The 72,089-nt window shown below is 41.6% G+C and overlaps 1 long non-coding RNA gene across 1 annotated transcript; it reads right to left on the bottom strand.

Annotated features, from left to right (window-relative positions):
* Window positions 1–33,591: 33,591 nt before the first annotated feature.
* Window positions 33,592–52,962, bottom strand: LOC119941003. The gene is made up of 2 exons (XR_005455072.1): window positions 52,811–52,962; window positions 33,592–33,880 (listed from the first exon to the last, which is right to left on the bottom strand). It is a non-coding gene; the product is annotated as an uncharacterized LOC119941003 (long non-coding RNA).
* Between the last annotated feature and the right edge of the window lie 19,127 nt (window positions 52,963–72,089).

The following is a 72,089-nucleotide window of genomic DNA, read 5'->3' as shown; positions in this document are numbered from 1 at the left end:
TGTGAGCTCCTTGTAGACAAGGAACATTTCATTTCTTTATTCTGTACTTCCCAAGCACCTAGTACAGTTCCCTGGACCAAGTGGGTGCTCAATATGTTCTGCGATTATTCATTCATTCATTCAGTGGTATTTATTGAGCACTTACTGTGTGCACAGCACTGTACTAGGCACTTGGGAAGTACAGTTCAGCAACAGAGACAATCCCTGCCCAAGATGGGCTCACAGTCTAGAAGGGAGGAGACAGACATCAAAACAAGTAAACAAGCATCAGTAGCATCATTATAATAATAATAATAATAATAATGGAATTTATTAAGCATTTATTATGTGCAAAGCACTGTTCTAAGTGCTGGGGAGGTTACAAGGTGATCAGGTTGTCCCACAGGTGGCTCACAGTATTAATCCCCATTTTACAGTTGAGGTAACTGAGGCACAGAGAAGTGAAGTGACTTGCCCAAAGTCACACAGCTGACAATTGGCAGACCTGGGATTTGAACCCATGACCTCTGACTCCAAAGTCCGGGCTCTTTCCACTGAGCCATGCTGCTTCTCTGATAAATAGAATAAATTTATTCTCTAAATAAATAGAATTATAGATCTATACACATCATTAATAAAAAATAAAGTGTTCATGGCATTTGTTAAGCACTTACCATGTGTCAAGCACTGTTCTAAGATCTGGAGTAGGTACAAACTTAATCAAATTGGACACGGTCCCTGTCTCACATGGGACTCACAATCTAGGTAGGAAGGAAGTAGTAATAATAGTAGTATCACTATTATTGCTGTCTGAAGAATAATAACCATAATATTTGTGGTACTACCACTACTACAAATACAATAGAATTGGTTGATACAACTCCTGCCATCAATGCGCTTCCATTCTTGGGCGGCTGATTTTTGAGTGCCATTCAAGATTTGAGCCTTTTACTCCTTTTAATAGATAATTTCACAGGATCGCTAGGTATGGCCTTAGGCAACAGTTTGGGAAGCAGCAAAGGAAGCCCAGGTTTACAGGTTAAAAATGTGTTGAAAACTCAATTAACTGTTTACCGGAGGCAAAAAAGTTAGTGGGAGTTTCCAAGAATTCTAATTCCAGCAACAGTGACCCATTTCACCATGTTCCAAATCTTTCCTGCCTCCAACCAATACTTAGAGAGAGCCTTCTGGGTCTCTTAAAGGGGTAAGACCTTATACTGATTTTCTCCATTTTTTTCTTGTGATCTAAGCCCACGGCGGTCTCAGAAGACCTTGGCACTTCCCCTAAGTGCCAGAAGAAGTGACAGGTTTATTTTATGAATCCTCCTTGTCCTCTCTCAGCTGAGCTTACAATCCTTAAGACTGAGCAAACCAGGGGAAATGTGGGTGAAGAGGCCCAGGGGATGCTATCCTGCACCTTTCTTGTCAAGCCTCCAAAGAATTCCCAAAACCTCTGCTCCTTGGCTCCTCCCTACTCTCCTGCCACTTATTTCCAGGGAGGGAGTGTCCATCTTGGAATTCCACAAAATAGACACCTTCTTTCTTGGGAAGTTCCCCTGGCCTCTGGCTTCTCCTGCCCTCCTCGGTGGTAAAGAGTTCAATTTAGGCCCATGCCATAATAGAAGTCAATCAATTGTATTTATTGAGCGCTTACTGTTTGTAGAGCACTGTACCAAGTTCCTGGGAGAGTACAATATAACAGAATTGATAGACATGTTCCCTGCCCGCATTGAGTTTACCATCTAGAAGGGGAGTTTACAGTCTAGAAAATCACAGGACCTGGAGCCAGGAGACGTGGGTTCTAATCCTGGCTTGGCTGCTTACCCCCTGTGTCAGTTTGTTATTTAATTTCCCTGTGCTTCAAGTTTCCTCATCTTTAAAATGGAGATTAAACACCTGTCCTTCCTCTGCTTAAACTGCGAGCCCTGATTGCATCGGACCAACCCCAGAACTTAGTACAGTACTTGGCATATAGAAAGCTCCTAGCAAATACCACAGTTATTATTAGTTTTCAAGGCTGGCAGTAAAGGAAGGGTTGGCTAGCGGGAAATTTTGCTGGGGGCCTGGGGTGCAGTGGCCTCGAGGCAATTAAGGGATTTGGGGCCTACTGGAGTGCCCCCCAAGTCCTGCAGAAAGGCCCCATAAGCAAACTGTACAGCAAGGCTGGATTTCCTCTTTCTGCTGAATGCAGCCTTTCATGCTTAAAGAGGGGGAATTGGAGAGCAGAGACCAAAGTAGAAAGCACCCCAGAGCCTGGCTGGGTGGTTGTGTACGGTAGCCTCCGGCACAGCTAACGATCCATGAAGCCAGGAACTCCAGCTAGACGAACATTTCCTGAGCAACTGCTCCAGAGGATCAGACCAGTGGCTCTGTGCAAGCAGCGAGAAGCTGAATGGCCCGGATTCCCTCCTGTGATGAGTGAGAAAACTTAATAATAATAATAATATTTCATTCAATCCCGGCTTCACCACTTGTCTGCTGTGCGACCTTGGGCAAAGTCACTTAACTTCTCTGGGCCTCAGTTCCTTCATCTGTAAGTCAGTAAGTCAGTCGTATTTATTGAGCACTCACTGTGTGCAGTGCACTGTACTAAGTGCTTGGGAGAACACAATATAACAATAGGCAGATTCCCTGCCCACAGTTAGTTTACAGTCTAGAGGACAAATAAGCGGTCTAGAGGACAAGCTTACAGTATTTGTTGTGTGCTTACTATGTGCCAGGCACTGTTCTAAGCACTGGGGTAGATTCAAGATAATTGGGTTGGATAAAGTCCTTGTCCCAAATAGGGCTCACAGTCTTAATCGCTATTTTACATTTAATTAAATTAAGTAAATTACATTTCATCCCCCTTTAATCCGCCTAGACTGTAAACTCATTGTGGGCAGGGAATGTGTCCATTTATTGTTGTACTCTCCCACATGCTCAGTACAGTGCTCTGCACAATGTAAGTGCTCAATAAATATAATTGACTAACTTACATATAAGGGAACCGAAGTACAGAGAAGTTAAGTGACTTCCCCAAGGTCACACAGCAGACAAGTGAAGCCGGGATTAGAATTTTGCTGTGAATATGACCTTGGGCAAGTCACTTCACTTCTCTGTGCCTCAGTTACCTCATCTGTATTATGGGGATTAAGATCATAAGCCTCATATGGCACATGGACTGTGTTCAACCTAACTAGCTTGTGTCTGTCCCAGTGCTTAATGCAGTGCCTGGCACATAGTAAGCACTTAAGAAATACCACTTTAAAATTAAAAAAAATCCCCTCCTTGGTGAAAACTTCTTCAAAGTTACAAGACCCATTAAAATTCCATTAATGAGCTGTCCTCATGAACCAGTCAATTATGCTCACATTTTAACCTACATCTGTGGTCAGAGGAAGGGAGACCAAAGCAATCAAAATATTGAGAATGCTTGCTTAAACTGAAATAAATAAAACTATTTCTGAGAAATGATTTGTTCCTGAAATAGGAATTTTTCAACATTCCTAAGTTGGAGGCAAGGTATAGGAAGGAGAGAAGAAATTTGAGTACAAAAATAGTTCTGTGGTTGAATGATTTCAAATATAGAGATAGTAAATAAGTATAAGTGATAATGATTCAAATTATGTTAAATATTTTTTGGAATTCTAGCTCAATTTCTGAGCCCATGTGGGACAGGTACTGTTCCTGATCTCATTACTTGCTATTTACCTCAGTGCTTAGCACAGAGCTTGGCACATAGTAAATGCTTAAAAAATACCATTATAATCATTCTCCTTGACAACACTCAGGCAAAAATGAAAATGAATAGCCATGCATGCACATTTTCTTTTTCCCCTGCACTTTTCACTGTGTATGAAATGTATACTTCTAGGGAAAAGATCAGACATGCCTCTTCACATTTAACTTGGGCAGAAAGGAATAACTAGCATCTTTATGTTAATCGAAAAGGAACTGCGCTCCCTTCCGTCAAATGATCTATGGGAGTATCCAGAATCACTTTCCAGTCTGACCGATGTGAGAGAATGGGGAAAGGGGAAACTTAGAGGCAATTTGACCTCATGAGCCTGACCGGCATTACCAAACCTTAGAGGAGAATTTGTTGAAACCAAAATGAAAATCGTTTCCAAGATTCTATGAAGTGATCTATTCATACCAAATAAAACCTGGCGCATATTTTCAGGCCTCTGATGGGGCGGCGGGGTGGGGTTTCTCTTTGTTTGTACTGGGTTAGGCTGTGTTCTTGGGGTTTCTTGGTGCTGCTGGGAGGCTGGAGAGACAGTGAGCCAAGCTGGTGGTCTCCTCGCCCACATACTTCATGGCATTAGAATTTGCCAGGAGACCTCCTGGGGACTGACCAGGGTAGAAACAGTCAGAGCGTTTGGCAAGGAGCACCAGCATGTAGACTCAGTCGTTGAGTAGCATTTTATTGAGCGCTTACTCTGTGCGGACCACTGGATTACACACTTTTTTAAAATGGCATTTGTTAAGCGCTTACTATGTAATAATAATCATAATAATGGTACTTGTTAAGCTCTTACTATGTGTCAAGCACTGTTCTAAGTGTTAGGGTAGATACAAGTTAATCAGGTTGGACACAGTCCCCGTCCCACGTGGGGCTCACACTCTAATCCTCATTTTACAGATGAGGTAACTGAAGCACAGAGAAGTTAAGTGACTTCCCAAAGGTCACACAGCAGATGCGTGGCAGAGCTGGGATTAGAACCCAGGTCCTTCTAGCTCCTGGACCTGTGTTCTATCCACTAAGCCACACGGCTTCTTCATGTGCCAGGTTCTGTTCTAAGTGCTGGGGTAGATACAAAGTAATCAGGTTGGATACAGTCCCTCTCCCACAGGAGGCTCACAATCTTAATCTCCACTTTACAGTTGAGGGAACTGAGGCACAGACAATAATAATGATAACAATAATAATAACAATAATGATTGTGGCATTTTTTAATCACTTACTCTGTGCCAGGCACAGTTCTAACTGCTGGGGTAGGCACAAGATAATCGGGTTGGACACAGTCCCTGTCCCATTTAGGGTTCACAGTCTTAATCCTATTTTAGAGAAGAGTGAACTGAGGCACAGAGCAAAGAAAGACTTAATTAGGGTCACACAGCAGATAAGTGGTGGAGCCCAGACTGAAACTCAGGTCCTACTGATTCCCAGTCCAAGTACTTGGGAGAGTACAATAGAGTTAATAGGTATGTTCATTGCCCTTAAGGAGTTTACAGTCTAGCGGGAGAGACAGGCACTAAAATAACTGAGTATAAAGGTATGTACATAAGTGCTTTGGAAATTAGAGAGTGAATAGCTTGTGGGTGGGAAAATAGCTACAGTAATGGAGTCAGAGCTTTGGGGTATTATCTATTGTGAGGTAGTTGTAATCAGGAGTTTGTTTGCAGTTTCTCCTTCACAGCTATAATACAATCAAGAATTTTATTCTAGGTCAAATCTACTTGCGATCTGCCAACATAGAAGACCCATTCACCACAAAGACAAGCTCATTGGAAAACTTAATCCCACCTTCTCGTTGAATTAATCAAGCTGTTCTTCCAGACTGAAGTTCCAATCGTTCACTCGGTAGTGATCATGCTTACAATTTCAGCCAACTCTCTGGTAGACAGAAAGCAAATATTCCATCTTGAACACAAACAAGGCTGGTATGAAGCTAGGGGAAGAGGTTGGGAGAGGGCTTTGGTCACCTAAGAGAAACAGGGGGCTCTTTTATCAATTAATCAATAGTATTTAGTGAGTCTTTACTTTGTGCTGAGCATGGTTCTGAGCATTTGTGGAAGAATATAACAGAGTCAGTAGATAACATTTCTGCACTCCAGAAGCTTGTAATCTAGCAGGGAAGACAGACAATAAAATAAATTACAGGCAGGGGAAGCTACAGAGTTTAAAGATATGAACAAAAGTGCATTATTTCTCATCCCCACAGAATTTCTGTTGACATCCTTATACGCTGTTGAGTTCCCTGCCTGTAATTTATTTTAGTGTCTGTCTCCCCTACTAGGCTGTAAGCTCCTTGAGGACAGGGATCATATATTGTACTCGCCCAAGTGCTAAGTACAGTGTTCTGCACACAGTAAGTGTTCAATGAATACCATTGATTGAGAACTCAAGTGCTTAAGAGACAGCTCATTTACCTCATTTGTAAAATGAGAATTGAATATCTGTTCTCCTTCTCTCTCAGACTGTGAGTCCCATGAGGAAATAGAACTATATCAACTGATTGGATGTATCTACCCCAGCATTTAGTACCGTGTGCGGCACGTAGTTAAACCCTTACAAATACTGCAATTACTGTTACTATATTATTGTTGTTATTATCATTATTAGTGACTACCCTATTGACTACTTTATGAGTTTTTTAATGAAAAATGCTCAATCTGCTGTAGTTATTGTAGTTTAATCTCAAAGTTGCTGTTCTAAAAGAGCAGGACTGTTTCGCGGGGCAAGCTATTTATCAGCACATATTGAATTATGCAGTAAAAGCTAACAGACTGAGAGGCTGTCAGGATCCCAGGAATAAACATGAGGAAAAAAAAACAAATTGGTTTGGAAACCAAGACCGATCACCAGCTCAGGATGGGGAGGGTAATGGGAAGGGGGAGGAACCCTCCCATATTCCAGTTGGAAGAAGTTGTATTTGCCCCTTGTGGATTTTCCATTTATTGTTACCAGATCAAGAGGATGTGACTTGAAAAGCCTCCAAGGGAGTTTTGCCCCCTTAGAGGCTTATCACTTGATCCAGTAAATCGGTGCTTCTGAACTTCTCTCCAATATGAACAGCACACATAACTAGTTCACTGAACAATGACAACTGGGAGGGATACTTTGAAGCATATCCTGCTTGGCAATAATTTCAAGGTTTAGCATATGACTTCAGTTTGACATTTTGATTTTCCTTGCTGAAGTGGGAATAGGATATTGGTTAAGCATACATTCATTCATTCAATTGTATTTATTGAGCACTTACTGTGTGCAGAGCACTGTACTGAGCACTTGGGAAGCACAAGCAGTAACTAATCTGTCTCTGCACCCTGGTTCAATCCCATCAACCCCTCATTTAAATTATAATTAGGTGCAGGGGGGAGATAGGGGTAATTATCAAGGAAATAATTCCCAGCACATAAGCATTTACTCCAGTTTATATCTACCCCAGCACTTAGAACAGTTCTTTACTCATGGTAAGCACTTACAAATAAAAACAACACTAATAATGGCAATAGGCTTTTACGGTATTTGTTGAGCACTGGGGTAGATACAAGCTAATTGAGTTGGACACAGTCCCTGAGCCACATGAGACTCACAGTTTTAACCCCCATTTTACAGATGAGGTAAATTATATAGAGAGAAGTGACTTGTCCAAGGTCTTGCAGCAGACAGGTGGTGGATGCAGGATTAGAACCCAGATCCTCTAACTCCCAGACCTGTGCTCTTTCCACTAGGCCAACTGCCTCCCTACATTCCCATTATAATCATACTGACCCTTCTCTGAACCCACTAGCAGCATGCCAACTCAGTGCACCCAGCAAGATATGCCCACATGTCCCATGATACTTGAACTGTCTGATTTGTATCAGGTCCGTGCTCTTCTGGGACTCTTGAGGTTGAGGGCGGGGGGGGGGGGGGGGGGGTGGTCTTGCAAAACCCCCAGCAACACAGCCCTGGGTGGAGGGGGTGATATCAATTGCATGCAGAGGCCCATCTTGAGAGTGATGAGCTCTGCATTGTCTTGCTCTAAAATGCCCAAAGCCCAACCCACAGCATGTTTGTAAAAGACCTCTCCTCATACTAGCTCTGCCTGGCCTCCCTTGAGCAGAAGGAAATGGAACTTCTGCCGTTACTCGCTGAAAGCTTCAAAATACTCTTCATAAGTCCAGAGCACTTATGGGCTTGACTCAAATCACTCACTAAAACAGCTAAATCTGGAGGATAGAATCTCTGCATAGTTTTCTTGGACAGAGTGATTGTTTTATTGGTTAAGTCCCAGTTTTTTCTAAAATGGCTCAGGAGAATCATTTTTTTTTGTTGTTAATGCTTGGAGTTTCTTCCCTTGTAGCAGTCATTGACTATCCCGGCCTTATTAGAGATTGGCAAACAGAGTTGCCTAAGGTAATGAGCACCAACAGCTCTTATGGAATTTTTAAGCAAACCTATAAATGGTGGATGACTAACTTGACACAATATTATAGTCTTTAAAACCTCAGACAGAAACGACCAAAAGATCCCAAAGGTGAAATATTGGGTTGAAGTTCAGACCAATGGGGAAAATTCCATAGCTATGTTCTGTGGCTCTCAGAAAATAACAATAATAAATAATAATTATTATTATGGTACTTGTTAAGCACTTACTCTGTATTAAACACTATTCTAAGTGCTGGGGTAGATACAAGTTGATGAGGTTAGTCACAGTCTCTGCCCCAAATTGGGCTCACATTTTTCCCCATTTTACAGATGAGGTAACTGAGGCAGAGAGGTTAAGTGACTTGTCCAAGGTCATGCAGCAGACAAGTGGCAGGGCTGAGATTAGAACCCTGGTCCTTTTGACTCACAGGTCTGTGCTCTATCCACTAACCATACAACTTCAGGCATCATTTCTATAGTATGTTGTTAGAGAAGCAAGATAAGCATTAGGAGTCAAAAAGACATTAGAGTGCTGATGGAGGCCCCAAAGCATAATTCAGTATCCAAATTGTAAAAACTTCTCATGGGCAGGGATTATATCTACCAACTCTATGGTAGTGTATGCTCCCAAGTGCTAAGTACAGTGTTCTGCACTAAGTGCCTCAGTGAATACCATTGATTGATTGATTACACACACAGAGCAAGAGTAACTGCTGTCTTGATAGCATTCCAGGAGCTTGGCTACATCTTGGTCAAGAGATCATTAGTGAGAGAAAGGCTTTTGGTACCTCTGAAAAACCAGAGATGTTTTTTCCTGGCCTATTCGGAAAAGACATCTTACGTTTTCCTTGACTATTTTTGTTCTTATGAAATGAAATGTGGCTATTGGCTGTTGCAGTCTCTAGCTGCGACCTAACCAGATGGGTGAAGAATGAATGGCCATCTGCAGATGGAGAGGTTGATTGAGTAAATCCTTGAAGTTTGCCTCCCAGAGATTTGTGCAGGAGGGAAATATCACCTTCCCTGGTCTCCACACACCCATTGTCTAATGGTAACCTGAATATGATAAACTAGGCTTTCAGAGTTGGTTCATTTTGACCAGACTGTAAGCACCTTGAGGTCAGGGATCATGTCTTCTGACTCTTTCATCCTCTCCCAAGCACTGCTGCTGTTTCTCTCAGGGATCACATATCAACTATATGTGCATCTAGCTTACTTCTATTTATCCTGATGACTTGACACTAGTCCACATGTTTTGTTTTGTTGTCTGTCTCCCTCTTCTAGACTGTGAGCCCGTTGTTGGGTAGGGACCATCTCTATATGTTGCCAACTTGTACTTACCAAGGGCTTAGTACAGTGCTCTGCACACAGTAAGGGCTCAATAAATACGATTGAATGAATGAATGAATGAACTCTTAGGGACTCTGATTTTCACCATGTCACCAATTCACTGGGTGACCTCAGCTTCTCAACTGATGGCATTGGGGTAGAAAACTCTATTACCTCAACCAGAGAAGAGGAGTGGACTTGTTAAGATAGGCATATGTAGACATACATAGACCACTATATAAGAGAAACAATTACACATTTTCTTCACTACATCCCCCAAAATACCATTCTGCTAATTTGTCACTGGTCTTCTGACAAAGACTATGCTCCTTATTTAAATATCTTTAATAAAGCGTGAACGTCTGTTGAGATTTACAATTTCACAATCTCAGAGTAAATTAGTCACCTCTTTTGAGTGGAATTGGGAAGAGAGCGTGTATTTAATTTACATTGTTGATTTGCATATTGTAATCAAAGCCAGGTGCACTGCTGCAGAGTTTAAATCCATAAGAATTTGATGGCAAGCTGCATATCATTTCAAAATGGGCCAAAAGATTGGAAATTAAGGGGCTTTTTGAATTTGACAAAGTATTAAAATTTGCCTAAAGAGGAATCGTTCAATTTGGTTTAAACCTTTCTAATTAATGACCAATAAAATGAAAAGCTACATGTAGCTTTCATATTAATAATTGCCTATGTTTATGTCTACATCAATTCATCTCAATTCAAGATTCTAGAGGCTTCCAGAATCTATTCATTAACTCACCACATGAATGACAAGTTAATTAGAATAATACAATATGGGGTTATGGCAGCAGAATAAAGTCATTGTAAGCATTTGCCTTGGAATCTTATAACTGTTTACTTGAAAACTGGATCCCTAAATTGTCTGCCAGCCAGGGGCACTGCATCAATACTCTGAACCTACTAGAAACTGTATCCACCTATAAGAGACCCATCTTCTTTCAACTGGATGGAACTGAGAACCAAAAAGAATTCCTAAAATTCCCAGCTCCTGTGAACCTTCAGTTCTCTCTTATTTCCTCCATTTTATAATCAAGTTTCAAGTGATTAGAGAGGCAGCGTGGCTCAGTGGAAAAGAGCCCGGGCTTTGGAATCAGAGGTCATTGGTTCAAATCCTGGCTCCGCCACTTGTCAGCTGTGTGACTTTGGGCAAGTCACTTCACTTCTCTGGGCCTCAGTTACCTCATCTGGAAAATGGGGATTAAGACTGTAAGCCCCACGTGGGACAACCTGATCACCTTGAAAACTCCCCAGCACTTAGAACAGTGCTTTGCACACAGTGAGCGCTTAGTAAATGCCATTTTTTAAAAAAGTGACTATGCAGGAGCATGTTGCTTACAAGGACACCGAAAACCAAAGTGGTGGGCAAACATGTGCACTCTTGTCATTCTGAGCCGTCTGAATTGGGAAATCTCCCAGACACAAACTCCCTCTAATTTCTCTTACCTCAGAAGGAATCCTTGGGAGATTCCAGCGCTTAGAACAGTGCTTTGCACATAATAAGCACTTAACAAATGCCATTATTATTATTATTATTATTCCAGTTTGGAAAGATATCAGAGAAAATCATTGATTGTTATTATTAATAATAATAATAATAATTGTATTTGTTAGGTGCTTACTATGTGCCTGATACTGTACTAAGCACTGGTGTAGGTACAAGATAATCAGGTTGGATATAGTCTCTGTCCCACATGGAGCTCCCAGTCTCAATCCCCATTTTACGGTTAAGGTAACTAAGGCGCAGAGAAGTGAAGTCACTTGCCCATGGTCACAAAGCGGACAGGTGGCAGAGCCGGGATTAGAACACAGGTCCTTCTGAATCCCGGGCCTTAACTCCATTAGACCACCATGGTCACAACAATGATTTCACCCCTTGACAATAGCCAGCAGAAGCCTCAAGTGTCCCCTGAAAGGAAGTAGTGGCAGTTGGAGAAATTGCTATTCTGGGTAGAGTCTTTAGGTTGGGAAACTAACACAGTCAGGTCTGTGGCCTTCTCTGTCATGGAGAAGCAGCATGGCCTAGTGGAAAGAGCCTGAGCCAAGAGGTCGGAGGACCTGGTTACTAATCTTGGCTCAACCTCTTGTCTGCTCTGGGACCTTGAGCAAGTCACTTCACTTCTCTGTACCTCAGTTACCTCGTTTGTAAAATGGAGATTAAGACTGTGAGTCCATGTGGAAAATGAGGCTGTGAGGCCACATGGGAAATGGACCGTGTCCAACCTGATTAGCTGGTATCTAACCCAGTGCTTAGTATAGTGGCTGACATGCAGTAACTGCTTAACAAATGCCATAAAAATGAAAAGAGAATGGAAAAGACCAATAAGAAATCAAACGTTCTCCCAAACAGGAGGCAGCAAACTTATGTGTTGGGTAGTATTTGAATCAGAAAGCCTCAAAAATCAGCAGGGGATCTTGGGAAATTCTGAGTGAAATGAGTCAGAGTCCATTGCTGAAGCCTAGTCCAACTCAAGTGCTTCCGGATGCCACATTTTCTCACTAAAACCATGCAGAAATGTAGAATTTTTTTAATGTTCTTTGTATTATGTGCCAAACCCTGCACCAAGCACTGGGGTAGCTACAAGATAATCAGGTTGGTCACAGTTCATGTCCATAGTATTAGTTCACATTTTATCGAGGCCCTGAGAAATTAAGTGACTTACCCAAGGTCACTAAGCAGACAAGTGGCAGAGAATTAGAAACCAGGCCCTTCTAAAAGGCCCATGATCTACCCACTAGACTACATTTCTTCTCAACTGCAAGTGAGTTTTCCAATGCTTCTTAGGGCCACCACAATGAATCTTTGGCCCCGCTCTGAATGTGATAGAATACCATCACCTGTTAGATTGTAAGCTCCTTGAGAGCAGGAATCATGTCTTCTCTTTTGTGCTCAGCCTTTAGTACAGTGCTCAGCAGCTCAAAGGCATTCAAACTCTTTCAATTCCAGGTATAGATAGTCAGCCACTGGAATAATAACTGTCCCAAAGCAACAGGGAATTTGTAGTTCTATGAGAAATGGTTTGTTTTCTCCTTCTGCATCATGAACGACAATCTTTAATGGACACCATTAGGTTTATCCAGGGATAAACACCAAGAAAAAGAAGTGGATTCATCTTGTCTAGTATTTTATATTTCATTGAGATGTGTGTGACTGTTTAAACATTCAGTTGTGCTCGTTTGGGTAAATATTAGCTCAAGAAATGAAAGGCCATTTTCTGTGGCTTAAGGATTTCATGAGTCAAATCGTGAAGTCTTTGAACCATAATTTTGAATGGAAACAACTTTTTCAAGGGTATGCTAGTAGAACGTTTTCTTATTAAAATGCATATTTTTGGATAACCACCCCAAAATCAGGCTTTGAAATGAGCATTCATTAAAGGAAGAGCATTTTGGGGTGCAAGACCACAACTTCAGTGACATCTGGTAATGCATTTAAAGGACTCCTCTTCCCTTTTTAATGAAATAAAAGTCCTCTATACTTTTCAGGATGTGGAAAGATGGTGAAAGGTCATTTTACATGTGCCATTCCCAGTCCCCATTAAAAAGAGGAAAGGAAAATTAAAAACCATGAATGTGATCAATATCATTCATGGGATTTAAGATTGCTGAATTAATGTGGGTAAAGTTTTTTTTGTCTATTTTCTTTAGATTGCTGTTGTTGACACAGCTGTTTGTCAAGACATCACTTGACTTTTTTTCTTTGTCAAAAAGAGCTCACGGTTATACTTGGAGCATATTTCACAGTTGTTTGAGAAGCTGAGGAGCCAGAGCAGAATCTGTTTTCCATTTCCTTACCACCTTTCTTTACACGTTTTTTTACTCCTTATTTGTTTGAGGTTGCTATTGCTTGTCAGAAGATGTTTATGGACCCATTGGGTATTCTACCCTGACATCAGTGGTTTCTGCTTTGGGGCTGCTTTGTTTGGGTGTGCCCATTCTTTTTAATTATGTTACAAAGCAGTGAATAACAGCCCAGCAACCTATCCTCTGCTTTTGCATTGACCTCTCCCTACATAGCAAAATCACACTTTTCAAATAATTTATAAAACATTTATAAGGGATACATGCAGGAATTTTCAACAAAGGTTCAAGTTCATAATGTTGGGATGGGTGAGAGAGTTAGGGTTAGCTAGAATGTTCTTGCTTTAATTTCTGAAGCCCATTGGACCTGTTTAAACTAAAGCCATAAGATTGGAGGATTATGCAGGCTGGTTGGGTTCTGGGAAGATCATTTTCCCAGTTAATAATAATGATGGTATTTGTTAAGCACTTAGTATAGTGCCCTGCATGTAGTTAGCACTCAGTGAATACCAGTAATTGGTTGCCTATACCATCTAGAATCACCAACCCATCCAGATTTTGATGGAAGAATGGAATTTGAGCAATATTTCCAGAGAAGCTCTTTTTCCATCTGGTGATTTTCATTGGGCAGTAGAATGGGATGTGGGAGGAGTGATGGAGCATTTCAGGAATATTTAAACACTGTGACACTAAAAGTTGGGGGGGGGGGAGGGGGGTTATGGGCAAAGTTAACAGGAACTGGAAGTCCTTTATCCACACCACAAGAGAACAGTCTATTCATAAGGCAGAAACTCCTTATCATTGGCTACAGGGTTTTCCACTAGCTTTCTCCAGTTTAAATATTGACTCTCTTCATCTGCTTTTCTACAATTTGCACTCTTTGCTACTCTCAAGATTGCCTTACAACTGTACTGCACCCCCTACTTTCCCAACTCCCCTGCTCCCCGAGGCTGAAATACCCCCCTCATCAACTAAATCTACTACCTACTGCTCTCCCCATCTTCAAAGCCCTCCAAAAATTCCATGTCTATCCAGGAAGTCTTCCCCCAATTAATTCCCAATACCCCAGAGGTTCTCCTGAGCCCTCATGCACATCTGAATAGCTTGACTTATTTATACATTTTTCTGTCCATTCGGTTATGAATTTTTTCATCCTGAAATGCTTGTACCACTTTCTGCCTTATTCTTGTTCTTCCTTCTGCTTACATTGTCAGTAAACAATTTGGGTATGTCTTCCGCATTAAATTGTCATCTTTTTGAGGGTTAGGATCCTGTATCATGTTATTGCTTCACTCAATCAAACAATCAATCCATGGTATTTATGGAGTGCTTACTAAGCACTTGGGAGAGTAGTCAGTCAATCTTAATTATTGATTACTTACAGTGTGCAGAACACTGTACTGACTTAGAAAAGCAGAATACAACAGAGTTAGCAGACCTGTTCCCTGCCCATAGTGAGCTTACAGTCTAGGGGGGAGACGGACATTAATATGAATGATTTAAAATTAAAAGATATGTACATATATAATGTACTCCCCCAAGAGCTAAGGACAGTTCTTAACACTTGGTAGTTGCTCAATAAATACTATTGATTGTTGATTGGTTGCAGAGTCATTCTGTGGATTCACACAGAATGGTATTTCCTGGAATTTCTTTCGGAAATCTACATAATCTCACATTCCAGATTCCTTTGGGAATATTAGTCAATCCACTATACACTGCTACACTGTGTAGTGGTTGGTGGTAGGAATGAAAGTCCCTGAAGAGAAATGTTTAAATGCTGAGAAACAGGAACTCTATGGAAAGAGCAGAGGAATTACAATTCTTATTTTAGTTTTAAAAAGTCTGAATGGTGTCTGAATTTCTAGCTCTAAATAAGTGAAGGGTATAGAAAACCATGAATTATTCGGTAATACTAGGGTAGCATTAAAAAAATGTCAGCTAAGAGCAAATAAGCCATCATTCTTTTCATATGAATAATCTGAGTAAATTATTAGGTAACATACTGTATCAATTCCCTATAATTATTTGTGCTTCTACTACAGCTGTCTAAATCAGCTTACCAAGTTTTTTATTTTAATTGTAAATTCCCATGTGCTTGTAAGTACTCTGCACACCATAGTCACTCAAAACGTGATGCTGATGATGGTGAGGATGATCTTGATGTTGATGACGAAATTTTATTTAACAAATTGCTGAGTAAAATGATTAATAGATAAGAAAAAGCACAACTAATAGAATTTAAATCAACTCATCATGCTTTAACTACATCAGGAAAGCAGCCTTGTTTAGTGGAAAGAGCATGGGCTTGGGAGTCAGAGGTCATGAGTTCTAATCCCGGTTCTGCCACTTGTCTGCTGGGTGATCTTGGGCAAGCCACTTAACTTCTTTGTGCCTCAGTTCCCTCCTCTTTAAAATGGGGATTAAGATTGTGAGCCCCAACCTGATTACCTTGTATCTACCCCAGTGCTTAGAACAGTGCTTGGCACATACTAAGTGCTTAACAAATGCCATCATTATTATTATTAGAATTATAAATCCATAGTTTATTCAAAATAGAGATCGAGTCCCAAGAGTTTGAGCCCTAGGCATGTCTGGGTATGTGTTTGATCTGACTGTATTTTATCTACCCCAGTGATTAGCACAGTGTTTGGAATATAGTGAATGTTCAACAAATACTATTTAACTTTATTATTATTATCATTGTCAGCATTGTCATCATTATTACTTGTAGACTAAAGACTCCTCCATAGACTAAATTCCGAGTGAACTTGTCTACGAACTCTGTTGCACTGCAGTTTCTCAAATGCTTCAAACAGTGCTGTTTACAATAGGTGCTCAATAAATACCACCGATTGATTGTATAGGTATTGATTGTATAGAAGATCAATGAGATCTTCTCTGTAACTGAGAGAATTTATACATAGACCTATGAATAGCTGACAAACTATTCCTTACATGGTGAAAGCCTGCCATATGTTGCTATTCTCTGAAGACAATTTTTTATTTTCTGCACAAGCAAGCACGTTTTTATTAAAAAATTTTACTTTTAGCGTTTAAAAGGTTGACTCATTCAGACTTCACTAGATCTGGACTTGTTAAAAACAGAATGCCTATGGCCAATCTTATAGCTCTGATTCCAGCATTGCATATTTATTTCTTCAGAATATTGCCTTTTTTCCATACCTCAGCAGATATAAACACATTTGTGATTCCCATGCACAGACCTTAATTCCCCTTGCCTTTCCTTAGCAAAACAAATTAATCCACTCCAGGTGCATTAGGATTTTTTTTATCCAAGTGGAAATGTTTTCAATTGTTCCAAATGGTATAGCAGGCCACGTCATCAAATTTTGTCTTTTAAAGAAAAATTCGCATTAGACACAGTGAGCTTGTGCAACACTTTCCCAACAAGCATCTCTAAATTCCATACAAAAGAATACAATTGGAACAAACAGAGGGCAAAGAACTCACTTAAATGGATTAAAACCCTTGGAATAACATGAGATTTTTGGTGCTGATTTAAGTATAAAGGCACAAAATGGTTTGTGTCATCTGTACTGGGAACTGGCAGTGAGGGACAGCAGTGTTAAGCCTCTGGATAGGAGGTTGATGAACAGTGTGGGAGAGATCGTGAGAAGGCAAAACAGCAAAATTTGATTGGGTCAACATCACAGCATCTGGTAAGTTAGTCATTTTTCAGCCAGATACTACATAACTTCAATCACGACATTGTATCCTGGAACGATTGATTTGGGAAACTTCCCCTTTACTGTCAGTTTGTTGGCATGTTTGCTTGGAAAACAGGCAGCCTCCGACTTATTCAGCTGTGATACGGTAGTTGAGTTGAGGAGTCAAGGTGGCTGACATTTCTGTCAGGAAAGGAGAGAATCCTTCATGTTGGAGGCATTAAAGTTTGAAAGGGAGCAACAAGCATGTGATCCCACAGTCAGGTTGCACAGGCCACTGGGTGATCACGAATCAGTGGTATTTATTGAGTGCTTACTGTGTGCAAAGCAGTAATGTACTAAATGCTTGGGAGAGTATAATGCGACAGAGTTGGTAGACCTATTCCCTACCCACAGGGAGCTTACCATCTAGAAGGGCAGACAGACATTAAAATAAATTACAGATATGTACATAAGTGCTGTGGGGCTGAGGGTGGGGTGAATATTAAGTGTTCAAAGATTCAAGTGCATAGGTAACAAAGAATCAATCATATTTATTGGGAGCTTACTGTGAGTAGAGCACTGTACTAAGTGCTTGGGGGAGTATGACAGTAGGAGAAAGGAAGGAAAACTTGCACTGTGCTTGTTCCCAACTCCATCTTGATGATTGGACAGATTTGTCTCCAACTTCCAACCAGGAATTTTTCCAACCTCAATCAGAATTTGCTTGATATTTTTTTTATGGGGTTTATCAAGCCCGTACTATGTGCCAGGCATTGTTCTAAGCTCTGTGGTAGCTACAAGGTTTGATTTGCACAATCTGTTTCTCCTTGTCCCTTGGACTGTGAACTCCAGTTGGAAAAGGGATTGTGTCCCTACTGCTTAAACAGTATCTACTGAGAGCCTAGTACAGTGCTTGGCACATACTAAGTGCATAATAAACACCTCAAATTATTATTTTTATTGTTATTGTAGTATGTGATTAAATCATGTCTGAATACATTTTGAGCTCTCATTTCCAGTATGGACCTGGGAGTCAGAAGGATCTGGTTTCTAATTCCACCTCTAATAATAATAATAATAATGATAGCACAGCACCTGTATATATATATATATGTTTGTACATATTTATTACTCTATTTATTTATTTTATTTGTACATATCTATTCTATTTATTTTATTTTGTTAGTATGTTTGGTCTTGTTCTCCGTCTCCCCCTTTTAGACTGTGAGCCCCCTGTCGGGTAGGGACTGTCTCTATATGTTGCCAATTTGTACTTCCCAAGCGCTTAGTACAGTGCTCTGCACATAGTAAGCGCTCAATAAATACGATTGATGATGATGATGATGAGTAAGCGCTCAATAAATATGATTGAGTGAATGAATGAATGAGGGTCAGGGACTGTGTCCAACCTGATTTGCTTGTATCCATCCAGTGTTTAGAACAGTGCCTGGTAAAGAGTAAGTGCTTAACAAACACCGCAATTATTATTATTATTAATATCATTATTATTATTATTATAGAGTTATGATCATTTTGATTTATTGACTCTCAACTGCATCACTCGCATTTACTTGGCACCTTTTAGGTTGGATACTGTACTAGGTTTTTGGAACAAAAATAAGAGTTAGAAGATACAAGTTCTGTTCTCAAGTCCTCTACAGCCTCATCCTCTTTCAAGCAGACAGTTCAGCATTTCATGAAGATGTCAGTGTTTTAAATTTTTAAAATACATATTTCCACACTGCAAGGGTTGCATAGAATTTATTTTGATATTTTGGATCTCAGTGTTTTTTAAAAGAAAAGATACTGGAATTTTGGGGGTGATATGTGACCTGCAGGCTGATTGGATTGCATGAATAACTTTCATTCATTCATTCATTCAGTCAGTCACTCAGTCGTATTTATTGAGTGCTTACTGTGTGCAGAGCACTGTACTAAGCGCTTGGGAAGTACAAATCGGCAACATATAGAGATGGTCCCTACCCAACAACGGGCTCACCATCTAGAAAGGGGAGACAGACAACAAAACAAAACATGTATACAGGTGTCAAAATTGTCAGAACAAACAGAATTGAAGCTATAAGCACATCATTAACAAAATGAATAGAATAGTAAATATGTAGAAGTAAAACAGAGTAATAAATCTATACAAATATATACAAGTGCTGTGGGGAGGGGGGAGGAGGTAGGGTGGGAGGATGGGGAAGAGGAGAGGAAAAAGGGGGCTCAGTCTGGGAAGGCCTCCTTGAGGAGGTGAGCTCTCAGTAGGGCTTTGAAGGGAGAAAGAGACATATATAAGTTCAAACTTTTATTCAATTTAACAATCCCAAAAGAGGGAGCATTTGTTCGAATATTTTTTCCAATCTAAGACATATGGTTTCCATTGTTATCAAACTTTATTGGCGTATTTCTTTCACTTAATGACTCGTGGCTCTTAATAATAACAAGGCTGGAGTTTCTCATAAGGGAAGCTGCCTTGGATCCTCTCTTTTCCTGATTTCCTAACCTCATTTTCATTTTCCATGTGCACTTTCGCTGTAGTTTTACCCGGCTATATTTTCTTATGTAACTAAAGACTTGTTAATTCTTGTGGTTCCTTTCTGTGTTATGAGCTTTGGACCCTAGAAGATTTTCACCATGCTTCAAATGCTGTTTTTGAGAGCTCTTTTTAGTTTAGGCTAACTATTTCCATTTCATAGTAGACCTCTGAGGAACGGCAAAGCTTTCCTCCAGTAACTCTTGGTAAACAGATACTGAGAAGAGGCTAGTACTACTACTAATATTATTTATTAATAGTGCTTACTCTGTTGCAAGTGCTGTGGCAGATAGAGGATAATCAGATTGGACACAGTCTCAGTTCTACATAGGACTCACGGTCTGAGGGGGAGAGTGAACATAATCTTGTCCCCATTGTTCAGATGAGAAAGATGAGGCTCAGAGAAGTTAAATGACTTGCCTAAGGTCACACAGCAGATAAGCGATGAGGTGTGTGCTCTTTTCACTAGGACACACCGCATCCCTGGGGCCTTCTTTCCATGACTTTTTTCTGACAAGTCTTCTGCTTGATTCGGTAGCATAATGGAAAACAACCAACATCTTTCTTGACCTGAAATAGCTTTGGAATTAAAACAAACCCTTAAAGAATTTTTGATATCAGAAAAATGGAATTCAAATTTAGAAAAATTCACTGTGTCGTGATGATGGAGGAAAGATCACACACCTTAAGTCTTTCCACATAATCCCTTCTTTCCGTGCCCTATGATTTTATATTATAAATGAAAAATCAGAAATTAATGATCTCGCGATTTTGATCTCACACAGGATTTTTGTCCTTTCTTCCTGTGTCCCTGATCCCTTTTCTTCTCTTCCACAGCCCCAGTAATTTCAGGGGATTATATAATGATTGTTTTTTTCTGCAGGTCAGATATGCTCGAATGTCAGCCTTCAAATTACTGGAGTTTCCTCACTACAGAGCTTCAAAGGGGGCAGTCTTTTTAGAATGGGAGCCCCATCTGGGGCTGGCAGATGATCTTGTATCTACCCCAGTGCTTAGTTCAGTGCTTGTCGTGTATTCCCCCATCCCTGTCCCAACACACACACACATAAAGAAAAAGGATGTGGTGGCCCAGAGAAATTGAGCCCTTTTATCTGGTTCTGGGTTGTGTGATCTGAACTGGATCCAGGAATCCCTGTGGCAAGTCTGGATCCAGTTGGCTGGGTTGTAAAAGGCTTATTAGGCTACTCTCTTAAGTGACACTGACCCACATTTCCATGGCATCTGTACATATCTGTCAGCCCCATTTGGGTTCTTGAGACTCAGAGTGAGAGGGTGTGGATGGCTCAGTGCAAACCATCACCACCAATGAAAAAATAACAATCATCTGCCCCACTTACCCTAAATGACAGTGGGCCAGAAAATAATAATTAGGTATTTATTAAGGGCTCACTAAGCACCAAGTACTGTACTAAGCCCTGGGATAGATACAATGTAAGTAGATTCATTCATTCAGTCATGTTTATTGAGCGCTTACTGTGTGCATGCAGAGCACTGTACTAAGCACTAGATTGGACACAGTTCCTGTCCCACTTTAGGCTCCCAGTCCTAGAGGGAAGTGTGAACAGGTATCTTAGCCCTATTCTTACAGGTGAGGAAACTGAGGCAAAGAGAAGTTAGGTCGCTGTGGGAGGGTCAGGATTAGAACCTGAGGCTCCTGACTTCCAGCTCCATACTCCTTCACTAAGCCATGCTGCTCCTCTTAAAAGAAGGTGCACTTCTGTACTTTCATGGACAAAATCCAAGTGTTCCAGAGATTTTCTCTTCTTTGAGAAACTCACTTTGGATGACTTTTCCTTCTCACTAGTAGCTATCTTTGACTGTCTGTCTCCTTCCAGTAGATTGTAAACTCCTTGAAGGTAGGGAAGTTGACTAACAACTGTATTGTACTCACCCAAGCACTTAGGACAGAGATGGACAAACAGCAGGTGCTCAATATACGCCATTAATTGACTGAATAATTATAATAATAATGGTATTTGTTAAGTGCTTCCTATGTGCCAAGCACTGATCTAAGTGCTGGGGTAGATACAAGGTAATCAGGTAGTCCCACGTGGGACTCACAGTCTTAATCCCCATTTTACAGATGAGGTATTCGAGGCCTAGAGAAGTTAAGTCACACAGCAGACAAGTGGCAGAGCCGGGATTAGAACCCATGTCTTCTAACTCCCAAGCACATACTCTTTCTACTAAGCCATGCTGCTTCTCTAATTACTTACAGGTATAGATGCAGTCTCACCACAAGTTGTCTCAGTGAAATCATCAATGATATTTGTCAAGTATTTGCTGTGTGCTGAGCACCGGGCTAAGAACTTGGGACAGTACAATACAATAGACTTGCTAGGCACGTTCCCTGTCCACAAGAAGCTTATAGTCTAGAGGGAATAAAATGAGGCTAGGGAAAACTGCTGAGTGTAAGGTTATCTACGTAAATGCTTTGGAGCTGAGTATGGGGTGAATATCAAGTGATTAAAGGATACAGATACAAATGCATAGGCAAAATAATCAATCAATAATCTTATTTATGAAGCATTTTTGTGTGTAGAGCAATGAACTAAACATTTGGGACAGTGCAATGTAGTCCAGAGTGGGAGACAGAGAATAAAATAAATTACAGATATATATCTGAGTGTTGTGTGGGGCTTAGGAAAGGTGAATAAAGGGTACAAATCCAAGTGCAAGGGTGATGCAGAAGGGAGAGGGAGTAGGGGAAAAGAGGGCTTAGTCTGGGAAAGCCACTTGGAGGCGATGCAATTTTAATAGGGCTTTGAAGGCGGGAAGATGGTGGTATGTGTGTGTATCATTTTTGAACCAAAGGAGAGTTTTGTTATAGTTCCCTTTATGTCTCCAGTACGTGGACTTGAAAATGAGGTGACTGCAAACTTGACTCTAACACCATTACACTTACAAAGTTTTTCAGGTTTTAGGAATGCGTTCTGCTAATTGGTAGTTCCTAACGAAATAAAATTTGAGGAAAATGCTACTTAAGAGTAAGTCTAATTCATGAGGCATTCAGAAGCTATTTCTAGAGCAGCTTGAAAGGAACAGTGACACAGAGTTGAAATATTATGCCAAAACCATTAACAACCATCAATGGAAACAAGAAATGTTCTGGTAAATGGACACTCATTAAAGTCTATGCAATGTTGTTCACTCAATGGGTTCCTTGGTAATTATAACTGAGCTTTTCTAATGCCAAGGTAGGGAATTATAATTGGCTCATTTCTTCACCTAATTTTAAAGTAAAAATCAAGCTGCAATGATGATTATTTTGTAATGCAGCTATAATTGGAAGCTCTGAACATTTTATTATTTCTTAACCCAGCAAAAATAGGAGGAAATGCTACTATTAAACAATATGAAGAATGAGAGGCTTGAGGATATGTTCTAGCCACAGGAAGAGCAAATATGATCCCTTTACTCCCTAAATTATAAAATAAGACAGTGATTAAACCAAAACTATTTCCAGCCTACTCAAGACATTTGGAACACGTGGGAAACAGCTGCCAAAACTACACACTGCTATTATGGGGATATTTATAAAGCACAGTTCAGTGTTATCTTAATGCAGATCTTATTAACTTTCCAGCTCTGCTCTCCTACCACAAGATTATCTTTGCTTTCACCTACAAAAATAAGAGCAAAGGGATTTTAAAATTTCAGTTCTCAGTAACATCAGTTGTATCCAATTAATCAGGCCTTAATCAACTGCACCCTCGGGATTGACTATATATCCTGGCTTTCATCATAAGTAACTATTAAATGAACCAATCATGCTACATCTCGAATTCATCTACCTCATCGCTGACCCCTTGCCCACTTTCTGCCTCTGGCCTGGAACTCGCCTCCCCCTCGTAAATGCAGACCACCACAATCCCCACATTCAAAGCCTTAATTAAAATCACATCTACTCCAAGGGGCCTTCTCTGACTATGCCTTGATTTCTCCTACTCGCTCTTCCTTCTGCATTGCTTATGCACTTGGGTCTATATGATTGACTGATTCATTGTACCCTTTAAACACTTGATGTTCACCTCAGCCCTAAAACACCTATGAACATATCTGTAATTTATTCTAAGTTAAAAAAATGTAAATACACACACATAAAAAATATAAAATTCTGATAGCCAAGGGATCGTGTCTTCCATGAATCAAAATGTGAGATTCATTGTGCTTTTAAATAATACAATGAACAATACCCGGATTGTTCCAAACATTTTTCTAATAATCAGTAATATTTATTGAGCTGTTACTGTGTGCAGAACATTGCACAAAGCACTGAAGAGAGTGTCACAGAATATGTAGACATGATCCCTTACCTCAAGGAGTTTACAGTCTAGAGGGGGAGACATATTAAAATAAATTATTGATATGTACATCAGTGCAGTAGAACTCAGGATGGAGTGAATATCAAGTGCTTAAAGGGTGCACATCCAAATCCAAAGTTCATGTCGCAAATCCACAATGAACCTGATCATGAAACAATCAGCTTCTGACCAACAGTCTGGTGCTGTAAGCATTAGATTTACCCTAATAATAATCCTAATAATAATAATAGTATTTGTTAAGTGCTCTCTATATGTCAAGCTATGTTCGGAGTGCTGGGGTAGGTATAAGCTAATCAGGTCAGATATACATTATAATTATTATTATTATTATCATTATCATATAATGATGGTATTTGTTAAGCGCTTACTATGTGTCAAGCACTGTTCATATAGTCCCTGTCCCACATGGGGCTCAAAGACTAAGAAAGAGAGAGAACAGGTTTTTATGCTCTTTTCACAGTCGAGGAAACTGAGGCACAGAAAAGTTAAGTGACTTGTCCAAGGCAACACAGCAAGCAAGTGGTAAAGCCCTTCTCCTCTTCTAATATGTCTCTGCATATTGAAAGAAGGATGATACTGAAAATGCTTTTTAAATGTAGATTCCTGAAAGGGGAGCATGTTCAAATGTATTTCCAGGAACCAAAAGAATAAGGTAGAGTTTCTGACAAAGGGATGATGCTAAATTCTTAGAAAAATTCTCTGTGAGTTTCTCCTCTTTGTTTTTTTTTCCAACCTCAGAAAACTAAGTGAATCATGATCACTTCAAACTGGGCAAAAATGAGTAGTAATAGCCTCTCAGTTCAGTTGGAATGGACGCATTTGTTACCCATATGAGGTTTGAATCTTTTCTACAGCTGGTCATCTCCTCCCTATAAAGGTAGGCAAATATTGTTGTTTTATCTTCTTTATGACCCTCTAGGAAAGAAAAGAATAACTTTGAAAATTGTAAGCTTTAACATATGCATGGCAGCGGGAATGAACGTGTTCCATCTTGCTTTTTCAGAAAATGAAATTCATCCTTTATCAATTCTCCAGAAAGTTTATAAAAGCAGCACCAGGAAGGGGCAGGAAGTCTTTAATGGTAAGACATCATTGTTTCATTTCCTCAACCCTATCAAAGGCACTTATAAAATAAGCATAATTTTTTCAAAGCTGATTCCTGCAAGCTGAAGGAGCAATTTTTAAGTTGATTTCACTTAAATATTTATTAGCAGTTCAGGGAAGAAATGTATTTACAGGAGACAGAATGATTGGAGCTGCCGTAGCAATGAGGCATATCAATTAGAGGGAGAAAATGACTTAGTAAAAATATAAAAGCCTCTTTGTAGATGGTAAAATGAATTAGGAATTGAGCAAAGTTCTTGCTTTGAATTTTAAGGAAGGCCAAAAAGAAAAAAGACCTGGTTAATTTCAGTCAGTTTCAGGTGGAAGATGTTGAGAATATTCTGAATTCTAATACAGCATATTCTATCAGTCTAGTTTTGTATGCCACTTTAGCAATACTGACTGCATAGTTCTACAGTTCTGATAATGAGAATACAAAATAATAAGATACGGGGCTTTAGTGAACAATTAGAGAGGGGAAAGGGGAAATAAATCAGTTTTCAGATCACTAGATCAAAAGTCCAGTGGTTATGATACATCATTAAACAGTTAGTGTTTGGCTCCAAATTCAGAAGCAGGAATGAAGCCTTCCCTGGAAAATGTTTATTTTTAAGAAAAATCCAACAGAATCTATGGCACTTCAGAGCATGAACTTGGTTTTTGGGAGCAAATTTTGTTCGTGGTAATAATAAAAGGAATTTAAAGATTTATGCTGGAACTTACATATTAATATACACTTGGGCTCCAAAGACTATTTTTGAAAGAGAATGTTGCTTCATAAGCATTTTTGGTAACCCAGAAGACTATAAAATGTGATATGTGTATGTGCATTGTACCATGCCCCAGAGCAAATGATATCCTTAAGGTTCCTAAACAGTTTCCATTTTAATCTCTGGTTTTAGTCATATATAGCTTTCAAGAAAATTATTTTTTCAGGGGTTGAAACACCATATGGGTGGTCCATGATGGAGGGTGAACTTTTCTAAGAAAAGTTTGTGGGGAAATGAAGCTCTTCAGCGACTTCTGAGGTACGAAATTTATTCTTTCCCAATCATTCCTTTTTTAAGACTCTCTCTTACTTGTCAGCTCCTGAGCTGATCTTTAAGCCTTCTGTCAGGGCAGTTTAAATGGCCTTGAGAGAGGATCCATCGTTCTATCAGTGGCTTTAACGAGAGTTTGCTTTGTGCAGAGCACTGTACTTACCACTTGGGAGAGTACAATGCAGTCGGTAGACATGATTCCTGCTCTCAAGGAGCTTACATTCTAATGGAGTGCCTGCTGGAGAATTCATTCATTCATATTTATTGGGCACTTATTGTGTGCAAAGCACTGTACTAAGCACTTGGGAGAATACAACAACAAACAGGCACATTCCCTGTCCACAATGAGCTCACAGTCTTAGAGGGGGAGACAGACATTAATATACATAAATTAATTAATAAATAAATTGCCGATATATACATATATGTACCCTAGGGACGGGAAGGGGGATGCATGAAGGGAGCAGATCAGGGTGATGCAGAAGGGAGTGGGAGAAGAGGAGAGGGGAGCATAGTCAGGGAAGGCTTGTGAGCACCCTGTGGGACAACCTGATCACCTTGTAACCTCCCCAGCGCTTAGAATAGTGCTTTGCACATAGTAAGTGCTTAATAAATGCCATTATTATTATTATTATTAGAGGAGATGGGCCTTCAATAAGGCATTGAAGTGGGGGAGAGCAATTATCTGTCTGATATGAGGAGGGAATTAATTGAGATATGAAATTTTAAATTGATCAGGATCGATATGAACTGTTCTACCCCTGTCCCGTGTCTCAGGGAAAACTTTTCTACTTCCCATTTCCTCACAGTAGGAGTGTTATTAAAATGTCAGGAGCTACAAGAACGCTAATTCTGTATATGCTTCATATGGCTCATTTTTAAGAACAAGCTACATTGTAAGCTCCTTGAAGGAAGGAATTGTGTCTGCAAACTGTACTGTACTCTCCCAAGCACTTAGTACAGCAGGAAGAAGAGTGGTCTAATGGAAAGAGCAGGGGCTTCAGAGTCAGAGGCCCTAAGTTCTAATTCCAGCTCTACCACTCATCTGCTTGTGAGCTTGAATAAGTCACTGAACTTCTCTGTGTCTCAGTTACCTCGTTCGTAAAATGGGGATTAAGACTGTGAGCCCCAAGTGGGACATAGACTCGGCCCAACCTGTATCTATCCCAGTTCTTAGTACGGTGTCTGGCATATAGTAAGAGCTTAACAACCACCATTAAAAAAAAAAGAGCTCTAAAAACCTAGAAAGGTTTTGCACTCGTACCTAAACTTACCCACAAGAGATCATCTTCACTTTTGAGAACTATGTGACATGGAGAGATGAAATACGTGCTGCTTATTTGTACATGCTCTCTGTCTCTTTATCAATCAATCAGTGGTATTTATTGAGCACTTCCTGCGTGCAAAGCGTGATACCAAGATAACAGAGTTGGTAGACATGATCCCTGCTTGCAAGGAGTACATACCAAAGACATAGATAAGCAGAGTTTTATGAATTATGTCTGCTTGTCTTCCCCAGAGATGATCATCTCTAGACTGTAAGCTCATCTCTAATCTGTAAGCGCATCTCTAGATTGCAAGCTCAATCAATCAATCGTATTTATTGAGTGCTTACTGTGTGCAGAGCTCGTTGAGGGCAGGGAATGTATCTGTTTCTTGTTCTATTTTACTCTCCCATGTACTTAGTCTAGTGCTTTGCACACAGTAAGCACTCAGTAAATACAATTAAATACAATGTTTGAATCATCATTTTATATTTCTTCTGAGTGCCTTGCAAGCACCTAGTTCATTTCTCTATGCTCCACAGATGCTCAATCAACGCTCTCGTTGATGATATTTCAATTACATTTTCAAAACCACGAATCAAAAAAAAAATCTCATCCCTTATGCCAACCTCTCAAAACACAGACATATCCTCATGAATGAGTAACAGTCCTTTATGGATGCCAAGTTCACTGCATAAGGTAACACCTTTCACAAACAGGGCAGTGGAATTTTCAGCAAATCGTATGATCTCACTTTCTAAGGACCGCTTAATGCTTCGTAGAAAAGTTCGAGACATTACCGTTTTGGAAGAAGACATTCCAAAAACAATTGGTTGAAGGATTAATAATGGAACTAATTTTGGGAGAGAAGATACTTGGGAGAAATGTTTAGGTCCAGAGAGTTTCTCAGTTTACCCAATTAAAGAGCTCTCCTTTTCTGCCCAGTGATAAAGGAACCAGGGAAATTTCTGTATTTTGAATATGAGGGCAGGTATCATCGGGAAACTAAAGGTGTTAATTAGAAACTAATAGTGAAAGCGGGGCTTTGGATAGATCCTACGAATTGAGAAGCAGTATGGTCTAGTGGATAGAGCATGGGCCTGCGAGTCAGAAGGACCTGGGTTCTAATCCTGACTCTGCCACCTGTCTGCTGTGTGACCTTGGACAAGTAACTTCACTTCTCTGGGCCTCAGTTACCTCATCTGTAAAATGGGGATTAAGACTGTGAGCCTCATGTGGGACATGGACTATGTCCAACCTAATTAACTTGTAGACCCCAGAATTTAGCCCGGACTAAGTGCATCACAAATACCACTGAAAAACAAAAACTAAAGAGAATAAATGAATCTTGTGGCATTCTCTCCCATTAATGATAATAATGGTATTCTTTAAGCATTTATTATGTGCCAAACACTGTATTAAGCACTGGAGTGGATAATCAGATTGGACATAATCCCTGTAGCATATGGGGTTTACAGTCTAAAATGGAGGGAAAACTGGTATGGAATGCCCACAGAAGTTAAGTAACTCACCCAAGCTCACACAGGAGGTAAGACTGTCCTGTGTACTGTGTGCAGTCCTCTAGACTGTAAACTTGTTGTGGGGAGGAAACGCCTCTACCAACTCTGTTATATTGTTGTACTGTACTCTCCCAAGTGTTTTGTATGGTGCCCTGCCCATAATAAGCACTCAGTAAGTGTGCTTATTGAAGAGCACGAAGAGCATGGAGAAGCAGCATGGCTCAGTGGAAAGAGCATGGGCTTTGGAGTCAGAGGCCATGGATTCAAATCCTGGCTCCACCAACTGTCAGCTGTGTGACTTTGGGCAAGTCACACTTTCTCTGTGCCTCAGTTCCCTCATCTGTAAAATGGGGATTAAAACTGTGAGCCCCCCGTGGGACAACCTGATCACCTTGTAACCTCCCCAAGTGCTTAGAACAGTGCTTTGCACATAGTAAGCGCTTAACAAATACCATCATTAACTAATTAATAAGTAGGATTGATTGATAAGCACTCAATAAATATGATTGATTGATTGGTTGATTTAAGTGGCCAAGTTGGGATTAAAACACAGGACCTCTGACTCTCAGGCTCATGCTTTTTCCATTTGACCATGCCGTTTCTCATTACCTATTACATAACTCACATATGCTACATACTACAAAACACTACTTCCCAAATTTCCTTGATTCATTGAACAGACCTCCCATCCTCAAAGTTGGATTGATTTTCAACTTCAAAATCAATCAAGAATGTTTACTGAATGCTTACTCTATGCAGATCATCAAGTTTAGCTGCTGCTCAAGGCCACCTCCTCCAAGAAGCTTTCCCTGATCATTCCCTCTCATTCTCCAATTCACCAGAACACTATAAAATACTGGAAAAGGCCAAGAAAACTCAAGATCATGTTTATACCAGGCCCTCCCTGTGGGGAATGTTAGTGGGAAGGAAAAAGAGGAAGAGAAATCATTGGTATTAATAGTAATTTTATTTTTCAAACACCCACTGGAAGCGATGTGATATATTAAACGTCAGGGAAAGTACACACCCTGGGGATCAGGGGATGTATCTCTGCTTTGGATCAAAGACAGAAACCGATCAGTTGCCTTCTCAGACACAGCTGAAAGAACCCACAGAAGGAGAGAGCTGGGGAGGGCAGGGAGAGTATGGATAATTGTAGCAACTTGGCTAAAAAATGAAGAGGCCAGAGGTATTTTGCTTGCCCTGATTTGTGGGATTGATACAGAGAACACAGGGTTGAATAAAAAGGATCGGGTAAAGCCCTCACAGTAGTTAACAAAGGGAAGTGTAACTTTAGAATCGTTTTAGGCTGTGTCTGAACAATGAAGTTCTAACTGCCTTTAGTGACCATATGACTGTGGGCCTTTTGTAGCTTGCTTGGAGAATTCACTTCTGGGAAGTGTGGTTTAGTGGATAGAGCTTGTGTCTGGGAGTCAGAAGGACATGGGTTCTAATCCCAGCTCCGCCCCATATCTGATGTGTGACTTTGGGCAAGTCACTTAACTTCTCTGGGCCTCAGTTACCTCATCTGTCAAATGGGAATTAAGAGCGTGAGCCCCAGGGACTGTGTCTAACCTGATGAATTTGTATCTACCCCAGTGCTTAGAACAGTGCTTGGCACATAGTAGACTGTGAGCCTGTTGTTGGGTTGGGATAGTCTCTATTTGTTGCTGAATTGTATTTTCCAAGTGCTTAGTACAGTGTTCTGCATATAGTAAGCGCTCAATAAATGCGATTGAATGAACATAGTAAATGCATAACAAGTACCATAATTATTCTAGGAGAGAGACTTAATTTGTGCCAGGGTTTTATGAGAGTTCACTCTGGCCTCCCTGGCATCACTGAGGTATAGCCATTCACAGCTCTGGCACCTCTGGCTTTAGCTGTTTGCAGCCATGGCATCTCTGGGATTATCAATTCAGAGCCCTGAGACCTCTGGGTTTGGAGGTTAATAGCCCCTAAATTGTCATTTTGCTTTTCAGAGTAAAAATAGAATCTGTACTTTGGTATCTTAAATGCTATTAATAGCTAACAATTATACAGTGGGCCGCTCTTTCCAGGAAACCCGTGAATGAATGAGTGGTGATATTCTCATCAATGGAATAAGACTATATATAGTCGAAGTCATTGCAAATTTAAAACATGACCTTACCCGATTGAAAGCTTGGGTCCCTGTACCTCATTCACTATGACCAGTCTTGAATTTTGCTGAGTTTGTCAGAAGTAAAATTAGATCCAGATTTCCAAACCCTAGAGAAGGTCATCTAAATCACCCATCCAACAGTTTATGTGACTAAAGCAGTCCCTGAGGCTTTAAGGAGCTCTACTCTTCTATCCTCCCACTCCCTTTTGCATTGCCCTGATTTGCTTCCTTCAATCGTTCCTCACTTCCAGCCCACAACACTTGATGTATATATCAGTAATTTATTTTATTTATTTGTGTATATTAATGTCCACCTCCCTATCTAGACTGTGAATGCACTGTGGGCCTGAAATGTGTCTATTTATAATTATATTGTACTCTCCCAAGTACTTATTCATTGTGCTTGGGAATGAATAAATCCAAAGCAATAAAGCTCAGCATGGCTTAGTGGAAAGATCATGGGCTTGAGAGCCAGAGGTTGTGGGTTCTGCCACTTGTCTGCTGTGTGACTTTGGGCAAGCCACTTAATTTCTCTGTGCCTCAGTTACCTCATCTGTCAAATGGGGATTAAGATGGTGAGCCCCTTGTGGGACAACCTGATTACCTTGTATCTACCCCAGCACTTAGAACAGTGCTTGGCTCATAGTAAGCATGCTTAACAAATACTATTATTATGTGATGGAGGAAAAATGCCTTTAAAAAGTGGAACCCCAAGAGAGACTGTCCTCTAGACTGTAAATTTGTTGAGCACAGTGAACATGTCTGTTTATTGTTATATTGTACTCTCCCAAGTGCTTAGTATAGTGTTCTGCTCACAGTAAGCATTCAATGAATAAGATTGACTGACTGACTATGGAAACGCTGGTCACTTGTCCTTTCCCTTCCTTCCTGATCTGCTTCCCATGGACCAAGCCTGGAAAATGCAGGTCTAAGGAAGATGCTGGAAGCTTATCCAGGCTATCATATCCCTGGAAGAGTTAGCCACATCCTTCCTTTCATCTTTTTTTCTGTGGTATTTGTTTAGCGCTTACTATGTGTCAAACACTGTTCTAAGAACTGGGGCAGATACAAATCAATTAGTTTGGACCTATTTCCTGTTCCCCATGAGACTCACAGTCTAAGAGGGAGAACTGAGGCACAGAGCAATTAAGTAACTTGCCTAAGGTCACACAGCAAGTGATTGGTAGAGGTGGGAGAACTCAGGTCCTCACCCTTCTCCTCTTCCCAGGACCTCCCCATCCATGGCCTTCCAATCAATCATTCAGTGGTATTTACTGAGCACTTATTATATGCAGAGCACTGTACTAAGAGCTTGGGAGAGTACAAGACAATAAAATTTACAGGTACATACCCTCCCAGATCTTGAATTCCCTTTGGGCTGGTCTTGGGGGCCCAGCTCTGTTCAACCCCATCAAGACTTCCTGAGACCTTCATTTTACCATGACCCAGGCACTTCCATGTTAGATTGTAAACTCCTTGAAGGCAGGGATCATATCCACAAACTCTGTTGCATTATTCTGTCCCAATCTTTCAGTTCAGTGTTCTGCATATAATTAGTGCTCGCTAAATGTAATTGATTGACAATCCAGGGCTTTTTGGATCTATTCAATTTGGGCCCAACCCCTCCAAAATGTGGAAGAGTGGTGAACCCCCTGCTACTGTTTCGGGAGAAGTCCTTGGGAAACCCTGATAGCTTGGGGGATTGGTTAATATTGAAGGAAATTGCATGGGTCACAGTCACTGGTCCAAGAATATTGAATAAAGAGACGTTTTTAGCACTAGCACTTTCCTAACACCAGTGAACTCACGTCATGGACAGAAATAAGACACCAAACACTGAGAAAGAACTGAGTTTCCCAGGGGTCCTTGTTTTAAAATACGATGGCAGAAGAACTATTTTTTTTTTAAAGCTACATTTTTGGCTACACTGGACCAAACGTCATTTGGTCATTTAAAAAAAATTAAAAATATGGCTCGGGGTGGGTTTATTGTAGCCATCCAACTGACGTATTATAAACAAACAGTAACCTGTAGAAATGTCTTGAATGCTTCAGAAAATATGAAAATTAGTTTATCCTCGTCGCCAAGAGCATTAATAATTTTTTTATTGTCTGTATAACTTTCGTTGAGAGCATGAATTATGAACTCATGGGATTGGCTGCTGATTTTATTGAAACACAATATTCAATCTCAGATGGGAGAAGTTGGAAAGGGAAATGGTCTTTTTGATCATGAGATTAATCTCCTACCCTAACAGGACTATCATTCATTCATTCAGTCATATTTACTGAGTGCTTACTGTGTGCAGAGCACTGTACTAAGTGCTTGGAAAGTATCACTTCACACATGTTTATGAACATGCTCTTCAGCCTACTCAAGACAATATCAAGTGATAGGGTTTTTGCCTTCCTCCAAACGCAAATCAAATATAAAATATCTTAAATAGGAAGCCTCTAGAGGACTTCCACTCAGTTTTGTCTATGAAGTGCTAGGGTTATATATAATATAATAATAATCCCTAAGGTGCTAGGGCATACAGGGGGTTTCAAAAGTTTATTTATTTTTTCAACCACCACACAGTGCCTTTCACAAGTGCTGTTACCAATTTTGGAGACAGGCTACTGGATTAAATCAACCTTTAATCCGACCCAGGAATTTCATTGCTGGTGGCTTTATGTTATTAAATATATGGAAAGAAAATATTGTTTTCCTTTCATACCTTTAATGTGATCTCATATTGAATGTCTATAGTAAATGTTTGAATCTATATAGTACAGGTTAGCAGGATGGGAGAATAAGACAGCAAATGGAAGAAGGCATGAGGCAATGGATTGAACAAAATGGTGTTATCCTGATGAAAATGTTGACCCCACATCTGTTGTGTCTTCACACTGAAGCAGTCACCCATGGGTTGTTTCATGCTGCTGATCCTTTCTGATCTAACGAGGCTCTGTTTCTACATCTTTTGGAGATGGTGATTTGATTCATTCATTGTCTCTCCTGGAGTTTGTTGAAGGAAATGGGAATAATTATCCAGATTTTTGACACCGACTATTTCCTGTCCAAATTTCACTACTCATTTGGGTTACTCATAAAATGCTTGCAATTTATTTAGAGAGAAAGAAAAAAAATACTTGTTTAGAATAAAGACATAAAAGCTTTCTGGAGTCAGAAGCTCAAAAAGTAATTATATTAAAGTTCCTTTTTCACTTGCCCTGGTCACTTTCTTCTTAGAATAATCTGCCAAATTTGAAATGTCTTTAGGGATTTCACAGACATGCAAAAAATCCAGTCAGTAATGCACCAAGGTAAATGTTGACTTTACTAAATATGTAAAATTCAGGTTAGGAAATAGAATCATTTCAGGAAATATGCCCCTACATTTCCTTGGAGTATGGAAGTCAGGAAAATAGATGAAACCTCTTGAGAGGCTAAGTCATTAAGCTATCTTCCAAGTCTGCAGGAAGAGTGATGAGAAATTAGCCTTGTAGCCTGGAATTCTCTGACACTGAAGGCCAGAGCTGTGGGAGTTGAGAGCTAATAAGAATAATTGTGGTATTTATTAAGGGCTTGCTATATGCCGAGCACTGGGGTAATGATGATAATAATAATAATAATAATAATAATGGTATTTGTTAAGTACTTACTATGTGCCAAGCACTGTTCTAAGCACTGGGCTAGATATAACATACTCAAGTCAGACACAGTCCCAGTCCCACCTGGGGCTCACATTCTAAATAGGACAAGGAACAGGTACTGAATCCCCATTTTACAGCTGAGGAGACTGAGACCCAAGGAAGTTAAATAACTTCCTCAGAGTCCCACAGTTGGCAAGTGGCAGAGTGGGCATTAGAGCCCAGATCTCTTGATTCCAGGTCCATTCTCTTTCCATTAGGCCATACTGCTTTTCTTTTCCCAACCCTGGCATCGAAAAAGAATGTGGTTGGAAACCAGACTTTTCAGTGCTAGAAGAGTCAGGCTGGTGAAATCATTCTGTGCTACTGAGGATGGTAAAGGAGCAATCCTTCTCATAGCTCCTTCCTAATTCCGGTTCCTGCCAGTTTATTGAACCTGAAAAAGGCGAGAAACAGCATGGCTTAGTGGAAAGATCCTGGGCTTGGGAGTCAGAGGTCATGGGTTCTGATAATAATGATAATAATAATGACATTTATTAAGCGCTTACTATGTGTAAAGCACTGTTATAAGCGCTGGGGAGGTTACAAGGTGATCAGATTGTCCCATGGGGAGCTCACAGTCTTAATCTCCATTTTACAGATGAGGTAACTGAGGCACAGAGAAGTTAAGTGGCTTGCCCAAAGTCACACAGCTGACAATTGGCGGTGCTGGGATTTGAACCCATGACCTCTGACTCCAAAGCCCGTGCTCTTTCCACTGAACCACACTGCTTCTCAATCCCTGCTTGGGCAGTTATCTGCTGTGTGACCTTAGGCAAGTCACTTAACTTCTCTGTGCCTTCATCTATAAAATGGGGATTAAGACTGTGAGCCCCACGTGGGACAACCTACTTACCTTGTATCTACCCCAGAGCTTAGAACAGTGCTTGGCACATAGTGCTTAACAAATGCCATCATTATTATTATTATTATCCCGTTTCCCAAGAGATGCTGTCTCCCTCTTTAGACTGTAAATTCATTGTGGTCAGGGAATGTGTCTGTTCACTTTTACATTGTACTCTTCCAAGTGCTTAGTACAGCGCTTTGCACACAGTAAGCACTCAATAAATATGACTGATTGAATGAGTGAATGAAATCAAAGTCAGAGAGATCTGTAATTGATTTTAATGTCTTTTTCCGACTAGACTGTAAGATCTTGGTGGACAAGGATTGTGGTATGAACTTGATTGTACTATATTCTCCCAAGTGTGTAGTACAGTGCTTTGCACACAGTAAGTGGTCAACAAAAACCAGTCATTGATCTAGGGGGAGGAAGTGAGAGCTGAGAGGTCAAGGCAGAATATGGCAGAGTGGGACAAAAGAGATCGTTGAAGATCTTGGACTCACAGGCCTAGAAAAGTAAAGAGGATGAATACAGAAAATGAAGTGGGCATAAGAAGAGGCCGAGGGAGGGAGATGGAGTCAGTGCCTATATAAAACTTCCACAGCCTATTCAAGGATTTGCATGAGCATTGGCAGGGAGTTCTTTTTTTTTAATGGCATTTGTTAATTGCTTACTATATGCCAAGCACTGTACTAAGCACCCGGGGTAGATACAAGATAATTGGGTTGGACACAGTCCCTGTTCCACATAGGGCTGACAGTCTTAATCCCCATTTTACAGGTGAAATAACTCAGGCAGAGAGAAGTTAAGTGACTTGTAGAAGTTCACACAGCAGATAAGTAGCAGAGTCAGGATTAGAATCCAGATCCCGTAACTCCCAGACCCGCGCTCTTTAGAACTAAAGGCCTAGCTCTATATGATCTTTCACATTTTGTAGAGAAAGGAGTACTCTGATGATGCATGCACTGATGTTTTAGGTCATCATCAATTTATTTTTCCAGCCAGTTGAAACTACATCATGATCTGAAGCAATGGACTGAAACACATATTCCACAGTTCAATTAAGAAAAGCAAAGAGTTTCACAGGGACAAAAATCCAATCAGGCTAACATAAAATAGAAGATAATGAGCCAGAGAGGAATCAGCATCCTGAAAGAAGATTGGTAGAAAGATTAACCACTAGAAGCTAAATTAGCAATAGCAGCGTTAAGTACCATGAAAGCCAATAATAGTCAATTTGGAAAAACAAAGGTTGCCAATGAAGTTATAATTTGTTATGGGGTGGAGGGGGGGGTCATACATTAATAAGACACTTATCTTTGGTGTTATATTGAGTTGTTTTGACAAGGAATTTCTGTATGGGTCTTAATTTTTTTTATGAGACTGGTTAAGTGCTTACTATGTGACAGACACTATATAAAGTGCTGGGGTAGATACAAAGTAATTGGGTTGGACACAGTCCCTATCCCTCATATTATTCACAATTCAAATCCCCATTTTATAGATGAGGAAACTGAGGCACAGAGAAGTTCAGTAGGATCCAGATATTTTCTGCATGGTTTTCTACGACATGGAGAGTCCTGTGTTGCTCTTTCTACCTTTTTTGTTCCAGTGGGAAACAGCGTGGCCTAGTAGAAAAAACACAGGTTTGGGAACCAGAGGATTTAGATTCTAATCCCAGCTCTGTCAGTTGTCTGAAGTGGGACCTTAAGCAAGTCACCTAACTTCCCTGTGCTTCAGTTCTCTCCTATTTAGACTGTGAGCCCCAAATGGGACAGTGACTGTATCTGACCTGATTATCTTGATCTAGCCCAGCGCTTAGTACAGTGCTTGGCACATAGCAAGTGCTTAACAAATCCCTTTTAAAAAAAGATGTCTAATCGGAGGGTCAGGAAGAGTTTAGAACCTTCTAAGTATTCCCTCTGACTCCTTGACTATGCAGAATCATTTCCAGGCCGTTCAGATATGAATCTCTAATTTGTAAAGTCTAATATATGCTTGCATTTTTATAGAAAGGGCTTCTAAGGCAGGACCAGACCACTGCTTCACACAGGCTGAACATGGTAAAGAGCAAACTGGCTAAGGGTGAGAACCTATCCTATTTTCAAAATTGTCAAATTATCAGGTGACATAATCCCTCAGTCTCTCAGTGGTATTTATTGAGTGCTTACAGTGTGCAGAGCACAGTACTACGTGCTTACCATAAAATCCTAATAGTACACCACCAACTAGTTGAGAGAAGGGAAAGGGAAATGAGGGTTGATTCAACTGAGCATGCCGTAAGCTGGATAAAATAACCAACTGGAGGACAGAGGAAAAGTTAAGGGAATCTATGAGTCCAAATCGATGAAAATAGGACAGACCCACTCAGGTCTGAAGTCCTTGAAAATGAACTGAACACTCACAGTAAGCCAGGAGAAGAGAAATACTTACAAAGAGGCAGGATCTATTATACACTGTGTGATTTACAGAAAGTCACTTAAAACCGTTCTATTCCTCTTTCCTCATCTGTCGATTGGGGACAATAATGAACTCGGTTTTTTTCCAAACACATGTTTCCACATTTCACACATTTTGACTTGAGTGTTGCTGGGGAATTAGGAAATGTTTGCCTGATAACATAAGCCTGTTTGGATGCAGGGAAAGAAATGATTTATGTGAATGTTTGTGCCATCAAAATGGGTGTAAGCTCCTTATCAGCAGGGAGCATTTCTACTAACTCTGTTGTATTGTACCCTTTCAAGCATTTAGCACTTTGCTCTGCTCGCAGTAAGTGCTCCATATGTACCATATATATATATATATATATATCTATATATAGATATATAAGCACTTGGTACAAGGCACACAGTAAGCGCTCAATAAATACGATTGAATGATTGAATGAATGGACACCACTGATTGATTGATTGAGTGAGTAGCACAGAGTGAGCTTTGCCAAAAAGCAACTCCTGTATTCTGGGAGAACTCTGTGTAACTGTCTGTCCTTATTTCCCTTCCCTCCCTTCACACTAGGCAGTGCGGCCTTGTGAAAGATCTGGAAGTCAGAGAAGACCTGGGATGTAATTCTGGTTTGGCCACTTGCTGATGTGTGAAGTTTCTTCACCTGTAAAAGGGGGATTCAATACTTGTTCTCTCTCCTACTTAGACTCTGAGCCCCATGAGGGACAGGGACAGTGTGGGACTTGCTTGTCTTCTGCCTATCCCGGAGCTTAGTGCAGTTTCTGAAACCTAATAAGTGCTTAAGAAATGTAATTATTAATATTTTATCATCATTATTATTATTACCCCATTGCTTGGTACAGTGATGGGAACCTAATAATGCTTAACAGATACCATAATTATTATTATTACTTCCAAATATTTGATTCAAAGAGAAATTCCCTTGGCCTCCTTAAATCACATTCTCTTAACACTGCCACCATAAACAGGCAAAAGCTTTAACAGGGTTAACTTTATTAAAGTAGAAGAAAAACACCTTGACATTAAACAGCAGAGCAGGATAGCAGAAGGCACTTGGAAGGAAAATGGAGCTAATAATAACTCTGAGGGTCCACAGATAAGGCTTAGGGGTGGTGTCCTTTTTGGGGGACCATGGAGGAGGGACGAAGAATTATGATCTGCAGACACCGTAAATCAAACAGAAAGAACATTAGTTCACTTCTTCTAGGTCATTTTCTTGAGCCCTGCCTTATTTTTTTTTAATTAGCAGGTCAGGTTTGGGTGAATATTCAAGTCATCATTCTCATTTTCACAGTTCTGCCCACTCCTCTCTGTACACACATTCCCACCGATAACGAGCTGCCCTTCACTGCATCTAAATATCTGTCTGCTTCTGGACAATTCGGACCATACCTCCACCTAGATCCAGGCCACGATTCAATTATTCCTTTTGGTACCAGCTGTTCTCTGGAGCTTCTCTGTCGAGTTATAGGGAAAGCCCCAAGATTCCCTTCCCTGTCACTAAAATCTGCACATGTTCTTTGTCAGCTGGACAATGTGCAGGAATAGGAAGCTGATTCCTTGGGAGAACAGGTCAGGTAAAGGAATCCACAGTCTTAAGGGTGTTTAAGGAGCCAAAGCAGTTCTCTATGAATGTCCGTGAACTTTCCTTTCTATTGTAGTTGCTCACAAAAATTTAGTGAGGAGAGCGCTGAGGAATGAGGAAAGTCATCTTTGGCTATACAGCCACACTGAATCCTTCCCTACACTCAGAAACCCCCAGACAGGGCTTTTTGCTAAAGAGAGAGGGAGAGAGATGAAAAGATCAGGAATGAGAATGAACTGGACTAGTGGGAAGAGCATGGGCCGGGAGTCAGGAAAACTGGGTTTTAATCCTGGCTCTACCACTTTAATAATAATAATGATGATGGCATTTATTAAGCGCTTACTATGTGCAAAGCAATGTTCTAAGCGCCAACATCATCAATACTTCCTTGAGCACTTTCATTGTGAAGGACACTATTCTAAGAACTTGGGAGAGTACAATACAACAGAGTTGGCAAACATGTTCCCTGCCCACAGTGAGTTTTCAGTCTAGAGGGGAAGGCAGATATTAATTTAAATAGTTTCTAATATACAGTTTGAAGATCAATTCTGAGGGGCTGAGGGTGGGCCAAATATCAATTGCCCACAAGCTGCAGCATGGCTTAGTGGGAAGAGCACGGGCTTGGGAGTCAGAGGTCATGGGTTCTAATCCCAACTCCACCACTTGTCAGCTGTGTGACTTTGGGCAAATCAATTTCTCTGTGCCTCAGTTACCTCATCTGTAAAACGGGGATTAAGACTGTGAGTCCCACGTGGGACAGCCTGATTACATTGTATCTACCCCAGGGCTTAGAACAGCATTTGGCACATAGTAAGCACTTAATAAAAGCCATCATTATTATTATTATCCAAGTGCATAGAAATGCAGAAGGTAGAGGGAGCCAGGGAAAAGAGGGCTTAAATGGAGAAGGCCCCTTGGAAGAGATGTGTCCTTAATAAAGCCTTGAGGGTGATTACTTGAAGTCACTTGAATCTCAAAGATTGTCCTTTACAGCTCCAGTTAGACTGTAAGGTCTTTACAGTCTACTAACTGTTGACCAGGTAGGGAACATATCTACTAACTCTATTGTCACTATTGCTGTATTGTACTTTCCCAAACGCTTAGTTCAGTACTCTGCACACAGCAAGCGTTTAATAAATACGATTGAATGCATATTATATTGTACTCTCCCAAGAGCTTAGTAGAGTGCTCCACACACTGCAAGTGCTCAATAAATTCTGCTGGTTGATTGATTGTTTTTAAGGAATCGCTTGAAAAGCTCCAAGCACCAGAGTACTTGATTTCTCTTCTCTAGAATCTAGGGTCTGTTTTTCTCCTTCATTTCTTTGCCACCAAAGGGTGTCTTTGACGTTTGACAATGCAGCTGGCAGGCAGGACATTGTTTTACCAAAAGGAAAAAGAGGGAAATCCTTTTATGGCCGACTTTATCACTTCAACTGATTAGGCTGAGTCTGATCATCTGGTGAATGGGGAAAGAAAATACTCTGCAGTTAAGAACTGTTCTCCTTAGGGAGGAAAACTAAGGCTAAGAGGTCACTGTGACACCACTTAACAACTTAGCTCCCCCAGGGCACAGGTTTATTCTCATGGATCCAGAGAGAGTTCACTGGCCTTTCATGACAGAACAGCTATTTTAAGAGCTTTTGAATTAATTGTCTTATGGACATAAAAGGAGGCAGTCAAACTAATCCTGTCCAAAACATTTTTTTTTCAAGTCCTCTCCCACTCATTAAAACCACAAATTTCTCCTTCATTCAGCCCACACACTTCGCTCTTCTAATGCCAACCTACTCACTGTATCTCAACCTTGTCTATCTCACCGCTGACCCCTCACCCACCTCTGGACCACCTTCCTCCTCATACCTGACAGACAATTACTCTCCCCTCCTACAAAGACTTATTGAAGATACATATCCTCCTGGAGGTCTTCCCTAAGCCCTCACAGCTTCTTTTCCCACCCTTCTGAGTCACCCTGATTTTCTCCCTTTATTCACTCTTCCCTGAGCCTCACAGCATTTATGTACAAATCCATAATTTATTTTTTTATATAAATAATAATAATGGTATTTATTAAGCGCTTACTATGGGCAAAGCACTGTTCTAATCGCTATGGGGGATACAAGGTGATCAGGTTGTCCCATGTGGGGCTCACAATGTCTTTCTCCCCTCTAGACTGTGAGCTTGTTGTGAGCCGGGAATGTGTCTACCAACTCTGTTGAATTGTACTCTCCCAAGCGCTTACTACAGTTGATGGATTGGTTCAAAATGAGCAAAGCATTCTGAAATCCCTTCAGCTTCTGCTGCAACTCTCTTCATGAACAAGCAACATCCATGTGTGGATTTCAAAGAAGTCAGATTTACTTATTAGTTGCCTTAGAAACAACATGTAGATGTGTTTTCCATAAAACACACCCAGCAACTTTAAGCTGTCTGTATTTTCACGTGTACCTACGGTTTCCCTGGGAATAGCTGAATGTTATCCTGGGAATAGATGAGCCCCAACAGTAAACTTGCCCAAACCCAGCTTTTTCTGCTTTTCTGGAAACAAGGCATATTCATGCTTAGATGATGAAGGTGCTTTCTAAGGGCAAAATCCTTCCCCATCCATATCACGCCTAAACATATTACTCAAAATTCCACTAAAAAACTCCACAACAAGAAGCAGTGTGGCCTAGTGGAAAGACCACTGGCCTGGAAGTCAGAGGATGTGAGTTGTAATCCCTGTTCCACCATGGGTCTGCTGTGTGACCTTGGACAAATGACTTAACTTCTGTTTGACTCAGTTAACTCATCTGTAAAATGGGGATTAAGACTGTGAGCCCCATGTGGGACAGGGACTGTGTCTAACTTGGTTATCTTGTATCTACCCCAGTGCTTATAACACTGCTTAGTGCATAGTAAGCGCTTAAAAAATACCACTATTATTATTATTATTGTGTTGGAAAAAGAGTACAGCCAAGAAGCCAGTGAAGGATATTTAAGGGCAGACGTGGGCCTTGCTCTGAGGTATTCACTCGATTTCACTGAAATCTTTCTTGTTGCCAGCCTTTGCACCAATGTCCCCTGAGCTTCCAGCAGGGAGGTTTCTCAGAAAATAAAGTAAATAATAACAGTTGATTATGTATTCACCAAGATGTCCACCTGTTATAGCTTTACCCCTATCCCCCTTTTCCCAGATGGACTCTTATAGTGTAGGTTACTTGAATGAATTTATTTACTTTGCTGGGGTGCCAGATTCAATGTTTACCTTCCTTTCTCCTGAATTAAAGGGGTGGAGAGGAAGGAGATCTTGTTTTTAATGGCATTTCAGGTTGGTGACATTTGCTCAGGGAGTTAACTCAAAGAAGGCTACTTGTTGATAGAACATGACTTTTGTTTTTAATAGTATTTTTTTCAGAGCTTACTATGTGCCAGGCATTTTTCTAAGCTCTGGGGTAGATGCAAGGTAATCAAGTTGGACACAGCCCATGTCCTACATGGACTCACAGCCTTCATCCCCATTTTACAGATGAGGTAACTAAGGCTCAGAGAAGTTAAGTGACTTTCCCCAGGTCACAGGGCAGACAAATGGTGGACCTAGGATTAGACCCACGTCCTTCTGACCCAAGGCATGTGATCTATCCACTAGACCATGCTACTTCTTTCCCACAAGCCTGTTACAAAAGCTACATTCCCCAAAGAAGCTGGTTTACACAATCCATAGGGTGGCACATTCCATAAACCCCCGTGTTCAAATCTCCAAACCATCTAGAAATTAATGGCCAAGTTGTCTGTCATTTTGTTTGGTCCAAGTCATCTGTACAGTGCTGGGAAATGAGAAAATGAGCCCCTGATTGGATTTTTATGTTGCTAAGAGCTTTGGCAAGGGGCCAGTGCTTCAAAATAACAACAACAACAACATAAATAATGGTTGTGGCAATTGTTACGCACTCACTGCTAGGATCAGTACAAGAAAAGCAGCGTGGCCTAGTGGATAAAGTATGGGCCTTGGAGTCAGAAGGATCTGGGTTCTAATCCCAGCTCGTCCATACATCTGCTGGGTGACCTTGAGCAAATCACTGTCACTTCACTTCTCTGGGCCTCAGTTACCTCACCTGGAAAATGGGAGTTAAAAGAGTGAGCCCCATGTGGGACAGGGACCTGATTAACCTGATTGGTTAATTGGTTAACCTGATTGTCCAAACTTATTAACTTGTATCTACCCTGGTGCTTAGAACAGTTCTTGGCATATAGTAAGTGCTTAACAAGTATTATTAATTGGAACCCTGACTAGGCCATGCTGCTTCTCAAGATGAGAACTTAGGTCACCTGACTCCCCGCCCTGGGGTCTAGTCATAAGACCATGATGCTTTTCGTGAATAGGCTGTAAATTCCTCTCGGGCAGGAAACGTGTGTACCAATTCCACTGTATCGTACTCTCCCAAAAGCTTAGTACAGTGCTCCGCACACAGTAAGCACTAAATAAATATGATCGATCGATCGATTGAATAAACATATGGTAGGGCCTTAAGACTTCCAAAGGGACAGGTCATCTCCTCTCCAGAGTGACCAGATCAAGGAATTTAGAATCCATCTGTCACAAGTGGTCTAGGGAATGAATCAGCCACATCGTTTCTGACGTCCACTCTATTCTGTCAGACTTCTAAATTAAGCAGTAGAATTATTCCAGAGCTGCAGGCAGAGAAGGGCCAGGGTCTCTATCCATACCTATCTGCTAACATTGCCTTTGAGGTAGCTATCAACCCTGGAGGAAGTGGGCATATGACAAGCTGATCACCAAGCACTGAGGACTCGGCCACCTACTTGTACTAGTCACCTAATAACTGTGGTATTTGTTAAGTTCTTAGTATATGCCAGGCACTGTTCTAAGCGCTGAGGCAGATACAAGCAAATCGGGTAAGACACAGTCTCGGTCCCACAGGGGGCTCACGGTCTTAATCCCCATTTTATATAATAATAATAATTAATTATGGTATTTAATAATAATAATAATAATGGCATTTACTAAGCACTTACTATGTGCAGAGCACTGTTCTAAGCGCTGGGGAGGTTACAAAATGATCAGGTTGTCCCACAGGGGGCTCACAGTCTTAATCCCCATTTTACAGGTGAGGGAACTGAGGCACAGAGAAGTGAAGTGACTTGCCCAAAGTCACACAGCTGACAATTGGCAGAGCCAAGATTTGAACCCATGACCTCTGATTCCAAAGCCCGCACTCTTTCCACTGAGCCTTAAACGCTTACTATGTGCCAGGCGCTGAATCACAGAACAGTGAAGTGACTTTGCCCAAGATCAAATAGACAAGTGGCAGAGCTGGGATTAGAACTCAGGTCCTTCTGACTCCAAGGCCTATGTTCTATCCACTAGGCCACACTGCTTCAAAGCCTTCCTCAGAGGCTATCTCAATAAACACTTGTTGACTCACAGACTGGCATGAACTGAGTCAAAAAGAGAGAATCTAGGAGCCAGTCGAAATGAACCGTCACTTGACTTTTCCACTTCTGACACATAGAGAAGCAGCGTGGCTCAGTGGAACGAGCATGGGCTTTGGAGTCAGAGGTCATGGGTTCAAATCCTGGTTCCGCCACATGCCTGCTGTGTGACCTTGGGCAAGTCACTTAACTTCTGAGAGCCTCAGTTACCCCATCTGTAAAATGTGGATTAAGACTGTGAGCCCCACATGGGACAACTTGATCACCTTGTATCCCCCCCAGCGCTTAGAGCAGTTCTTTGCCCATAGTAAGTGCTTAACAAATGTCATTATTATTATTATTCTACTATTAACCAAACTTCAGTTCTGCTGCTAGAAAGCAGACTGGAGAAGCAAAACTGAAAGGCTGCCATATTCAATTGTATTTATTGAGTACTTAATGCGTGCAGAGCACTGTACTAAGCGCTTGAAAAGTATAATGCAGCAATAAGGAGACAATCCCTGCCTACAGTGGGTTTCCACTGTCTTAAGCACTGGTATAGATGCATGTTAATCAGCTTGGACATAGTTCCAGTACCAAATGTGGCTCACTCCCATTTTCCAGATGAGTTAACTGAGGCCCAGAGAAGTGAAGTGACTTGCTCAAGGTCACCCAGCAGACAAGTGGCAGAGCTGGGATTAGAACTCAGATCCTTCTGCCTCTCAGTCCCATACTCTATCACCACCATTCATCACTCCATACCCTCTGACAACAGAAAGCCTTCCTTGGTGTTCAAATATGACTGCAAAGATTTAATAGCATCAATCAATCAATGGTATTCATTGAGCCCTTACTATAAGCAGAGCACTGTACTAAACACTTGGGAGAGTACCAAAGAAATGAGTTTGTAGAAACGTTCCTTCCCCCATGACAAGCTTACACCTGGACAAACCGAAAGGGCCACATATTGGCTGACTCAGCCCCCGGCCTTTCCCGCTCTCGCAATATCCACATTATCCCAATGGGGCATTCTAGATAATGTTGACTGCAATGGGAGAGGAAAAAGCAGACGATTTTGGATGGAATCACTGCTCACTTGGGTCTGAGCGAAAAAGACAGACCTGCTACCTTAATGGGAAAGGAACAGGAAGGAAGTAGTTAAAGGAGGAATAGATTCAAGGGACAGCAAAGAAGGAAAAGGAGGAGGCAGGAAACTACAAGTAGATTTAGAGGAGCAGTGAGGTCTAGTGAATAGAGCAGGGGGGTTGACTTCTCCATGCCTCAGTTACCTCACCTGTAAAATGGAGATTAGCACTGTGAGCCCCTTGTGGGACACGGAGCGTGTACAACCTCATTGTCTTGTATGTATCCCAGTGCTTAGTTCAGTGACTGGAATCAATCAATCAATCAATCGTATTTATTGAGCGCTTACTATGTGCAGAGCACTGTACTAAGCGCTTGGGAAGTACAAATTGGCATCACATAGAGACAGTCCCTACCCAACAGTGGGCTCACAGTCTAAAAGGGGGAGACGGAGAACAGAACCAAACATACCAACAAAATAAAATAAGTAGGATAGAAATGTACAAGTAAAATAAATAAATAAATAAATAAACAGAGTAATAAATATGTACAACCATATATACATATATACAGGTGCTGTGGGGAAGGGAAGGAGGTAAGACGGGGAGATGGAGAGGGGGACGAGGGGGAGAGGAAAGAAGGGGCTCAGTCTGGGAAGGCCTCCTGGAGGAGGTGAGCTCTCAGCAGGGCCTTGAAGGGAGGAAGAGAGCTAGCTTGGCGGATGGGCAGAGGGAGGGCATTCCAGGCCCGGGGGATGACGTGGGCCGGGGGTCGATGGCGGGACAGGCGAGAGCGAGGTACAGTGAGGAGATTAGTGGTGGAGGAGCGGAGGGTGCGGGCTGGGCAGTAGAAGGAGAGAAGGGAGGTGAGGTAGGAGGGGGCGAGGTGATGGAGAGCCTTGAAGCCCAGGGTGAGGAGTTTCTGCCTGATGCGCAGATTGATCGGTAGCCATTGGAGGTTTTGGAACATAGTAAGGGCTTAACAAATACCATACACCCCCGCCACATCCCACCCCACTCAGGAAACCCTAGGGAAAGGTAGAAGAGCTTTTATCTTTTGGATTCTGAAGACCCTGGAGTCACTACGTTGAGTCAACGCACTCACAGAGTTTTCACTGAGACGGATTTGAAACCAAGTGAACGAACCCAGAATAAACCTCTTGACCTACTCGGCTCGGTGGCAAAGGGATTTCCAAATAATCTATTGGCCTCTATGGAGGTGTGCGGACTCAGAAATATTCAGGGACATTTTAGGCTCCCACAACTCAAATATTGCTGAGGAGGGTTCTTAGTATTAACCCTGGGATTTCAACTGGGGAAGAAAAATGCAGCTATTGGGCTTGGAAATGACCATGAAAGCTGGTTCTTTTCTACCAGGCAACAGAAAGGTCAGATTTGTGGCAGAAATCTTGCAATTCAGTTCAGACTGGAAAGTTGGAAAGGCTCTTAATCTGCCCAGGCAGTCCTCCGCTGACATCAGTGGATGTGTCATATTGCACAAGGAGATTATAACTCCCCATTAAAATGATTCACTGAACTCTTTCTTCCCTTAAAGGAGACTCCAGAGTCCAAGAAAAGTCCCAGCCCATTTAATAAAGAGGCTGCTAAAGATCCTTCAGCTAAATCTTCCTTTGAATATTTTTGGAAGTCTGAGCCACAGGATGGGGGGAAAGGCATGTGACTGGGGAATTGTGGGCCATTCTCTTTTCTTTTTTTGGCTGACCTACTGATCATCTGTCTTTTGGAAGTAGACATTTTGTTTCTGAACTACGTTTCCTAGAAACCCTGTGGAACAGCAATGGCTCCCAGCAAGTTACGTGACTTGCCCAAGGTCACACAGCAAGCAAGTGGCAGAATTGGGAGGAGAACCCAGGTGTCCTGACTTCCAGTTTTATGCTCCACCCTAGGCAACACCGCTTCACAATGCTATTGTCATCTACCTGTCTCCCCCATTAGATGGTATGCTCTTCTAGGGCAGGGATTGTGATCTTTGCTTCTGTTGCATACTCCAAAATGCCTGGTACAGTGTGTAGTGCAATGCACTGCACACAAAGGAAACTAAAAAAATACTGGTTTTGCTGCTGCTGCTGATCCATTTTTAGAATTAAATAGGTCTGCACTCATTTTCTGTAGTTTATCATTCATTTGCAAATGCTTGTCCGTCTTCTTTCAGACCCAGCCAATCCCTACTCATTTTTCTTCACACTCAGAAGAGCAGTTTTGGGAAAGAAATGTTGTCTGTAGGGTAGGCTCTGAGCTTTAGAGATAGGGAAGCTTTCTACTAGCTTTACCTGTCAGAACAGAAATTCCAACTCCTATTCTTCAGATTAACCTCAACATTTGCATGTACGTGTGTGGTTTCTTCGCTAATCCTGTGAAAGGACACCCTGACAGAACAAGGAAAAATTGTGAAGTGATTTTCTTTGTAGCAGCTTCAGTTCCTCCATGCTTGAGACCAGGGTAAACAGATCCAGGGGAGCAATCATTTGTCGTATACTGGTAGAAAGCTGTGTGGCTTAGTGGATAGAGCTCAGGCCTGGGAGCCTGAAGGATCTGGGTTCTAACCCCAGTTCCACCACTTGTCTGCTGTGACACCTTGGACAAGTCACGTCACTTCCCTGCACCTCAGTTACTTCATTTGTGAAATGGGGATAAAGACTGTGAGCCTCACATGGGACACGGACTGCATCCAACCTGACTAGTTTTTATCTAACCCAGTGCTCAGCACAGTACTTTGCACCCCGTAAGCACTTAACAAATACCATTAAAAAAAATTTGCTGACAGAGTTGAGCATCAGTGGGTCATTTCAAGTAGTGCAACTTCACAATCAGTTGGTATCGCTACTGAGAAAGGCAGGATGGTAACCATCACTTTCCCTCCTTCCATCAAGTTTCCCGGCTCACAGAATGCTCTGTGAGAGCCAGACCAAGACTCTGGTCCATTCCCACAAAGACTCTGAACCCATTTTATATATTGGTGCTGTGTTTTTGTTTGTTTTCATCGTATTCATTCAATGTTTATTTTGTGCCAGGCACTGCTCTAAGCACTGGGGTAAATACAAAGTAATCAGATTGGGCACGGTCCATGTCTCCAGTGGGGCTCACACTCTTAATCTCCATTTTACAGATGAGGTGATTGAGGCACGGAGTAGTGAATAGACTTACCCAAGGTCTTACAGAAGACAAGTGGTGGAGCCGGGATTAGAACCCAGGTTCCTCTGTCTCCCAGATCTGTGCTTTATACATTAGGCACACTGCTTCTTGACATACATGGTACATCTGTCTCAAATCCCTTCTCTCACAAAAACACTTAGAATGTGAGCTGCCCACCAAGGGACAGGGACCGTATTTAATTCCCACCTCTGTCTTCTCTTCCAGTGCTTAGTACAGCACTTAATACAGTGCTTTACACACAGTCAGTGTGTTCAAGACTGTAAGCTTGTTGTGGGCAGGGAATGTGTCTGTTAAATTGTGGTATTGTACTCTCCCAAATGCTTAATGCAAATGCTCTGCACACAATAAGTGCTCAATAAATATGACTGACTGACTGCTAAATAAATACTATTACTATTACTACTACAACAACAGCCCGGCTCCACCATGTGTCTTCTGTGTGACCTTGGGAAAGTCACTTTACTTCTCTATGCCTCAGTTACCTCAACTGTAAAATGGGGATTGAGACTGTGAGCCCCATGTGTGACAGGGACTGTGTCCAACTCAATTTGTTTGTAACCACCCCAGTGCTAAGAACAGCGGTTGGCATATAATAAGCATTTAACAAGTACCACAATTATTATTATTACTACTACTACTGCTACCGAAATGACTCAGAAGATAGTCACACTTTGGAACATCAACACCGGTACCTGACAAGAACTAATGTCATAACGTCTCTAGAGAGAGAGATTGCAATCTGATTCTTGCAGTTGGAAAAGTCAGATGTAAACTATGTGCAGAATGCATTTGGGAGCAGGAGGGTGTGTCTATGTAGGTGTGTATGTGAACAGGAGTGTCAAGTGGACATTGCCACCTTACAGAAAAAAAAGTTCTATCCAAATTCACATTTTAAACCCATTTAAAAAATATTCCATTCTGTACTACCTATGCTACATCTATTTATTTATTTATTTATTTTATTTGTACATATATATTCTATTTATTTTATTTTTTGATATGTTTTGTTTTGTTCTCTGTCTCCCCCTTCTAGACTGTGAGCCCACTGTTGGGTAGGGACCGTCTCTATATGTTGCCAATTTGTACTTCCCAAGCGCTTAGTACAGTGCTCTGCACACAGTAAGTGCTTAATAAATACAATTGATTGATTGATAAGGTAAGAGACATTACTCCTCTTTAAAAATAAATGTATCTCCTCCCCAAAAAGTTGTTTTCAAAAAGTGCATCAACTGTTAAATTCAGTTCATTCCATTTGTTGTGGAAGCCAATCACCTGCCTCCATTCCAACACAAATGGCCTTTCCCCTCTTTCCAAAAATAAAACAAAACTAGCCGGATGAGTGATCTAAACTGAAACATCAGGGTCTTACACCCTGATCTGACCCCAGTAAAATAGAAATGTGATATTATCAATATTCTAAATTCTTTCCTCCAATAATTGACTGCCCAGCCTCTCTTCCTTCGTACCCACATCCCCGTTGGAGGAATGTGTCAGGAGGGCGGTGGGGGAGGGAGAAAGAGAGAGAGAGAGAGGAGAGCGAGCGAGCGAGCGAGAGAGAGAGAGAGAGAGAGAGAGAGAGGAGAGAACAAAAGAGAAAAAAAGAGGAGGGATAGAGAAAGAGAAAAAGAGAGAAGGGAGAGAAAAAGAGAGAGGAGGGAGACAGAGAGAAACTGAGAAACAGAGGAGGGAGAGGGACAGAGAGAGAGGGAAGGAAGAGACAGAGAGAGAGGAGGGAGAGACAAATTGGGAACAAACAGAAAAAAAGGTCTGTGATCATAAACACAAACACACACCACAAATATAAGTATAGGTGTCCTTCATTTTCAAAGAATGCACTACTTAAGAGAAAAATCCTTCTGCAAACAGCTTATTACTAAGACCCTCTATTGCACATTGGGATCCCATAAGGACCATTAATAATGATAATAATAATTATATATGTTAAGCGCTTACTATGTGCCAAGCACTGTTCTAAGTGCTGGGGTGGGATACAAGGTAATCAGGGCATCCCACGAGGGGCTCACAGTCTTAATCCCCATTTTACAGATGAGGGAACTGAGGCACAGAGAAGTAAAGTGACTTGCCCAAAGTCACACAGCTGACAAGTGGCGGAATTGGGATTAGAACCCATGACCTCCGACTCCCAAGCTCCTGCTCTTTCCATTGAGCCGTGCTCCTTCTCTCCCTGTTGTACTGATGTACTTATCCCATACATGGCCTGTCTCTGATTTCAAGCTTTCCTCTAGTTATTCTGATCTTCACAAAATTTTTGCTCAAGGAGAACAGCCCCTTCTCTTCAGCTGAAGAGCAATCATTTTGCTAAATGATAAATCACAGACATCTTCATGGGGTGATTTGAAGCCAAACTGGCTTTTCATTCATTCAATTGTATTTATTGAGCGCTTACCATGTGCAGAGCCTTTTGTGGTGTAGGATTGAATTTATAATCTTTGTTCAACCGGGACAAAATGCAAAAATCTTTTTCCACCTAAGGCAAAGATTTAAGGAATGTGTCTGTTTGTATTTAAAAGGACCAGTAGATCTAAGAGTCAGCAAATACCCTGAACTGAACAATCCTTGGTGACATTTCTACCTTGCCTTTTTTTGTGTTTTTTTTTCTTTTTAAGTAAAACTGAGTTTTACAAGCCTCTGAACATATGTGAAAAGCAATTGGTGATATTGTACTCACAAACTCAACCAAGGCTTCTCCAGCTAAACTTTGGGTAATTTTATCTTGCTATTCAGGCTACATGTTTCTTAATCTTCTTATACATAGTGCATCTCTCCTGCACATTGTCTCACAGAAATGCTCCAAAGGAATTAGCATCGTTCTAGAATAATATCGATCAGTAGATCAACAGAAAGTTCTGTGGTAGAAGCAGCGTGGGCTAGTGGATAGAGCACAGGGCTTGGAGTCAGAAGGACCTGGGTTCTAATCCCAATTCCACCACTTGTCTGCTGTGTGATCTTAGGCAAGTCATTTCACTTCCCTGTGCCTCAGTTACCTCATCTATAAAATGGGGATGAAGACTTTGAGCCCCACGTGGGTCATGGATTGTGTACAACCAGATTATTTCGTATCTACTATAGTGTGTGGCACATTTCTAGACTGTGAGCCCGTTTCTAGGCTGTGAGCCCGTTGTTGGGTAGGGACCGTCTCTATTTGTTGCCGACCTGTACTTCCCAAGTGCTAAGTACAGTGCTCTGCACACAGTAAGTGCTCAATAAATACGATTGAATGAATGAATTGGGAGGAAAAAAAACCAGGAGTAAGAATCTTGGCTTTGCAAAATATTTAGAATGCTGGAGGCTCTTTTGGGCCTGGGGGAGAGGTGAGGAAGGGCTATTTTTAATGTTTAGGAATGATTTTTTTTTTCTGTGTTTGCCTGCCTTTAGGTTGCAATCTCATTGTGGCAAGGGCTGTCTTCAATTTATATGTTTTTGGTATATTCCCAATATAGTAGTGCTATGCAGAAAATAGTTATTACTATAAATGATAATGATATTAACAGTCTAATAAAACTATCAGATCATCAATCTCTGGGCTTGATACCTTATTGCCTGAGACACAAGTGATTTTATTTTCACAATTTATGCTTTCAGTGGGAAAATATTGCTTTCCCTTCTTCCGTTTGAAGCAAGCACTTTCTTCCTAAGCATGCAGTAGTTATTTTGTTAACTTTTCAGATTTATTACCTGGCATTTACTCCCAGAGTTTGATCTATTTCCCTCACCAGCACGGTCTCCTCGTTGCTCATTTTTGTTCACATTTTGTCTTTTCTAATGGATGTGGACGTGAATGTCTCTTCCCCAGAAAGAACAAACTGCAAGTTCTTCATCATTTTTTCAAAGAGGCTGATGAAAATAATGCTTTCTAATGGTGCCTGCAGAAAGCAATAACAAGAGGAAGATGGGCAACTGTTCGATGATTGAAATATACACTCACACCACCTGATCAGTTTGGAAAAGAGATCTCTGTCTTTGGAGAAGATTGCCTAGACCTGTTAGTCCATATCCAATTCCAAGAAAGCTCCAGAAGGAATCCAAATATGAGGTCTTCTAATACACACCCAGAGCCCTGGCTAGCCTCTGAGCCAGTTTTCTCCTCAAATAATACTTTTTTAAAACAAAAAACAGCCTCTCTCCAGCATTCTACAAACACTAAAACAAAGCCTACAGCCTTCAGTAATAACCTCTGAAAACCAAGACAAAATAGGTCCAGAGCAGTTGAGGTGATAGAGAGGATAAATTTCATCCTTGAAGAGAAACGTACCCTTGCTGTGTTCACTCTGGAAGCATGAGAGACCAAATAATGACAGGAACTTGGGTTTCCCTGAAGATGCAGACAGAAATACCTGGAAAATCTCCAAAAGGAAGGTGATATCTTAGGTTTGAGTGAGAGGCTGGCATAATATCTCTTAATTGATCAGTCTCACAAGATTTCCACACAAGAAACTGTTATTCCAGAAAGTTCAGGACATGGTTTTTACATTGGTATTTTATCACTGGAGGTAAATGTAACTACTTTGCCTCATGTTTTCTAATAGTTTTCTTTCTGTGTCTCCCTAGGGCTATTTGTCAAGAACAAATTACATTTAGAGTAAACTGAAAGTAACCTGAAAGTAAAGATTGCATATGCTTTAGGAAGGTGTTACTTTTTTCACTAGATTTAGGGCAGCAAAGGAAAGCAGTGTTCTAAATTTCTCAGAAGATCAATGTATCAAATAGTCTTTCTCAGTCAACAGGAGTAAGGGAAGAGTTAAACGTGAAATGAATCCTCACACACTCAGGGAACTTGCTGTATTTTCTGTGAGCAAGGTTAATAAACCATATCCTGGACCCCAGTTGTTTGCATTAACTGAAAACGATAACTCCTGTTTACTCGCCTGCCTGATGGGATTGTCCAAAAAAGACACTATTTTCCCTTTGTCTCTCCCTCTCAGCAGACTTTCGTAGCTCAGGTCCATGGAAGGGTAATATTTCACTTCAGACAACATTTTTTCTCATTTCCTTCTGTCATGCCGTCTGTCCACTTCAGTATCCTCTGCCCCATTGGAGGTCTTACCTCGATACCAGGAACCAGACTTTTTTCACTTTCAAAGTGAAAATGTCCACCTGCTTCCATGGGGTGGGACATGGGGGAATGTTGGTAGGAGGAGAGGCAGAGAAAGACAGAGGCAGCTTCAGGAAGTACACCTAGTAGGGGAGTCATGGCAGGATACCCATGCCTTTGCTCTGACTCCTCCCTCCCAATCTGTTTTTCTCAACCATCCTCTTCCTCATCATCACTGTACTGAGCCCCAAAACTGCGCTGAGCACCTACTTTGCATGGAACACTGTACTGACCACCTATGTGCTGAGCACTGGACTGAGCCCCACACTGTGCTGAACAGTCTGCTCACCTCTAGTGTGGAGAGAAACTCTACTGGGCACATGGTAGCGTTTAGAAAAAGAAACACAATCCCTACTGTCAAGTAGTTGATAATCTAGTGGGCAAGATAAACTGAAGACTTGAGAGTGGTGGAAATGGGAATGATAGAGATGGGAATGATGGAGATGGGAGTGGTGGAGATGAGAATGACAGAGCATGGAAGAGGAATGTGCTCTGCCATGGGGCTTCTCCATCCTGCAGCTCTTCTGCCTCACTGTCCTGTTGCTCTTCTCCTTCGGCTTGTTACTGCTCACGGTGTTGCTCAGATTGGGGGTGACTAATTAAGCTCCTCTTCCCTTTGGCCTCAAGTTTCTTATCCTGGATCCAGGAACTCGCTCTACCCCACTAGATTGTAAACTCTGTGAGAGAAGAGATTGTGTTTAACAGCTCTCTTGTACTATACTCTACGGAGAGCTTAGTACAATGCTCAGTAAATAGCCCCAATTGACTGGTTGATTCTCTTCCCTTTCCACTCATTCAGGTACATTCACGCATCTCTCTACACTGTAAGCTCCTTGCAAGCAGGGATTGCATGCACCAACTCTATTACATGATGCTCTCCCAAGCACTTAGTACAGTGCTCCGTGCACAGTGAGGACTCAGTAAATACCATTGATTATTTGACTGACAAGTCACTAGCTTCAGTCATGTGTTCCCGATTTAATGACTTTATGCTTTCAGTCACAGAAAGGGGATAGCTTTCCAAGATCAGGCAATTTGGGTTTGGGCCCACTACTTGATCAATTCAAGACGTTTCAGAGGGGAACTCTTCCAACTCTTCGTGAGTCTTCAGAACTCAAACTTGAAACACCATTTGTGGAATCCCGTTGCATTTCAACTCGAACGTCTCTGTTCCGTATTTGTCTTTGCTTATTGTAACCTCACCACGCTCCACTGACAGGCACAATTTACCACTGTTTGCTCAGCTGAGTGAGTCCGGTTCTGAAAGGGCAGCAGGATATCATTCTTCTGCCTCAGGTACCAACAACAAGCAGCCCATTAGGACCACAGCAGGACGGTGGGGAGGGGGTGCAGGGGGATCCTTATCATTTCCCCCCCCCACCCTAGGGGAGTGCTCCAGATTCCAGTGTTCCTAATCCAGGGCCAATTTGAGAGAAAAGCACAAAATCCATACTGCTTCCTCTTGAGCTTCTGCTCAGCCTGCCCTCTGAACCCTTGGGGTGGCCTCCCTCAGAACGATGGCTTTCTTCTAAGAAAAATGACCTCTTAAAGTCGATCCACATCCTATCATCCTCTGGGCGCCCTCTCTAGCCTTATTAAAATCCAATCCTTTCCAAGAGGTATTCTGTAATTAAGCCCTCATTTTCTCTACTCCCTCACCCTTCTGTGTCACCCTTACATTTGGTTTTGCTCCCTTTAGTCACTTGACAGCACTTAAGTACATATCTGTAATCTATTTTTATGCCTGCCTCCCCCACTAGACTGAAAGAATAGGAGGATATAAGGAAGGGATTGGCAGTGAGATAAAGAAGACTGTGGCAGAGTGAAGAAACTGAAGCTAGAGGAATGAAGTGTGCTGGCCTGGAGTAGGGAAATGCTCTGCACACAGTAAGTGCTCAATAAATACGATTGATGATATGAGCAAAGAAAAAATGCCCCCTAAAAACAGAGAAGTAGCATGATGTAGTGGATAGAGAGAACAGGCCTGAGAGTCACAAGTTCATGGGTTCTAATCTCAGGTCCGCCACTTGCCTGCTGTGTGACCTTGGTCAAGTGGCTTCTCTTCTCTGCCCCTCAGTTACCTCATCTGTAAAATGGGGATTGAGTTTGTGAGCTCCACCTGGGACAGGGACTGTGTCCAACTCAATTTGCTTGTATCCTCCCCAGCATTTAGTACAGTGCCTGGCATACAGTAAGCGCTTAACAAATACCATTAGTATTAATATTATTACTAAAAACTGGAATTCACGAGGAGTATTCTAAGTAGGCTGGAAAACAAGCTGTGAATGTCAGGTTTATATCAGGCAATTTCTAGCCTCAAGAGGCACATGTGGTTTCAGTGTCCTGGGAATAGGTTTGAAGAGAAGAGTAAAGATCCCAGTCCTGCTGCCCTACGTCTCCTTGGTCTCTTCAGGTCTTTCTCAATCATGCCAGCTGAAGGCCCTGCACATCATAGGTGGGTGGGACCCATGGCTGATTGAAGCCTGCTCCCTGAAGACCCTGCAGCTTGTCTGTGGTGTGACCTTGGGCGAGTCATTTAACTTCTCAGTCACCTCATCTGTAAAATGGGGGTTAAGCCTGTGAGCCCTTTTGTGAGACAGGGATTGTGTCCAATCTGATTAGTTTGTATCTACCTCAGGGTTTAGTATCCCCAGGGCTTAATATAATGCCTGGAACTTAGTAGATGCTTAACAAATACATTTTTTTAATAAAGTGGGGTGGTGGGATTAGGATTCTAGGAATCTCAGAGAAAATGTCAGTTCTAACCTTGCCCCTCACCCTATCTCTAACCCTAAGGTAAATACAATTCTCAGAAGCCTCTACTATTTTTTTCTGAACTAGAACATGTGACTCTCATTCCCACCTGTTGAGGAATCCATTCGCTCCCTTGGTTTCAACTGTCATCCCTTCACGGATGACTCCCAAATCTATCTCTCCGGCCAGACCTCTCTATTTTTATGCAGTTTCTCATTTCCTGCTGCCTACAGGACATCCCTACTTGGATGTCCCACCGACACCTCAAACTTTACATGTCCCAAACTGAATTCCTCAACTTCCCTGTATCCAACGGAACTCCTATATCAAGCAGAAACTCCTCACCAGCCCAGACTACACACTTCATTCCTCTAGCTTCAGCTTGCTCACATTGCCACGATCTCATCTATCTATCTCACCCCCGACCCCTTTCCAACATCCTCCTCCTAGATTTCTTCCCACCACTCTCCCCACCTTCAAAGCCTTATTAAGGTCATGTTTCCTCCCCAAGGCCTACCTTAAGTCCTTTTTTCCCTTGGTCCCTCTCCCTTCTGCACTGTCTATGCACTTGGATCTGTTCCTTTTGGGCATTTGGCATTCACCCCACTCTCAGTCCCGCAGCACTTTTGTACAGACCTATAAATTATTTATCTATATTAATGTCTGTCTCCCACTCTAGACTATAAACTTACTGTGGGCAGGGAACGAGACTACCAACTGTGCTGTATGGTACTTACCCAAGCACTTAGTACAATGTTCTGCACACATTGAGCACTCAAAACATACATTGATATTGATTGATTTCCACCCAAAGCCTCTCCCCCCTGCCAATTTCCCATCTCCACAGACAACACCATCATTCTCTCTGTCTCACAAGACTGGGAACTGACTGGGAATTAGTCCTTTTCAAGGATTTTCAAGGATGTCCCTGAACTGCCACAAGCATCTCCACTTCTCTTCCCTCCCCACCCCAAGAAACCCCTGCTGGGGGTCCTTTCTGATGGTATGAACATGGAGAAGAAGGTCTGTAACCTCCTCAGAATAAAGACATCAATGGCTCTCCACGTCAGAAAGCATTTCATTCGAGATTTTTAAAATCAAAAAGCCTGAGGGGAGTCACATCAAAGAGGACAATTCGTCACAAGCGTTGCCATTCAAACATCTTGCCATGTGCTTTAAGAGGGACTTTTCACTGGTGCCAGCTTCCTGCCAGAATACACCTGGATTAAAGTGTTCTTAAAGCTCATTTTGTATGGACTGAACTCCCACATTTGCTTTATTCTTTTTTGCTGAAAGGACTTTGATTCCCTTTTATGATCAGAATCAATGTGATATCAACCTCAGCCATTCCGACATTTCGGGATGGAATGAAGAAAACTTTTAAAATCAGGCCAACATCTGCTGAAGCAGGCATACCTCTGCTGCAAAAATACTAATTGCCATGTGTTCAGAGTCATGGGATCAGAGAAGAGAATTCCAGAATCCCCTGCTTCCACAGATGAGGATTTCACAGCCCCTAATCTCAGTTCCCCCACTTCTTTGCTGTGTGACCTTGTGCAAATCACTTAACTTCTCTGTGCTGTTCCCTCATCTGTAAAATGGGGATTTAGACTGTGAGCTCCATGTGGAACAGGGACTGTGCCCAACCTAATTTTCTTAGGTTAGTACAGTGCCTGACACCCAGTGTGCCCTTAACAAATACTGCAATTATTATTATTATTATTATTGTCAGACCCAGTCCCTTGTCCTTCTAGATTGTAAGCTTGTCCTCTAGACTGTAAGCTCATTGTGGGCAGCAAATATTGTATATTGTACTCTCCCAAGCTCTTAGTATACTGTTCTGCACAGAATAAGTACTCAATATATTGGATTGACTTGACTTGCATGGAGTCCACAGTCTATGTAAGAGGGTGAACCGGTATTGAATCCCCATTTTACAGATGAGGAAACTGAGGCACAGGAAAGTGAAGTGACTTGTCCAAGGCCACACAACAGGCAAATGAAGCAGCATGGCCTAGTGGATAGAGCATGGGCCTGGAGGTCAGAAGGACCTGAGTTTTAATCCCGGCTCCACCACTTGTCCGCTGGGTGATCATGGGCAAGTCATTTCACTTCTCTGGGCCTCAGTTCCCTCATCTGTAAAATGGGGATTAAGACTGTGTGCTCCTTGTGAAACGGATTTTGTCCACCCTGAGTAGCTTGTACCTACCCTAGCTATTAGTACAGTGTTTGGCACATAGTAAGCACTTAACAAATACTATTAAAAAAAATACAATAAAAAATGTGGCAGAGCCTGGATTAGAACCAAGATCTTCTGACTGCCAGGCTCATTCTCTTTCCACTAGGCCATGATTTATTCCTTCTCCCCCTTCAAACTGTAAATTTGTTATGGGCAGGGAACATGTCTGCTAATTCTGTTGTATTGTACTCTCCCAAGCACTTAGTATACTATTCCGTACATAGTAAGCACTCGATAAATACAATAGATTAATTGACTGATTGAGTCAGAAACAGATTCAAGGCTCTGAAAACCCAGGATGAGATGTACTATTAGTAGAGACTTTCTCAATACTTTCCAAACGCAAGAGATTTACCAACGTTGACAGTAGCATCAAACTAGATAGTAGACCAACTTACTTCCAAAAACCAGCCTTGTCTCAAAATGGGGGTCTCATGTTGAGACTTCACTTTGGAACAAATTCAGACTCTAATGTATTTTGTAAGGTTACAAAGAATTTGCAGAGCTGACATAAACTTCCATTTAATTGAGCACCAACAAGTAAAAACCCTTCTATGGCCCTGAACAAGAGATCCTTTCCTAGCCCCTAAAGCTCATTTCATTCATTCATTCAATCATATTCATTGAGTGCATACTGTGTGCAGAGCACTGTACTAAGCGCTTGGGAAGTACAAGTCGGCAACATATAGAGACGATCCCTACACAACAATGGGCTCACAGTCTAGAAGCGGGAGACAGACAACAAAACAAAACATGGAAATAGGTGTCAAAATCGTCAGAACACAGAGAAGTTAAGTGACTTGCCCAAAGTCACATATCTGGCAATTGGCAGAGCCAGGATTTGAGCTTGTGCTCTTTCCACTGAGCCACGCTGCTTCCCTAATTAGATTAGAATCAGATTAGAAAGAAGCATGGCTCAGTGGAAAGAGCACAGGTTTTGGAATCAGAGATCATGGGTTCAAATCTCAACTCCACCAATTGTCAGCTGTGTGACTTTGGGCAAGTCACTTAACTTCTCTGTGCCTCAGTTCCCTTATCTGTATAAGGGATTATGACTGTGAGCCCCACGTGGGACAACCTGATCACCTTGTATCACCCCAGCATTCAGAACAATGCTTTGCACATAGTAAGCACTTAAATACCGTTATTATCAAGTACTTAGTACAGTGCTCTGCATACAGTAAGCGCTCAATAAATATGATTGAGTGAATGAACTCAGGTCTCCTGACTCCTAGGGTCATGCTTTGTCAGTTAGATGATGCTTCTATCAACTCGGTAGTTCAGTCAGTCAGTCAATCATATTTACTGAGCGCTTACTGTGTGCAGAGCCCTGTACTAAGTACTTGGGAGAGTACAAAATTACAATATAACAGACACATTCCCTGCTCACAAGGAGCTTACAGTCTAGAGGATGAGACATACTCTCAGTTGCACCTTTATTGCATTGTACTCGCCCAAGCACTTAGTACAGTGCTCTGCACACAGATTTATTTATTTATCCCAATAAATACCGCAGATTGGTGGAGGCAAAACAGATGGCCTTCTTGTTGGGGTTCAGGACTACCTACCAAGAAAATTTCCTGGAGAGAAAGGCATTCAAGTACTGTGCTAAGCGCTTAGTGCTTAAGTGCTCAATAAATACCATTGACAGGTTCAAGAATCTATAAGAGCGATATAGGAAACCTAGATTAGGGAATAAGCAGGGCACCAGTGAGAAAGGGTTTAAAGAGACCACGTACAGTCAGAAGTAGCCAGATGGAACAGCCCAGTATATGTGGAGGCTTGAGAAATGGTCAAAAATCATTCTCAGGTTTGGCGGCAGCCAAGATGGCGTAACTTCCAAGAGGGAAGACTTGGCTTTGAAGAAGTTTGCCTTGGCCATGTTAAGTTTGATTTGGAGATGAGGAACCAACATGTAGATACCATGGAGATAAGCAGGGAATGTGGAACTGAGAGAGAGATCCGGTGAGATTTGGGTATTGTCTGAGTGCCGACGATGCCTAAAGCCATGTGATGAGATGAACTGCCCAGAAAATATTTGTAGGATACAAAGAGATGAGAGTTCAAGCAGTTCGTCAGTGCTATCTATTGAGAATTTGCTGTGTATGCAGCACTGCACTAAACACTTGGAAGAGTACAATACAGTCGATAGACACGATTCCTGCCCTCTAGCATCTTACTGTGTTGAGAGGAGTCATACATTAAAATAAATTAGAGATAAGGGAAACAATAGGGTATTAGGATATGTGCATAAATAACATGATTTTGAGTTGAGTACTTGAGTTCATGGGTAGGGCAGTAGAGAGGGAAAATAGGATGGGAAGGTGAGAGTGATTAGTAGGGAAGACACATAGTAAGTCCTTAACATCTGCCAATGCTTGTTTTTGTGGTATTGCTAAGTGCTTACTATGCACCAGGCACTGTACTAAGCTCTGGGGTAGATACAAGTTAATCAGGTTGGACACACTCCATGTCCTACATGGAGCTTGTCGTCTTCATCCCCAATTTACAGATGAGGTAACTGAGACCCAGAGCAGTGAAGTGATTTGCCCAAGGTCACAGCAGACAAGGGGCAGAACCGGGATTAGAACTCAGGGCCTTCTGACTCCCGGGTCTGTGCTGTAGCCACTAAGCCTAGTTGTGTCTCACTATAATTATTATTGCTATTCATTCATTAAGTTGTATTTATTGAGTGCTTACTTGTGCAGAGCACTGTACTAAGCGCTTGGGAAGTACAAGTTGGCAACATATATACTACTACTGTGGTTGTGAGGTTGTGACTCTGGACTCTAAGCCATTAACCACAGCACCCTACTGACCTTTGCTTCTCATCTCTGTTGTCAAAGTGTTTTTATTTCATTGTCCCTCTGTGTCTGTTACCAGTCTCCTCTCCCCCTTTTTATGTTCAGATATTGAGCCCCATGAGGGACAGGGACCAGGTCTAATTGAGAAGCAGCATGGCTTAGTGGAAAGGGCTCAGGCCTGGGCATCAGGGGACCTGAGTTCTAGTCCTGGCTCCACCTCTTTTCTGTGTGACCTTAGGCAAGTCACTTCACTTCTCTGTGCCTCGGTTACCTCATCTGGAAAATGTGGGCGAAGACTGTGAGTCCATGTGAGACAGGAACTGTGTCCAACCTGATTATCTTTTATCTACCCCAGGATTTAGTACAGTGCCTGGCACATAGTAAGTGCTTAATAATTACCACTATCCTTATTATTATTATTAATAATAATAACAGTAATAATAATTATCGATGTATTCTTTCCCAGGGCTCTGCACAGAGAAAGCATGTTGTTATTGTTATTATTATTATTATTATTATTACTTGGATTTGTACCCTTTATTCGCCCTCAACTCAACCCCACAGCACATATGTACTTATCCATAATTTATTTATTTGCATTAATGTCTGTCTCCTCCCTAGACTGTAAGCTCACTGTGGGAAGGGAATGTTTCTACCAACTCTACCAGTTGGTAGAGTTTCTACCAGTCATGTTGTACTCTCCCAAATTTGTCATACAGTGCTCTACATTCAGAAAGCTCCCAATTAATGTAATTGATCGATCGATTGATTGATGATGATTATTACCAACTCAACCCATTTAAGGCTGAATGTCTCCATTTAGGACACTAGGCAAGAGAGGTTTTGGCAAGAAACCTGGGAGACTCTGAAGTGAAAGCCCTAACTGTCTACATCTGTGGAAGACCTAAAAAAGAAAACCTATCCTTCAAAGAAACAGGGTACCTGTCATCATTAGAAGATATCTTTTCAATTGGGGTTTAATTTAAATCACAGTGACTTAAATATTCAGTCATTAATACAGCTGAGATGCAAATGGAGACTGAAAGAGCCAAACTCTGGAGGAGATATGAGGATACAAAACATGTGTTAGGATCAAGCAATGAATCAATCGTATTTATTGAGCACTTTCCACGAGCAGAGCTTGGGAGAGTACAATATACCGGAGATGGTAGACTCGTTCCCTGCCTAGCAGAAAGCAAAAAGCTAATACCTATTATAATAGTAGTGGTCCCTCCTTGCATCCAATAATTACTCTCTGCCCCACTTCCAAGCCTTTTTGAAGGCCCATCTCCTCCAAAAGGCTTTCCCTAAGCCCCCCTTTCCTCTTCTCCCACTCCCTTCTGCGTCGCCCTGACTTGCTCCCTTCATTCTTTCCCCTTCCCAACCCTAAAAACCTATGTAGAAATCTATAATTTATTTATAAGAATCGACATCTGTAGCCCCAACTCATTGAGGGCAGGAAATATGTCTGTTTATTGTTGTAGCGTACTCTCGCAAGCTCTTAGTATAGAACTCTGCCCACAGTAAGTGCTCAATAAATACGACTGAATGAATAAAAGAATGAATACAAGATAATCAGGTCTGACACAGTTCCTGTCCCAACTGAGGCTCACAGTATAAGATGGAGGCAGAATGGGTATTTAACGCCCATTTTGCAAGTGGAAAAACTGAAGCATTGAGAAGTGACTCTCCCAAGGTCACACAGAAGACAAATGATTGAACCTGGATCAGAACCCAGATCCCCTGGCTCTAGGCCCATGGTCTTTCCAGTAGGCCACGGTGCTTCTCCAATTCCGGATATAAATTCCCCAGAATTGGCAATGTCTTCTAAGAGGTCTTCCTCCTCAAGCCTTCAAATTTTTCTTGATGTGTTCCTTTAACATAAGGGGGAATTTGGGTAATCAGACCTGGAACTGTACATGACTAACCAATCCTCCCGTAGGCTTGCATATTGGCTTAGGTAGAGAGAGAAAAATCTTTTTTATGTTGGATGTTCCATTCGGACTTGATTTCTTTCAAAATCCTCCTCAGATCCCTTCCTTCCAAGGGGGAATTTGGTTCCTCAATGTAAGATGAGGCTCTTTTCTCTCCGTCACTCCCGTTTGAAATTCCTTGGCCGCCTTTAATAGTGGAGCGGAACTGTAAGGAGGACACTCTGCTAAGAGGAATGGATGCCTTGCTCTGAGATCCTCAATAAATCACCAGTAGGAATATTTCCTTCCTGTGCCTTAGGGCTTGGAGGCTCAGCTCTGGGGTCTGAAGTCAGCTTCTGTGCACTGGCAGCTGCTTGCTCTGGTCCCAGTCGGCTTCATACCTATCGGCGAGCAGAAACCCAGGCACAATGAATCATTCAGTCCGGTGCCCAAGGAAGGAAATGCTCGGATCGCCAAAGTGGAGTGTGGAGTTTCATTTAGAACTGCCCAAATTTCCCTGAAACTTGCTTAGAAAAACAGATTCGAGCTGTTTTTAGTGTGCCCTATTTGTCATTCAGAAACACAACACATTAGCGGCTTTGAACTCCCTTGCACTAAAAATATTTAAGTTACATAAGCGGATTGATTGAAGGTCTGAATGAAGCTTTCAACTCAGAAGATCCTTGGGCTCCGCCTCACAGCCTTACCGAAATAGTGAGGCTGTTGTAAAGAGCAGGGTTAAAAACAGCCAAAGCTATGCTAGACAGTGAAAGGGAGTAGTTGAACTAGGATAAATATTCGTGCATATTTTCTAGTTCTGGAATGAAAAAGAACATTTTTTTGAAAGATATTCCATCCTCCCCCTAAAATATCTCCCATTCTCACATGCATCTCCAGAGTCCATACTTGGACTGTTTTCTGGAGGCTACCAATAAATTCTGGGACACTGAGCAGAGCAGAGAAATGCAAGGTTCTTTCTCTTGAATTTCTTTTTTCATTTTGAATCTTTAGGTGGAAGATTGACTCTTTTAGTGCTGGTCTCCTCTGGCTGCCTAGTGTCTGCCTCTGGTTCATGCTTTTAGGCAGATATTGGCCCAAAATTTACCAGGGGCCTGGGCTTCTCTAAATAGAAGTTCTTTGTGGAACCTGCAATGTGAATGAGCTGAGCAGTCGGGGCACAGCAAATCAATGCAGGCCCAAAAGTATTTATGGAATCACTGCTCTTGCAGTCCTGTGAAATAACTGCCTCAGGCAGTTGCAAGTAAAGCTGAGTAAAATTAAGAAGACTCAAACTGGTGTCGATGCCCAGAACCCAGTGAGAAATGGATGGATTTTCCGTGGAGATTGACTTAATTCTGTAGTTTATAGTACTTTTCATTTCTCCTGTTCACTCAAATATGGAATAAATCTTCCTTTGCAGGGGCTCACTTTGGACTTTATTAAAAAATTCCAACAAGATTAACAGAGGTTCAAACCAATTTGACCCGCTTTTTTAAACAAGTGTTGTATCCCTGATTTGGCAGTAAGACAATGATATTTGTAACTCCAAGAAGGAAGGTGAAATCATAGTGAGTCTTGAAATAACATTTATGAACCAAGTAAATAAATGTCTTGTTACCTAACTCTAAATTTAAGCAAGGTACAGTCAGTAGTTTCCCCAAGATAAGCTTCCACTGGCCTTTGCTACAGGAAGAAGGTTTGTGAAGCTAAAATGAACATGCATATCAATAATAGTCATAAAAGATATCCTTCGAGGGAAATATCTATATTTATAAGTGTGTGTATGTGTGTGTGTGTGTGTGTGCGAGAGAGAGTTTCTTAAGAGATGGTCTCAATTAGTGGCAGACACATACATGAAATAAAAACAGGGAGGGCACAGGATATAGGAAACTATTTGAAATATTTTAGCACTTGAAAATGTCAGACAATTTATTGAAGATTTATTACCTTGGTTTGGACATCTAGCAGACATGCTATAAAATATCTGAAGAGCAATTGCAGCAAATAGAAACAGCAGAAGCAGCTACGGAAAGTTTAGGAAACACTAGAAAAGTTACTTTAGCTCCACCCAAGAATGAAGGAAACAAATGATTTGGGGCAGTTATAACAGTTGCCACCCAGGCTGTATTTCAAAAGAAATGGAGACAAGGTTCTTCATCACTTAAAGTGTGCTTTGGACTTAGATAAACAAAACTCCTGGGTTCTCTGTTCAGAGGAGGCTGACATTAGCAGGAGCTACACCTTAAGACTCTCTTAAGTGTGTTGGTGGGTCACTTCAGGAGAAATTAGAAACACTCTCCCCATCCCCCAAGAAAATCACACCCTATTTTTTGATATGACTGTAGTCCGTTCTCTTAGTGCATGTTTGAATTTTCCCTTTATGTGGCTCAAAAATAGGAATCTTTTTACCTGCTCTTGCCTACTTCCCAGGAAGTACTGTGGATTCAAGGGAAAAGGAGTGACAACGAACACTTTTTATCACATTGATTTCTTTAAACCAGCGTCTTGTCAGTAACTACAGCCCTTCTTCTTGCAGAGTGTTTCTGGGATTCGCGCTCAAGAAAATCCGAACACAGTTCACCCACAGTTCGAACCTTCCAGTCTCTTGTTTATTAAATAAATTGGGGTAGAATTACTACAAATCCTAGTTGGGGGAATTACCATTATCATGACATAAATTCTCTCCCAGAGGTGACACCAGAGATTTTATCCATCCAGTATGAATGGCCCATTATGACTCTCCCAAAAGTCAGTGTCCTGACAAACTATCTCTTGCAGGTGCCAGGTAATGCCCTGGTAGCGCAAACCTTATTTGAAGCTGGAAGTGTGACAGACAAGCAGAAGTAGTGATTTAATTTGTCTGTCATAACTCCAGCCCTGTCACACTGATAGAAATAGCTGCAGATGCAGGCCATGGACACCAATGAGCAGTATGGCTCAGTGGATAGGGCACAGGCCTCAGAGTCAGAAGGACACAGATGCTAATTTCAGCTCCACCACTTGTCCTCTGTGTAACCTTGTAAAAGTCAGTTCACTTTTCTGAACTTCAGTTACCTCATCTGTAAAATGGGGATTAAGGCAGTGAACCTGTGTGGAACAGGGACTGTGTCCAACTTGATTAACTGTTTCTACCCTAGTGCTTAGTGTAGTGCCTGAGGCAGAGCAAGCACTTAATATCATTACAACCAAAGGAAAGTGAGCTGATTGAACACTACTTTTCCAGTAGGTTGGAAAAAGAAATCAATGACGTTTTAAAGAAAGTTCAAGCTGCTTTCTTGAACTCGAAAATGGCATCCTGCTAGGGTGGCCAGTGATATAACCTGTGGGTACTGGCCTTCCAGGCCATGAGATATCATGTGTAACGTCAGGCACGCAGCGTATTGTTGCAGTGAGAAATGTTTTGCAAAATCTGCCTGATTGGGGATTATCTTTCCGTGGGCAACCAAGGCTCCCAGAGGTGTTTCTCTTGAACTTTCCCAAGTGCTTATTACTGTGCATTGTGGCCAGTTGGGGCTCAATAGATGTCTCTGCCGCTATTACGTTCCCCTCCAGGTCGCTCTGAACATTAAGGCAGCTAGTACCAGAGTTAATACTAGAGCAGCTGAAAAACAGACTGGCTGGTAAAAAGGAGAATGGGTGGGCTAGAAGCAGCATGGCTCAGTGGAAACAGCATGGGCTTTGGAGTCAGGGGTTATGAGTTCAAATCCTGCCTCCGCCAATTGTCAGCTGTGACTTTGGGCAAGTCACTTCACTGGGACTCAGTTACCTTATCTGTAAAATGGGGACTAAGACTGTGAGCCCCCGTGGGACAACGTGATCACGTTGTAACCTTCCCAGTGCTTAGAACAGTGCTTTGCACATAGTAAGTGCTTAATAAATGCTATTATTAACTTGCATATCCAGGAGTGTGAATATCACTGAGCACTCTTGAGTAGCTTTGCACACATCATCCATGACAATGGAAAATAGGGAAGAAGCATGGCCTAATGGATAGAGCATGAGCCTGGAAGCCAGAAGGACCTGGGTTCTAATCCTTGCATTGCCTTTATCTGCTATGTGACCTAGGGCAACTCAGTTAACTTCTCTGGACTTCAGTTACTTCATCTGTAAAATGGGGACTAAGACTGTTAACCCCATGTGGGACAGGGACTATGTCCAACCTGATTAGCTTGTATCTACCCCAGCTTTTAGAACAGTGGTAAACACATAGTAAGCGCTTAATACTATTATTATTATTATTATCATGTTTTTCCTTGCCTCTTGCCATTCAGGTGAGTCTTAATGGTCCAACTGAGCAGGGCATATGCTTTGTTTGCCCAAACGATTCTTTCTTTCAAGAAGAATTTTTCTCCATGTTCCCTAGAAGCAGCCTGGACCCTCTATCCATGCAATTAACAGCCGGTTGTTGTTGATGACTCTAGCTGAAGTTGATCACATCAGGGATCGATGGATTTAGCAGTAAGTGCCAAGTTTATTGGGCCAGCTAGATCCGAATCAGAGTCATAAATGATTAGAATGACGCCTTGGAGGTGAGAAATATGCCTAGTGCCAAAGGGAAGGTGGAGTGACTTTAACTGGGCATTTGAAAATGTCAGCCATATGTGCATTAGAAATGCTGCCATCTCCAGGAAACATCCTTCTAAATAAGCAGGTGAAAATAAGGAATCCTTTGTGGGAGCTGGACCCAAAAAATGAGTCAATTCCTGTGCTTGGAACTTCCACTAATATTGGTGGAAATTTTGAATAGAATTAGAATGCAAGAGCCATGTCCTACGTGTTGGCTAATGACTTTGACCAGTTACTACACGGCTACACTGTGCTAGCCTCCATTCAGAGAAAGACATTTGATCGCAGTCAAACTTTGAGTGATTCCCATTTCTTTAAACATGATTTCCAGCTTTGTGTCTCAAACAGAATATGCAATAAAAGGCCCCGCAGGTTTCGGGCAACCTGTAAGATTAAAAAGCCAGTAGCGGCTTTTATCCCTCTGTGTGACTGAACCTGTCTGTTCTGGCTGTGCCAGCAGACTGTTGAAAGTTTCTGTGGCTTGGAGGAAAGCCAGTCTTTACAGAGAAAGTTTTATAGAAGAGGAAGATTGTTTTCCCCCTAACTGGCCAGATTTTAAATCCCCACTGACCAGCCTGAATTAGGTGTGTGTAGGGGGGGACGGGGGACACGGATGAAGGTGGGGGGGGAGAAGGGGAGAGCTGGGAAAATGGGGGTACTTTTGCTTTTAAAAATTTGGGGGATTGCTACTGCCCAAGCCCCTCTTCCCTGAGTTTCTCATGTCTTGCGGGAAATCAGATCGGTATTTAGGAACTCCAAGCCTCCTGAGCTGTTTTCAGGCAGTAGAAAACCTTTCCTTCACTTCACTTTAGTTTCTACCCTCTAAGCCTGGGTTCTGAAACTCAATTCAGGAGCCCTATGATTGCTGTTGGTAGTTGGTAGACATGTTCTCTGCCCATAATGAATGTAAAATCTAAGAGGGGGAGACTTTATAATAATAATGATGATGATATAATAATAATGATGCCTATTTACTTGTGTTGGATGTCTGTCTCTCCCCTTCTAGACTGTGAGCCCAACAGCGTGGCTCAGTGGAAAGAACACGGGCTTTGGAGTCAGAGGTCATGGGTTCGAATTCCCACTGCACCACATGTCTGCTGTATGACCTTGGGCTAGTCACTTAACTTCTCTGAACCTCAGTTACCTCATCTGTAAAATGGAGATTAAGACTGTGAGCCCCACATGGGACAACTTGATCCCACTGTAACCCCCCCCAGTGCTTAGAACAGTGCTTTGCACATAGTAAGTGCTTAACAAATGCTATTATTATTATTATTGTTATTATTATTGCTGAATTGTACTTTCCAAGTGCTTAGTACAATGCTGTGCACACAATAAGTGCTCAGTAAATACAATTGAATGAATGAATTTATGAATAATAATAATAATAATAATAGTAGTGGGGTTTTTTAAGTGCTTGCTATGTGCCAAGCACTCTCCTAAACCCTGAGGTTGACATAAGATAATCTGGTGGACAGAGTTCCTGTCCCTCCCAGGGCTTCCAGTCTAAGGGGCAGGGAGAACTTCCTTTAATCTCCACTTTACAGATGAGGAAACTGAGGAACAGAGAAGCTAATGGCTTGCCCAGTGTTACACAGCAGGCAAATGGCAGAGCCGAGATTAGAGCCCAAGTCCTCTGCTGTGGCCAAATAGGTATGCCTTGGACTCTGACTCTGGAGGAGTCTGAAATTATTCTCCTCTAGCCACAGCTCCCGACTGACTTATTGTGTTTATTTTGTGTATTGTATATTTGTCCGTATCCCTTAAGCTGTTTTAGTGTGTATTGTTTCACTGCTCCTGATATAACTATCTCCAATCCTCTCCCTCACCTTTATTCATAGATTGTGAGCCCCTCAAAGAACAGGGACCGTGTCAAATTCGCACCCATGTACTTTTTTTCAAGGGCTTACTACTGTGCTCTGCATACTAACTGCTTAATATCATTACTACTACTACTCCCATCCTGATTCCCAGGCCTGTACTCTTTCCAGTAAACCACAATGCTTCTCACTCAAGCATGCTGCTTCTCTATCAATCTCTATTTAGAATTCAAATGACTTATCTTTTCACCTTCAAAATAAATTTTGTTTCTCTCTCCCATGGCCTGAAGGACTTAGAGCAAAGGAACCTTAGAAACCATCAAGAAGGCAGTTGCACTCACCTCTTCTAAATTTCAACAGTTATGGATCCAAATCAACTGACATAGTCCTGAAGGTTTCCTTTGCCTATTTAAAACATACTATAACCCAACAATTTTACTGTTATTGACCTAATAAATCGATTGAGTGTGAAATATGATCAGGTCACCAGAAGTCATAGTGCCATTCCAAATCTCGGTAGCTCTCAGAGATGTGGGAAAGAAAAGTTTATTCTTTTTAAGATGCAGCTTTACTGATAACATCAGAGTTGCCATAAGTGTGTTCTCTAAATAGAAGGAACAGTTAGTTCAGCCAAAGGAAGCATCAAACTAGTCTCTGAATAATATAGGACCTTCCTGAGAAGGCCAGCAGCACTGAGATGTTCCCTCAGCCTCTGCTTGTTTTGTTTTTTTTCTAAATACTCATGTCAGACTTTGCCTATAGTCCAATAATTTAGGAAGGAGTAAACTTCTAAAACAATAATGATAATAGCGATAATAATAACCATAATAAAAATTCAACAAATGCTATGATTATTATTATAATTATTGTAGTTAAGTGCTTACTTTGTGCCAAGCACAATTCCAAGAACTGAGGTAGATACAATACAGATTGAACACTATCCGTGTCCCTTAATGAACCCTCGGTCTAAGTGGAATGGAGAACAGGCATTTCATCCCCATTTCACAGATGAGGAAACTGCGCCACAGAGAAGTTACGTGATTTGCCCAAGACCATCCAACGGGCAAGAAGCCGAGCTGGAATTTTAGCAAAGCTTCCTAATTCCCTGGCCTGTGCTCTTTTTGCAAGGCCATCTGAGTTCCAAGCCATAGTCTTTCAACTGGCTTTCCAAACTGATGTGCTTATACTGTAACTTCTTCAACTACTACAACTAATAATAATTATGGCATTTGTTAAGCACTTAACTCTGTGACAGGCACTGTACTAAGCGCTGGGGTAGAAACCAGCAAATCAGATTGGACACATTCCCTGTCCTAGGTGGGGCTCAAAGACTCAATCCCCATTTTACAGATGAGGTAACCGAGGCACAGAGAAGTTAAGTGACTTGCCCAAGGTCACACAGCAGAAAAGTGGTGGAGCCAGGATAAGGGCTCATGACCTTCTGACTCCCAATTCTGTGCTCCACCCACTAAACATGCTGTACTAAAAACAGGGCTTGTCTTATAGTAGGAGCTCAACAAATGCCATTTTTATTATTAGCATTTTTATTATTACTATTACTACTATTATTGATAGTTGTCCATATTTGAAGAAGACATTATTGACCGTGAAACTCATTTATGAGTGTGTGCATTCCAGAAAAGGCCAAACTGGGATCTGCTGTCCCGGCTTCTTTAGGCACACAAAAATATCGTCCCTTGTTGTGTTATTCATTTTAATGTTTGCAGGATCTGGTGCTGTTTTTTATTTTGCCTCCTTGTCTTTCT

This window comes from Tachyglossus aculeatus, chromosome 19 (assembly GCF_015852505.1).
Source record: "Tachyglossus aculeatus isolate mTacAcu1 chromosome 19, mTacAcu1.pri, whole genome shotgun sequence".
Lineage (NCBI taxonomy): Eukaryota > Metazoa > Chordata > Mammalia > Monotremata > Tachyglossidae > Tachyglossus > Tachyglossus aculeatus.
Note: the sequence above shows the minus strand (reverse complement) of the source record. Positions and strands in the feature narration are given on the sequence as shown.